Raw genomic sequence first — 72,089 nt, forward strand, 5'->3', positions numbered from 1 at the left:
CACTTCAAACACCATGCAAGTCTGAATGAATGGCACCAGATTAATCTAAAGGCTGCAGCAGCATAAAATAAAACATGCAGAGAGAGAAATGCGTGTCTAGTTTTGCCTTCTAAGATCACTATAATAAAAGTATTATCTCATCATCATCGCTTATGCACAAAATTGTAACCTTGCTGGAAACTTGTAAAACCGTCTAGGGGAACATAATTTGTTACATGAGATCCCTGCATACAATAATTCATTATGCAAATGGGGTTATACAGTGTCAGAAGACAATAGCACAGAGGAGAGATGAAAGAGAGAAGACAAGAAGCTTAAACAGAAGACAAAAATTTAAATTCTATCAATTGTTAGTTCTTGGAAAGAAAAGGCATTTTAGTTGATAGTGCAAATGCACACATGCCTGTGGTGTGGATGGTTAATTCCATCTCGGTGACTATGAGGTGATGCAGGCATTTTCCTCGTCTACAGTATCTATGCTATAAGGTTCAATTTAACTCTCTGCCACTTGAGCGGCAGAGTCGACATTCTTATGAATACAAAACAGTCTTCACATAGCAGTTCCATGCGTGGCTTTGCTTCCATCCAATTTCCCTGATCCATTTTGTAATTTTACACTTAATGTAAATGTGGTTGAGCTTCTCCCTCTAAATGAAGGTACTGGCAAACCAACAAGGATGAATACAGGACAAAACCTGTCATATAAGTAATATATGCATTTGATCCTCCCTTTCATACAGTATATCCCCCAAAGAGGCGTTATATGACAACATTATAAATACAGAGCACTGTGAACTACGGTGTATTCACCTGTTTAAGATGCTGTAGTATTGCACTTTTTGTTTATATATCTCACAGAGTGAAATGGAGTGCACAGAGAGACATGTTCAGAGAGCTGATCACATAAATGGCAGCCTTGTATGCATAGTAATCACCCACTGTCGCCATGGCCACCTCTAAGTATAGGGATGGTTACAGACTCATCAGATTCAAGGTTTAATATAAAGCTTGGAGCATCTTTACAGCTCTGTGACTTAATCTGGAGGAATTATATTATGTCCTTAAAAGGAAATTCTGGTTTTACCTGTTCTCCAGAGAGAAAATATCCAGCTCTAAATGCAACTAAATTCTCCATTGTTCTCACCAGCTAAAACTGTTAAGAAGCACAATATATATATATATATATATATATATATATATATATACATACATATAAATCACCTATGTGCTAGTACATGTACAAATCTATGTTGTGACATTTTCTTCACCAAAATATTTCTCTAAATCCATCTTTCCTTACAGCCCTAATTCCCCTCTGTCCTCCAGCAGGCTGTTTCAGAAGCTATTTACATAAAACCAGCAATATTAATGAGCATCTGCTCAGATTGGCTGGAGGTGTGGCCCCCACCTTCATCCCCAGCCAATCGGCATATGACCTAATGAATAATGCAAGTTTACCTGCAGTAATGGCTGCACCTGGAGATGTAAGACAGTATATAGCATCTATGAACAGGAGTCTGATCCTGAATGAAGGAAAGAACCTACTGTTGCACAGTTGAGATTTCAACAGGATGTTTAATAACATTAGATCGTTTTCTAACAAAGTAAAAGACCTTTTTGCAAACATAGCAGGAGGTCACCAGCTTAGCTTTAGCACAAATATATTGTATTTCTTTAGCTGAGAAACAGAAAGAAACAGTGTTCATGGGTGCGCTTGTTTTAAAACTTCGTCAAAAGATTGAAGATGAAAAAGTTGAAAATCCTGCAGCGTACTGAGTCTCATTAAGCAGACAGACGGCTGTAAAATGTACCAAACACACACACAACCACTTGTTGATAACAGAGGAAAGATTGTCTCCAAAAATTAATATCAGCCATTCCTGACGTAAATTTCCATCCTCTGGAAGGCTGTAAAGACTTTTAGCTGCTGAACAACCAACGACATTTCCTACTTTGCTTGTCATCCAGTTCAAATGCAAACTCCAAACAAATGCACATGGGACTGCGGATGAACAGTAATGTTAACTTAACTACTATAACAGTATGACTATGACTGTATACTAGCATTCCCCCCACAGACACACACACACACACACACACACATACACACAGCAGGAGAGCCTCTTGTAGAGCCACTAGCCCAGCTAGGGTCCTTGCAGTATTTGAAGGTGTTCGTACTTTTAAACATATTGTATTTTATTTGAAAAGTCTGTTGTCTGAAAATCCATCCACATCGCCTGTTAATCAGTACTCCCAACATTTATATTCCAGTAAAGCATACAACCTGTTTGTGATATTAAATATTAATTTTGTTCATTACTTCTACTGAATGGTCTATTCCACTCTTGATATTTCAGCAGATGTTTGTAGGTTCAAATGAAATAAAGGCAACATTGAAGGGAAAGGGGGTGGGCTCCATTGTTGTTGCACAGTCCAAAGGCACCATTAAATTTTGCCCATACTGAGTGTATAAGTGATCATTCAGATCACAGGCTGTACTTTCTCTAGTTATCTCATCAACCACAGAGTATCTGTAGATATGTGGATTTAATCATGAAACAAAATCTTTTTATATGGGGTATCTAAGGCAGTTTGGGCTCCTAAACATGAAAAGGGTTGAGAACCTCTGAATGACAGAGCAGACATGAAGACTGAGAGCAGACACCATGGTAGCCAAAACCAAACACTTTCTCATATTTTCTCTTTAATTCCATGACATCAGTTATTAACTGTACACTACATAGATGAAAGACCCTGGAAAGAGTTACTATTGTAATTAATGTACAATATTTAAATATTGATTGGAGGAAGTCTAGTAACAGTTCTAATAATACAAGTAACAGTATCAATAGTACCAGCAGACGAATTGGTGGCACTTTACATTATACAGCTGGTAATAACAAGGTAAATGTGGGTCATTTCTTGGAACAGGATAATACTTGAGTTATACTGGGCTGGGTTAATTACATAAATAATAACCTGGTAATATCTTGGTAATAAAAATTAATCTGATGTTAACTTTTAAATGATGTAAATGTGTGATAATGGAGGAAAAACAGGAGAGTATTAATGGTTAACTACATGTCAAGGTAATATTAGGCCAGTAATATATAATAATATAGCATAGTATTTATAGTACATTACTAAAAGCTAGAATAACTTTCTGGAAATACAGATGTCTTGTTATAGATGAAACTACCAACATGAGTAGCTAAAATAAATCTTGCCTCAACCAGCTACAACATTAAATAGCTGCTTTCAGTAAGATTAATAATATTACTTATATATATATGCTAGCATGGCTCTAGGGATAGCAATGCTATTTGGTCCTCACCTTTGGTCCATGAAATCTCTCATCAGCTATTAAATGGGTCGCCATGAAATTTTGTAAAAACATTCATGGTACCCAGAGGATGAATGCTAATGACTTTGGTGAACCACTTTTTCTATAGCGTCACCATCAGATTAACATTTTTGGTTAGCATTTGTGTGTGTGTGTGTGTGTGTGTGTGTGACATATCTTAAGTATTGTGAGGATCGCCATGAAATTTGGTACAAATATCCATGTTGCCCAGGGCATTGATCCCCATGACTTTGGTGATAGTCTTTCATCAAACACCATTAGCATAACCATTGTACGGATTGTCATGAAATTTGGTGCCCACATCCATGTCCCCCTCAGTATGAATTCACATTGGTGATCCCCTCATTTTTCATCTAGCATCACTATCAGGTCAACATTTCCTTTTGTCCAATACTTTGGTTCATGACCAAATACCAAGTAGCTTCAGCCGTACTTTATGTTCAGTACTAATGTTAAAATGTAAATGTGCTAAACTAAGATGGTGAACATGCTAAACTTTGTACCTGCTTCACATCAGTATGGTATCATGCTGAATTAAACATTTACCTAAAAGCACCACAGAGACTCAAGACTCACAGAGCTGCTAGCGTAACTAGACTCATTAAATTGTAGTATTGCTACTTTTATTTCAGTAAAAGATGTGTATATTCATGTTGAAAGGGAAAAGCTTTAACAGCATGTGAGGCTTAATGAGTGCCAGCAGATTCTAAAAGTTAAACAGACACTATGGTAAACTACTGAGAGGAAAGAGTTTAGTGTCGACATTCCAAAATCTCCACTAGTGTCTCCACAGTCCACATGAGCTGCCATCCTCCCGCAAGCAGCATGTTGATGTAACTGATGTTTGTGTGGACCAATGCTGACATTAGAGTGTCTTTTCAAACCAAGCTGTAGCAAGTTGATCCAGTTAAGAACAGAACTAGAAGTGGTCAAAAATCTAGTACCTATTAAATTGCATACATGGAGAGCAGGTTTACAAAATATATAGATCAAGTGATACAGCAGATGCTACACAAAGACAAGATTAGCTGTTGACAAGATTCAGGATAAAAAAAACCCCCAAATGATCTCTCACATTAGACTGCCTGACAGTGGAAAGTGACCATCAGTTCCACTGGTTCATTAAGACCTCCAACTGGGTGCAGTTCATCCATGTGTCACTTTAACAGCTGGACAGACACAGAGGGGAATAATTAGTCAAGTGAATTAATGGAGGCTTCCACTAAGTCTGATCATTGGATCAAAGAGCACTTTGATTATCAGTACACACTTTGAGGAAGGTTGTTGTCTTCTCTGATCACAAATACTGAGGATTTACAAATCATTAGTTTCAGTATTTCCTGATTAAATACCATCAGGAGGGTCTGCTATCTTCACCCATGTGTTCCAGTCCGTGTGGGATTTTGCACCTTTATTTGTAAATATAAAATATTAAAACAACTCTTCAGTTGATAACCATTTTTCCTTGCACACTGAAAATGGGAAAATTATGTGATTTAATAAAGATGACTTCATGATTTTAGTGGCCCTGTGACCTTTCCTCTACTGTAGCACCACTGTCAGATCACCCTTTAACCAATGTTCATGTGAGGTTTCTTTATTACTAGTGGCTGGAAATGGTTGAAACTTGCTGTGGATATTGATGGTGTTCGATGGTTTTGATCACACAATCTTTCTTGTAGCAACATGATGTGGCTTTAAATCTTATGGGGGCAGACTGCCATGAAATGTACTTTCTGGAGACAGTGTTATTTGCTGAAATTTTCCTCCCATGTTTGCACTGCACTAATATCACATGCTGTTGTCATGAATCTCCCATATTTGCGCACTAAAATTAACCAACCACACCTCCATCCTCTTCCAATTCTGCACCCAGAGGACAATGAAAAAAACCAAAGAACCCTCACAAATAGACCACAAATTACTGAGACATCTTTGGAAATAATGAGTGGAGTTTTACAGATTTACTGTATAAGTTTTGCTCATGGTATTGTTGCATGTGATGGAGAACACAGGTGACGTTTGCAGTTATTGCAAATCACAATAATATGTCAAATAATACAAAAGAACTTTACATGCTAAGATGCTTAGCAGTTTATGAACATGAACCAGAGTTTAAACCAAAGAAAAAGTTTTTTTTTTTAAAGAATAATCAGCTGCTCTATCAGCATGTTAATCTCTCCTTCATCATCATGAGAATTAATTTTATAATTATCAAGCTGAGAGGCTGAAGATGCCCAAGAGGGCACAGAGGAAATGGCTCTTTAATATCTGCTAATGGAGAAACCAGAATCCTGGGCCTCCCTCTCCCTCTCTCTCTCTCTCTCTCTCTCTGTTTGTGGAGCAGACTGCAGTCCTGACTGTGTATAGATGCTGCTTTAATTGCTTTATATACAAATATTTGTTGAATGTAGTAGCAGGAACAGGTCTGTCTCAAGGTGTCAGGTGGGAATTACTTTGATTGATCAGTGTTTGGGTTCTATGCAGATGGTAAATGTTCTCATCAGATATGATTATGGCCAAAATGGAATGTGGAAAGAGGATAAAGGAAAGCAATCACTGTTTTTAATGTTACTCTTGGGAACTGGCTGTATACTTTAACATGCAGAGCACTTTCCTCAGTCATCTGCATTAATGCTATCAAACTTTGTATAACTCTGTATGGTACATTCCACTCCCAGTCTATGCAGTACAGGGAACATTTAAGTGTCCTCTTTATTCCATTAAATGCTATGATGCTTGCAAAGCAGGAAGCTGGTTTCTATCCCTCTTGACATCTATGAACTGGGATCTACTAAAATTAAACCTAAAGCTTTATGAGAGTAAGCTCAAAGAAACTATCAGGGTCCAAGTGTTAAATCATCTGCTGTCTGGCATAATGGGACAAACCTGACTGCTGTTCTGGAGCACAAATTCTGATGATGGAGCGTGTCACACTGGAGGCGTTTCAGTCGTGTTTTTCAGTCGTTCGTGTCACACGCATCACACAGAACAGATGTGCTTCTATTTTAATCAACACAGCTGTATGTATACACAGGGCTGCTCACAGTTCACTTGCACTATATGCATATAACTGTGCCCAAAGCCTATTTTTACACTGCAAGTCTATTTTCTTGCTTGCCCAACTACACAGATCGGATGCAATCAGGTCAGGTAGACAACATCTGGAGGTCTTTATTTAGCTACTTTAGCTAATAAAACCACATGTCCCAACCTGTGCCCTTAGGTCTCACAGTACCACACCCATAAAAACATTGGGGACAAGGCCTTCTCTGCTTACGCACCAGAAGTCTGGAACACTTTACCAACAGAGATGACCTCTGTGAGAACTTTTAAAAGCCAAGTAAAAATCTACCCGTACAAACTGACCTTCAGTTAACTTCCTCCTCAACATCTATACTTTAATGTTTTATTTTTAATGTATTTTCATGTTTTGTCTTATTTTTTGCATTTTTCTCATATGTGCAGCACCTTGAGTTACAACCACTGCATGAAAAGTGCTATACGAATGGTAAATGTTAAATGGACTCTACTTGTATAGCGCCTTTCTAGTCTTCTGACCATTCAAAGCGCTTTAACATTACAAATCACATTCACTCATTCACACACATTCATACACTGAATGGTTACAGGGGCTACCATGTAAGGTCCCAACCTGCCCATCAGAGGAAACTAACCATTCACACACTGATGGCACAGCCATCAGGAGCGATTTGGGGTTAAGTATCTTGCCCAAGGACATATCGGCATGTGGACTGGAGGAGCCAGGAATCGAACCACTGATCTTCTGATTAGTGGACGACCCGCTCTACCTCCTGAGCCACAGCCGCCAAATCAATAAACTTAAACTTTACCTGTACAGTAACTAATAACTGGCTTGTGAACAAATGTGAAGTAAAAAGTGAAATGTAGTGGAGTAAAAGTATAAAGTAGGATAAAATAACTTCAAAATTGAACATTAGCACAGTAAATGTACTCACTTTCATTCCACCACTGTTGATACAAAAAATACTGATTAATATGGGTTTACTCATTTTCCCTTATGGACGTCTGTACTGCAGTTTTTGAGTCCTCAGCCAATATTTCAAGTCCAACAGCAAAAATATTTTGTTTGTGCTCCTCTGCTTTCTAAACATACACATAAGACACATCTTGATTAGTGACAGCGCCTTCATATTGACTCTTTGATGATGTAACATCATAGTGTTACAAATATTATAGTGTAGTGAAAAACTCTGAATTGAAAACTTTTATCTTTGAAATCTTTTATCAACTCTTTTATCATTTATTCTTTTTTTCCTCTCAGTCCTTTGAGACACTATTTGAAGGATCATTTCATTTAACATCATAATAATGTAATATTTAACTCTTAACACACATACTGCTGTCTGACTTCAAGCACAGTCTTTCATTTGGAGTATTTGCTTCCTGTGATGCTTGTTTCAAAGATTCCCTCTCAGCGATCTAAAGCCACATCTCGGGTAATGAATTTCTCTAAATGAAGATCCCCTCTGTCCCGGCATTATCACATTAATTTGCAGCTCAGTTATCAAAGGTAAATTTGTATTAGGTGGACACACAGCTCCAGCTCTCCTTTGAGAGACTTACAGCTTTTATCCTGTTGCTTCTCAGAAAAGGAATCAGATTATGCTAATTGCCTTTTCATGTTCGATTTGATAAAGGCAACTTCAAAGTGCTGGCTGATTCTTGCCAAGAATCGCATGTGACTGCCTTTAATTCCAAAAAGGAAAAGCTTCGGCTTCAAAGAGCAGTCATCATCTGAATGTTTCAATACCATCAAACAGCGTTATTTCCTGAGTCAATTAGAGAGAGCACACATTTATTCTGCTGGACGAGGGAGGGATGCGATTGGCTCTAATATTATGCCACTGTGAAATTTGGAGACAGGTGTTTCATGCTACACAGAGGCTGCAAATTGGTTACAGTAAATGTTTGTGATTATCTAAATAGAGGCTGAATGAAAGCTCATCTTTGATCAAGGCAGAAGCGATGTAACCATCCACACATTTCACACCAGTAATTGCAGGAGTGTTGGTGTTTCAAAACTTAAGACTATCTTTGCATTCGCCATGTTGGAAGTAATTTTACTCTTTCCTTCTGTGACAGTATCTGAACAAAAACATAAGGACACACAACGAAATATTAAAATAGAATCATAAAAGTAAATAAGTAAAATCTTAACTGAAACTGAACTAAAAATATGTTTCTAAATAAAGTTAGCAAAGAAGTAGCTCTACATAGTAGTGACACTTTCACATCAAAATGTCAATCCACAACAGAATGATTTGCCCATGATGTCCCACTCATGTCAGCAAAATCATGTTGGAGCCGCTGTTGGAGGAGGTGGAGCAAGGCAGTGATGCTGTGGATGAAACGACATGATGATGTTGTGCATCCCTCTTAGCTATAATGTTTTGGTCAGAAACGTGGTTTGCTTCATGGAGCAGAGTTTCTCCAATCAGAACTACTGGTAGGCGGGACATTTTTCCTACTAACCGCTCCAACACAGAACTATCGAGAAGGAATGTAATACATATATCCACCATGGAAATTTGTCCCAAGATATGAAGATTATTTCACAAGTGAAATTATACTTACTGTTTTTGTGGGCGAAGCACTGAACTTAAAGGTAGGAACATTTCATTCTGTAAGTTAAAAGAATTCTGTCAATTATTACAAAAGTTAAAATGGCTGCATGTTTTGGGAAATGTTTTGGCTCAAACATGCAAAACCACTGGTATGGTCCATTAAGAAGGGATGCTGGTGAGAACATCAGCAATATGATGACTCAGCACAAATGAAGTGTATCATAAACAAATTCTAGTTGTATAATAAGTGGCCTACAGCCAGAACAGAAAATCTCTTCAATCCATGCTCATCCAGCAGGATGATAGATGGTGACTATCTTCTGTGTGATGGTGTCATTTGTTTACTGGAAATTCACAATGAAATTCCACTTGACACTTTTTGCTACCTTGAAGGCACACTGTGGTGATTAAGTGTTGAAATTCCACAAAGCTGGGGGAAGAGATTGCTGACAAAAATTGAACCAATGATTCTTTTCTCCTGATACTTCTGCAAGTTCTATTCATACGGCGTACACTGGTACGTACTGCCTCCAGGAAATAGCCATATGCCGGCACTCTAAAGTCAGACAATGACAAAAGCTCTCGTTACCAAACTGACTGTCAGTCATTTAAATGGAAGCATTACAACCTTAAACTGTGTAACAAATTCACTCAGTACTGTGTGACAAGCTTTAGCTTTAAGCAGTGCAGGTGGTGATTGATTGACATGTTTGTCCCTTGGGGCTTACGGTAGCTGTATGTGCTTGCTGCTCAGATTGTTCAGTACTACAAACCCATACATTAGACTCAGCCTGACAACTAGACTGATACTGATACCATCTCTCATATAGGCTTATAAACTATAGGACATCCCAGAATGACACACAGCTTTCATGTCATCATTGTTTAGTTGGATTTTTCTTTACCTGTTTGTCTACACAATTACACAGAAGCCATGAGAAGCTGCAAGTGACATTTTTATGTCAGTTTTCTCAAGATCATAACTTAATAATTAGCTTGTAAATCTGATATCATTATCTTAATCATGTAATCATACTCAAGATAACAAATTGTGCATTTTTTCACTTATTCAGCCTATTATCCTGAGCTCATGGTTTAATTACTACAGTATCTCATGATAGCAAATATATCCAAACCCTTGTCAGTCAGGGCTGTCTGGAACACTGATGCAAAAACTGAGTTAAATAACATAAAATAGGTGAAATTACATAGACCTGATGACACAGGAGCAGTGGGACATCTGGAGTGTGCTGGAGTTTCTGGCTGCTCTGTTGCCACCACGATCCTTACCAGGATAAATGATGTGATTACAGACAGGTGAAAAATTAAAGGAAAAACTGGTCAAAGTCTGAATGCTTGACCCCTACAGTGAGGAGATCTGGTGGCCCTGTTATGCTTTGGGGGGCATTTTGCTGGCATGATTTGGGTCCACTTGTCCCCTTAGAGGGAAGAGTCACTGCAAATCAATACAAAGTTATTCTGAGTGATCACTTTTATCCTATGATGAAACATTTCTATCCTGATGAGAGCGGTCTCTTCCAGGATGGCAATGCCCCAATTCATAGGACACGAGGGGTCACTGAATGGTTTGATGAGTATGAAAATGATGTGAATCATTTGCTATGGCCTTCACAGTCACCAGATCTCAACCCAGCTGAACACCTATGGGAGATTTTGGACTGATGTGTTAGACAGTGCTCTCCACTACCATCATCAAAACACCAAATGAGGGAATATCTTTTGGAAGAATGGTGTTCATCCCTCCAGTAGAGTTCAGAAACTTGTAGAATCAATGCCAAGGCACACTGAAGCTGTTCTGGCAGCACATGGTGGCCCAACACCTTACTTACACCTTACACTTTATGTTGTTTTTTTCCTTTAATTCGTCACCGGTCTGTGGATAGATAGATGGATGAATAAGTAGGCAGGAGACCTACTGAAACATTTCCCACAACCTGGCAAGTGGGCATATACCAACCCTATAGCCTCTTTCACACACAGTTCCCAGTAAATTACTGGAATAACCTTTCAGGCACCGCTAGTGATTTTCAGTATTCACACATGCAGCTGAATTCAGGAACATTTCTGTCTTGCGCCTTTTCACACATTCCAACAGATGGCGATAATGCAACACTTATACAGACCAACTGCCATAAAACTCAGCAGAGGAAGAAGAAGGGGCAAGTCCGAATGTACGTACAGGGCGGAAGATGTCTCTTATTACTGTATTTTCAGGAACACGGCAGGCGAGGAGCTATTTTTGTCTGGTGCCAATGTTCTTGTAACGTATTTAATATTTAACAACTTTGCAACACAAATCACCCGCAAGAGCATCAAACAAGCATAAACAAGTCGTGGATTCAAATATGTCATCAGTGGAGTCTTGTGATTTGTTTGCTCACTCCACGTGAAAGCGTCTTTCGTCAGACAGATGTAACCTTTTACATGCTTGTCCTTGCAATGTTACTGCTTTCATTCATAACACAGCCGTACTGGCATTTTCCTTGAAATGTTACTAGGTCTTCCTGAATATTGATCCCTGCCCCCATTCACACGTGACCCCATACAGGAAATGTTCCTGAACATTTCATGGATAGACTGCACGTGTGAAAGGAGCTTATGTTCACTTATGAATTAATTGTTGTGTAAAACTCTCCTGCACAAGCCTTTCATAAATCGCTCGTTTCAACTTGGTGAATATCTCCTGTTCATGAGGAAGTGAACATTCACGAGATTTCATCATTAACATAATCAACACTCCTAAAATGTCCATAAAAGGCGACCTGTTCTGCTCTGTTTGTAGGCAAGTTTCATTCAGAAAAATGTTTCCAAAGAGTAAAAGGAAGAATTTGAAGTTGCTGTTGTCAGAAATCAGAAGACACATTAATCAGTGTCAGTAGTCATATTGGTGGAGGTGAAACAATTAGAAAATATGAATCCATCAGAGCAGCTCTGTACTGTGACAGACATAAAGAGGGAATGCTTTGACCTGAAGTTAGATGCTGAAACATGATATCAGTGTTAAAAGCTGATTTTTCAAGCGTGCCAAAAATACTGACTTATTTCAATCCATGTCATCATCTAATATCAAGTAAATGTCAAACTGTTTTGATAAAAAATGAAAAATACTAAATACATTTAAAAAACAAACAAACATTAACTCTGTTGGAATATTTTATATCTGATATTTTCACAACATTATTTGTGTTTTATTTGCTTTATCACAGCCTAGAAGTCACTACAAACCACGATCAGAAAGCGTCAGGTTTACACGCAGTTATGACCACTTGTAAATGTAGCTTTTACCTGTGAACATTTTGGACATAAGAAAGCACTTGTGAGCATAAGTTAAGATCAGATCAGAAACATTTCATTTTACATTTACATTTTTTCATTTCGCAGATGCTTTTATCCAAAGTGATTTATAAGCGAGGCAAGACAATCAAGTGTTAGAGGACAGTGACACAGAGACAGCCATGGTGAGATTTTTCAAGTAGCTGACCAGGTACAAGTGCAGTGAGAACGAGTGCTAGACAGAAGTTGTTGTTTTTTTAATATATAGTTATTAAGGTGAGATCATGGTCCATTGCTCTTAACATACATATAACAGAGGAGAACGGAAGAAGTTGCTGTTATGAATAGACCTGCAACAATTAGTCGGTTAGTTGCTGACTATAATGATAATCAATTAATTGTTTTGAGTCATTTTTTAAGAAAACAATGTCCAAATTCTCTGATTCCAGCTTCTTAAATGTGAATATTTTCTGGTTTCTTTAGTCCTGTATGACAGAAAACTGAATATCTTTGGGTTGTGGACTGTTGGTCAGGACAAACAAGACATTTGAGAACATCACCTTGGGCTTTGGGAAACAGTGATTTTTTTTCACCATTTTCTGAAATTTTATGGACCAAACAACTAATCAATTAATTGAGAAAATAGTCCAAAGAATAATTAATAATGAAAATAATCGTTAGTTGCAGCCCTAGTTATGAACACTTGGGACAGAGCATCCTTAGAAATTGTAACCAACTATGGGCTTCCACTTGTGTTATAAAGATACACATTCTCCAGGAAATTAAGAACTGGAAGTTTGAGGATAAGCAAAAAATACTTTCTTTTTTTTGGTCATTTTTTTGGCATTGGTCCTTGAATAAATGTATTTTTATGTTATGGGGAATTACCACACAGTGTGAATGTTGTTGTGCCAATAATGTAGGAATGATTTATTGATGGTAGAATGCCTCATGCAGCACTTTGAACACATTGCTTAAGATTTTTCTTTTTTCTCTTTCTCTTTTTTCTTTTCTCTTTTTTTTTCAAAGCAAACAGAGTTATGTCAGTGTGAGGTGACAGGAGTGGAAGGTGATCTCCTCTGGCTCTAATCTCAAGTGCTGGAGACACAGTGTAGGATGTACACCTGAGGACCCTGGGGATGAATCTTTAATAACAGCAGGCCACTGCTGATGCGGCTGCAGCTGCAGCTGGGGACAGGAACTCCTCTATTATCTATTACTGTCTCATTGGGCATTCAGATGGAGGTGACACCACCCCACACCTCACCTGCCATGCTTGCAGACACTCGCAGATGGCAGTCACATACACCCACTTTCATTTTTTTCACATTTGTTGTCTTTTTCTGAATCAGTTCCCGCTCATGAGGAAGCTAATAGCATATTTGGCTGTTGATTCTTTGTATCTGTATGCAAGGTCTCAGTCTGGCATTTGGGCGAGAGATATGCTTGTGCAGCATGACATTATGACAGCCTTGACATTTTAGATCTTAATGTTGCACACGCTGTTTTGCATCATAATACAGTATGTCTCCCTAAAATGATGAATCTTATTTCCTCTACCTTTATTCTCAAATACCAACGTTTGACCCAAGCTTTCAACACAAATAATGAGGATTTAAGGGTTCATTTTACAAGTAAATGCATTTGATGCTTACAGCTACTTCCTCATCGTTTTCTATTTAAGACAAAGGAAACAATGATATGTGTAAACTAGGATGTTATTTCTCCCTCAGAGGCCATATAGATCAACACCTTCCCTTCAAATGACGGGACCATGAGAACAAATGGTCCAAACACACTGATTATTGTTAATCCATGTCTTTAGGAAAACCACACAAGAAATTATAGGTGGCCTATTAATGAGCATAAGATGGGTGTAGTTTGTGTGTAGCCCAACTGATACAGAATTTTTGAGCCTGATACCGCTATCAATCACTCAGAGTTGTAAAAATCTGATTTTGATTTGATCTAACATAAAAAACATTTTTAAGGACCCCTTGTGTTTCTTAAACCTGCAAAAACTGATGTTTGGGCCATTCGGGGCAGTGGAAACAAGTAGACATGTCAGCACCTTTTAAATTGATAACATATCAATTTAAACTCATTAGCTGTTATTATCACATCCAGCAGTTACGGAGCAACATTCTTGTGCATTTGGAGTCGTGTTTCTGTCCATCTGCTGAATGTAAGTCCAATATTCTCTCTCTTTTAGCTCTGTTTTTGCTCTCTACCAACTCCTGAGGGAAATATCTGGCTCTTTAGCTGCTAAATGCTCCATTATGTTCACCAGCTAGTCTACAGTTAACTGTGTCTGTTTGGTGCTGAGCAAGTAGTGTAGAGTGGGTTTTTAGAATTTTGTCTCTGAAAACAGCTGCCTGCTCCTGTCATGATCCTGTGTGTCCCTAACCTGCTGCCATTCTCCCCTGGTTTCCAGCTTCCAGCCCAAGCTCCAGCCCAGGTTTCCCAGTTTCCCAGTCCAAGCTTCCTCAGGCCTGCATTCCCTTTCCCCAGCCTTCTAAATAAATACAGTGCTGCTATTATATCCCTGTTTCCTCGCCTTAAGTGTCTGCTCTTGGGTTCACCTGCTCCGTCCCACACAACAATACGATCTGGCAAAAAAAACGTGAACCCAGTGGACATTGCCCTGCTGAGGCTGCTGAGTACCTAGGAGGCTTCCGATGTGCCTAGAGACATTCTAATTGATGAAGAGACAGGATTTTTTAGGCTCCTCACTGCCATCTGGAAGACGGATCCTCAGTTTAATTTTAATCCTGCTCTGCCCAGGTCCACCATTCCAGGTCCCTGTGTTTGCTCTGAGTCTCCCAGCTCCTCCCTTGAACAGCCAAGCAGTCAGTCACCTAACCTGCAGCATGCTAACCACCAGCATGATAGCTCCCAGCCTGCATCTCAGCCTGCACTCCAGTCAGCTAGGCTAGGGTTTGTGACCCTGCCAGTCCTGAGCCGGTTCACTTGCTACCTGCCCTTCCTGAGCCGAATAATCCGCTATCTGCCTGTCCTGATCCTGCCTTAGTATTACAGTTTGGTAGTCTGACTACAACTTAAAAATACCTTTTAGAGAAAAATAGTTCTACTACTGAAGACTAAATTCAAAATTATTAGCCACTTCTTCTGTTGCTTTCTTCAATGTATAAAGTTCATCTTCTCAAATGACTCTGAATCTTGTTAACGATGGCTCCCAGCATCTCTCTTCTTTGAGGAAATGCCCTCTGGGAGGAGGTATTGACAACTTCACTTTAAATATGAGCAGTTCAAATGACATACGTTCCTTCAGGCTATTTGACTCTTGAATGGTAAACCTTTGGTACTTTAAGGTACCTGCTGTTGTAATATTATAGCCTGGTCGCCAGAATAAAATGTTGGCACTTTACGTTTCTGCAAACCACAGAAATGTTGAATATCTACGTTTCAACACATGTAATACGTAGCATATTAACATTTCTACAAACATAGCAAATTAACATTTCAATAAAATGTATCATATCAAAATGTCAACAAAACGTATCATCTCAGCATTTCTACAAAACGTATCATATCAAAATGTCAACAAAACGTATCATATCAACTTTTCCAAAATACACATCATCTCAACATTTCTAAAGTGATGTAGTTCACATGCAATCTATATGAGCTGATCTTTCCTATTATTAGGAGAAGGAGGGGCTGGTGGATGGTTAGTAAATTTCTTGGCAGCAAGTTGGAAGTCAGCAGAGAGTACAGTTCAAGCTCACCTCTAAACCAATGCCCGCTTCCCATTTCAACCGACAAAAGCGGCTGTATTTAGCGAGATGTCGGCCATTTTTATTTTATTCTTTATTTTTATTTTAACCCAAAGCATGATCTTTCCTAACCCTAACCCTAACCAAGTGGTCTTTGTGCCTAAACCTAACCAGACCTTAACCACAGCGTTGTCACACCATAAAACATCATTATTCAACGGGTAGAAATGTTAATATGCTACGTTTGTAGAAATGTTGATATGATACGTATTACACATGTTGAAATGTATATATTCAACGTTTCTGTGGTTTGCAGAAATGTTCAATGCTAGCGTTTTCTTCTGGCGATTGGGTTGTATATTAATAGGGTATATATGTCGTGTGCGGGATTCATGAGCATATCCAAAGTACTGCAAGGTCCTAAAAACATTTGCTGTGAGGCAATAAAGTTAATTCAAACAACATGGTATAAGTTACAAAGTATTTCAGGCCCCGGTCACTAAGAGAGCTTCCTTTTCAATAACTGGATGAGAGTGAAGTTGATGAGGATTATTTTTTTGACAAATAAACAACATGATGGTCTTGGAATGGAATTTTAAACAACTAGCTAGATATTTTGGAATGGAAATTAAGTGAATAAACAGTACAGTCAACATCCTCCTTAATCATCCCAAGGACATGCAGTACATACCGCATCACTGTGGATTGTTGAACTCCACCCATCTTCCCCAAAACCCAGTAAACACACTGATGATGAAATTGATCGCTTTTTCCTCCATACTCCACCACCACCACCTGGGACAATAAGCTTTTGGTCAACTTTGGAGTGAGGTAATCAGTGAATCAAATCAAGCCTGTACTGTTCTGCTTTCACCACCATCACAGCAGATTTATTACATGTCCATCATGAGAGTTTGGGGAAGAGGTGAGGCTTAAGTTCAGACAGCGGGAGCGGGGCAAGAGGAGGCCCGATGGAGCTATTAGCTGCTGGAGAGGAGTGATCAGCCTGTGATGAGCTATCGGACAGGCCAAGGATTGGGGCAGTGGGAGATGCTGCAGAGATTCATTACAGCTAGTTCATCTTGTGTTGTGCTGTCTTCAGCTGCATTCCCACCCAGGCCCACTCCCTAGGTAGCCCCAGCCCTGCCTCAGTCTAATCAAGCTCTCTTCAGTGGTGGAAGCTTTTCAGGGGCTTGAAAACTACAAACAGCAGCCTGATTGCCTGACAGGACTGACATGGTTGGGTCAGACTGAACTTTAGATCTATAAATGGGTGTAAAATTATTACTGTCAAGACAATATTACTGAAGACTTGCTCCTATAGGTAATTACACATTAAAAAGGACCATACTTGTGGATTTGGGTTTTTTTAAGAAATTCAATTCATTACAATTTATATCTTTTATTCCTTATTTTTGCCATAATTTTACATAATCTTTTATAATAATAACATAATAAATGATATTTAAAGCAAAGGCCTTTATATAAAGTGCATTGTGGCACAAAAATGTGAAAAAAGTTCATACCTAGAGTCATCCAAAGATAAGACAGTTCCCCCCCATTATTTCCACAAGATAATGCACCAAGGAAAGGACCAGATGACAGGGAGACGGTATGAATAAGTCTTGCATTTGTCAACAGCCTCTCTGAGCCATGCCTATTGTGCAAGTAGAGGACAGGAAAGAGACCAGCCAAGTCTACAGTCATAAAATCCACAGACATCGACGCTGTGGCAAACAGGTGTTGTATGTTAAACTGCTTGCTGTCATCATTTACAGCTAGCATTTGCACCACTGCCAGCATCTTTGTGGACTTTGTGTGTTACCGGCCTCAGAATTTGCAATCTGAGAACAGCTGAGAACAATGACAAATAGTCACAAAGCTGAACGTGTAGCTTGCTCTGTTTATTTACACTATTTGTGACTCTTTAGTTCAAGTACTAGTAATATTGAAGATAGGATATTATTATACCCCCCTAGGTTGGGAACCACTGGACTAAACTAGCTAACTGTATATAAAGTAGTGTAAACTAGCTCCACCTCCAGCAGCTACAACAGTAACATGCTGCTCTAACACTGATGCTTCACTATTAATAATCTAATGATGTCATATATAATAATATATCAGTCAGAGGGACCAAACCACTACTTTTACTGCAATACTTTAACTACATCAAGCTCATAATACTTATGTACTTTTACTGCAATACTTTAACTACATCAAGCTCATAATACTTATGTACTTTTACTTAGGATTTTAAATGTAGGTCCTGTAGCTATTGCCAATGTGTGATGTTGCTTATTGTGATTGGCTGAACTAATATTATTGCAGGTGAAAATCCATCTGGGAGTGAATAAAAGAATGCCACTTCACAGTAAAGTGAAATTTCATCCTGTATGTGTATTGTTACATTCGGTTATTTTTCAATATCATGTGAATTTTCAAAAAGTTGCACTCTCTGCAAAAGGCCCTTAAATGTGGAGATTTGGAAACATAGTCACATTTCTATCACGAAGTCTGATGGGGCAAGAAACATGAGCAGTCAGAAAACACTGAGGAGGATAGATCCCCAGCTCCTGCCCACATGAGCGCCCTTGGATGAGGCACTTAAAACCAAAGTGCTCCCAATGGATAGGCCAGCACCTTGTATGGTAGCTTGCTGCCACAGGTGTGTGAGTGTGTGTGTGAATGAGAGGCAAATTGTAAAGTGCTTTAGATAAAAGCTAAATGCTTAAAGATAAATGCAGCTACTGTTGGAGTTCAAACTGAAAGTGAACCCACCAGAAACCCTCATTACAAGGTGGCATTGTCTTTTTTGATACTGTTAGGAGTCACCAGAGTTCAGTACATTTAAATCCTACATGCTTAATGTAACAACGTTGTCCTTTCCACAAGGTTCAATTTCATGAAGTTGTTATTTGGTTTTCTTGTATTGCTTTCACAGGCTATTTTAAAGTGTTTTTGCATAACAGTGAAGATGGTGAAAAAACCTCTGTAAAGATGCTTGAGTCAGCTCTCAATCCCTTGTTTTTCATATCATCATGAAAAGCCTAGACACCATTCACACACAGCTGCATCTCATTATCTCCGCAGTAAGAACCAGTCTGGTTATTGTATCCTGTCATTTCAGGTGCATGTCTCCATCCACCCCGCAACCCCCCTCTACTGCCAGTGTCATATGCACCATGTGTAGAAACCAGTTGCAATCATTCACACTAATACGAAAATGTATTAGTCTGGCCTTAGTCTGACTGTGAAGTCTGGCTGTGAAGTCTGGCTGTGAACCGTGATTTGTTATTGTTGTATGTGCAGTAGGTCTTGTTTGGCACATATATGTCTTCACAAATGCTGATGTAAGATGTCACATTGTCAGTCAGTTTGTCCAGGTTGCCAGTTGCATCTTCAAATCACTCCAAACAGTCTTGCAGTTCCTGCTTTGCCTTGCTGGTCCATTTCTTCACTGTTTTGACCACAGGTTTTGCAGATTTTAGTTTCTACATGTAGGTTGGAATAAGATGAACCAAGCAGTGACCATAGTGCCCCAAGACCTTAGTTGTAGTTAGTCTATTCAGAGTTTAGATCAGGATCAGTCAGTTTTGGATCTGTTCTTAGTTTTGTGAAGGAACCGCTGTCTCATGGTGATATACTGCAATTGAACATGTTTCACTCAGTGATGTACGAACTGAAGTGCATTTAAACAATGATGTGTTCACTTAGTGTTGTACTATAGTCCACATACAATCCTTGAATTATGATGTATTACATTGTCCATGTTTAAACACTGTTAAACATATTTAATAAAAAAGGAGAAGTTGAATGAAGCTCTGGCTGCAGAGCCATAAGGAAGTCAAGTAACATTAACAGGTTTTTAATAACCTCAACCCTAAACGAGCTCTGACTGACAGCTGATGGATTTATGGCTGAAAGAAAAATGTTGCCTATGTTGTTTCATACTCCATAGCATACTCCTTAGTGTGAATGTTCATTATTGACCTTAGAGTAGTAGTTTAGAATTTCAGCCACCTATCACAGACTTCCTCAATGGATGGAGTAAAAATAAAGATAAATTTAGATAATCAGGCAAAACTATTAGTGTTAGAGCCAAAATAGATTTTTTATTATCATGGTTATGTAAATATGTAAATGTAATTTAATTTAGTTATATTGTTTGCATGCAGACACTATATGGTTCAAATTATTTAAGTATTGTTTATTTTGTTACATTTTTTATTGAATGACACTGTGGATAGGTAGAGCCAGAGGTGCTGTTAGATTGCCGCTAGACTGCCCCTTTAGTAAAGGTGTGTGCCTCCCATTGTGTGTGGCAAGCAGGACAGCAAACAGTTTTTTTGGCCACAGTGAAAATGTGGTTTTTGAAAGGCTAAACACCAACAAATATGGACTGAGGCAGAATATTTTGTGAGATAAAAACATCCTATGAACTATGGAAATGATTACATCTATCTTTTTTTTTCAGTAAATTTTTACTTTTGGACTTCACAACGCTCTGCAGTTATTGGAAATGTTTGGATCACACAAGTCAGAAACAATCCTACACAGCCACCACTGGAATCTAATTCTACAATTGTCGAAAAACTGCTCAATCTGAAGGATTATATGAAAATCGATTTCTTCAGTTGGAAGGGATTGAGCTATGCTTCTAAAAGACATTAGTTGGATCGGATGAAGTGCTGATGGAGGAAAAAGTAAGGGGCCTCATCATGACTTAAATCGAAGTGGATACTGTGAGTTAACAGATGCAAATGAAAAATGGAAATGCAAACTTTTGAACTTCTGAAAATGGAGAAAGAAACACATCCTGCTCAGATTGCTGCAGACGCTGCTGCAGAGGCTCATTTAAATGCTCTACTTGGACCCCACAGAGGTAAACTTGGAGTGCGCACACGCAAAAAGAATGAAATAAAATCATTGATGGATGACAAAGACATTGGGAATGTAATTGACCAAGCTGAATCATTCAAATGTGCTCTAATTTTAAGGACACACATGATTTAGTCCATATGTTACTATCCTGAGGAGATGGTCATTTGACATGGTATGAGCTGAAGATAATGCATTTTACAGAGTTTTAAAATATGTGGAAATATGGATAAATGCACATCAAATGGACACACAATTACTTATAAAACCAGGGGATAGTGTTTCTGTGACATCCAAAAGGTAAAACGTTCTCAAAGGACATCATCATCTGCCTCCTCTGCGTGCATGAAGGTGGAAATGGAACGAGCAGTTCTATTAGCTCGTGCAGCAGCATTAAATGAGAAACACAAATTGGAAATGGAAGAAGCTCAACTAAAAGCACAACTGAAAGCAAAACAGGAAAAAAATGAATTGGAAACAGATATTGCAGTTACAAATTAAAAGTCATGGAAAGTTTTGAAAATGTCCTCTCAGGTTGGACAAACAACATGGCCAACAAAGCAAGAACATGACATGGACTCCTATTTAGAAAATTACTGAAGAAGATCCTTTAGCCAGACAGAGATGGAATCCCCTCTGGAGTATGCAAAGGCTGACACTGTTCCCAAGACACCATTTCAGAGAAGTATACCACAACGACACTTAAAGTTGCAACCTCCTTAAGCACCAGTGGTAAACCAACCACACCAGCACGCATCTCTAAGACTTACTCTAAGACCTCAACAGTATGGAGATCCCAAATCAGATCCTAATGTCTCGCAAACACAGAGTGATATTGCAGACCTCATTATTATGCAGTAAAAATTATATTTATTGCCTACTAGGGAGATACCTATGCTTGATGGGGACCCACTAAATTTTAGAATATTCATGTAAGCTTTTGAATCTGGTATTGAGGACAAGACAAGCAAAAGTCAAGATAGACTTTATTTCCTAGAGCAATACACATCTGGTCAAGCAAGGGAGTTAGTTCGCAGTTGCATGCATATGGACCTACACCAAGATTATTATGAAGCTAAAAGGCTACTTAAAGCATACTTTGGTGATGAAATTAAAGTCTCCCATGCATACATGCAAAAGGCCTTGAATTGGGCAAACATCAGATCAGATGATGGAAAAGCACTGCACGCCTATGCATTACACCTCAGGGGCTGTTATAAAACCATGCAAGATTTGCTATACATGGCAGAGCTTGATAGTCCATTAAACCAGAAAATGATCATGTTAAAGCTTCCCTACAAGCTTTGTGAAAGATTCAGAACAACTTCCTGTGACATCTTGGAGAGAACGGGACATAGGGTTGGATTCTGGGACCTGGTGGAGTTCCTGGAGAGGCAGGCTAAAATACTTCTAGATCTGCTTTTTGGTGTCAACCAAGATCCCATGTCTGGAAAAGGGATTTTGAAACCAAAGTTCACAGACCTCAAACAGCAATCAAATAGCAGTAGAAGCAGCTTTGACACTGCAGTGGCTATAGTATCTGATACTGACAAAAGCTTCACAAAAGACAATAGCTCTGTAATGAATGAACAAAACAATGTTCCTGGTTCCTCGTGCATATTTTGCACAGGGGAAACATAATCTTTTGGAGTGCCACAACATTGGAGCACAGCCACACAACAGCAAAGTTAAGTTCATAAAAAGACAAGGACTTTGCTTTGGGTGCTTAAAAAAATCACTAAAACTAAGACTGTAAGCAGCTCATAACCTGTCAAACCTGCCAAGGGAAGCATCCTACCCTGATGCATATCACAGGGGAAAAAGGCTCAACAAATGGGGAGCAAGGCAACCAGCAACTAGTCACCAGCACACTGGTAACAATGAATAATCTAATCAACAGGCAGAATGGGGCCAGTGATACAGACTGCATTCTTCCTATTGTACCTGTTCTGGTCAAATTAAAGAAAGGTAGTAAAACAATTGCAACATATGTCTTCCTCGACCAAGGCAGTAGTGCAATGTTTTGCATGGAGACCCTGATGAGAGAGCTAAAGTTGTGTGGAAGGAGAACTGGCATTCTGCTGCGAACGATGGTACACATAATATATGATGGTAATATCTGATGGTTCCAATAGCATCTCTGGTTTAGAGATCAGTGGCCTGAATGAGAATGTGTTTATAGACCTTCCTCATACCTTCAGCCAAAAGGAAATCCCAGTCAGTTCTGAAAACATTCTACTGCAAGGTGATGTGGTCAAATGGCCAAATTTAAAAGATGCCAGCATCTCTCATATCAAAGTAGGAGTTGGTTTACTATTTGGAACCAATGTCCCCAAAGCTATGAAGCCTTTTAGGGTCATTATGAGGCATGTCCTGAGTGCAACTCCAGACTCCTGAGGTCTTGTATGGCAGGTGAAAATCAAAACAAGCACCAGCATATTGGACAGGCCTATAACTAAGTTATTCTGCATTTAGAGGCTGACTGAGTAATTGAAATGGACATTCAGTATGAAGCACCTTTTTCAGTTCCTGTTGCAACCTTGGAGAAAGACAGACTTTTGGACTCTCAAATACTACAAGGTTTCATAATATGTGTATTACATAGTAACTACAGAGTAATTCTGTTTAGCAGCTCTATTTTGAATTCATTCGGTAATTGTGAAATAGTTCATCAATTTGACAATTAAGGGCCAGAGGGTTAGAGCCAAAATAGATCTTTTGTTATTGTGGTTATGTTAATATGTAAAATAATTTAATTTAGTTATATTGTTTGTATGCAGACACCATATGGTTTGAATTATTTAAGTATTGTTTATTTTGTTACATTTTTTATTGAATGACACTATGGATAGGTAAAGCCACGGGTGCTGTTAGATTGCTGCTAGACCGCCCCTTTAATACAGGTGCATGCCTTTGTGTGTGGCAAGCAGGAGAGCAACACCAAACAAGCTATTATTTTTGAAAATGATTACATCTATCTTTTTTTTCCAATAAATTCTGGAAATGTTTGGATCACATGAGTCAAAAACAATCCTACGCACCACCACTGGAATCTAATTATACAATTACCTTGTTTAAAACCTGTCTGAGAGTGACACACCAAACAAGTAGCTTACAATAGTTCAACCACAGTAGTGCATGTTTAAAGGAAAGGTTGGGGACAAATAAGGATCTCATTTAATCCTTGATGGGAAATGTACACGGCTGTTACTCTGTAGAGAGACAGTGAAGCTTTGGGTTGGCTGGGGTACATCCAGCTCTCTTTCTCTGGTATCTGTAGCTGGCTGAGAAGCAGTAATTACCTGTTAATCCGTGTCAATGCCAGATCAAGGCAAAGTCTATTGTCAGGGATTACGCGGTCAATACACCAGCCCCTGGCAGTGTCAACCTGTCTTTCTGATAACATCACAACTCGACACTGGCAACTCGCTGTGTGACAGGAATTCTCTAACACTTACAGTGTGATAAGCAAATTTCTACACTTCTGACAACCAAGATGAGGTCAAAAGATGAAGCAGATGCACTGAATTTTGTCTGGGTTCTCTGCCTCAAAGAGAGATCTTCAGTGTCTTTGCCCTTCTCAGAAAATATTATGCTCTGCTGAGGGTGTCATGCATCAGCACTGATCAAGACATGAGTTGACTTTCTCGTTATGAAAGGCAGCAATGCAAAATGAGGACATTTTTACCAGTGCTCAGTTCTTTTTGAGGCTAGTTAAGATTCAAGTGAAAGCAGCATGTTAGCGGTGCAGCAGCAGCTTCAGTCCTCCATTAGTCTTTACACTGGATGTGTTTTGACAGTACTCACAGCCTAATGCATTATCAGTGTAGTTACACATGTAAGTCGCATTAGATTTCAGGTGTATAAAAGCTTCTGATTGCACATGTGTGTAAAAATAAAGTAAAAATAAAAGATGCTACATGACCAGTGAAGACAGCATGTAACAATTACAACTGAAGCAAATCTGTTCTGTTCCACTGACACTTTTCCATACACATGTGCTGGCTTGGCTTGACTCGGCAGGGGTATCCTCTTGAAGGTGTGTCTTTAACTGATGACATGCTTGTCTTGAGTCGAAAAGCAGCGGGCTGTATGCATTATGGCTGTGAGTAGTGGTCTGAGACCAACCGGTCTCAACCATAGAGGTCTTCATCAGGGTACAAAGGTGAACAAACAACAAGCAAACATTTTATAAACTTGGCAGGGAGTGTCACCCAATCCTGATTATTGAGTGAATGCAGGTGGGTGACAGCAATTGGATCACAATGAGAAGTCATGTTTAAGATGGCACGCCTCTTCAAGTACTCAAAAAGTATGCTGCAGAAAAATGAGAAATAAATGACCAAAACAACATTAAGATTATAGTTCTGATTGCATATTTGTGTTCTGAAAGTCTTTCCTTAAGACGTCTTTTGGTGCGTCCTATATAGAAACAGTTACATGGGCATGTGAGACTATACAACAAAAGTAGTGTTACAGTTAATAAAGTCTCTCTGATTGTACTTTCTTCCTGTTTTCAGATCAGTAAATGTCTTTGTTTGAATCACATTTATTATATTTATCTTCAAGAGCACCTGTGTTTTTCTTGAGTTTTAAATGATCAAGACAGGCCTCAAGCACACCACTACCTTCACAAGAAACATAATAAACATTGACACTGGACACTGGGGTTTGCATCAACAGTCCTCATACCAAAACAACAGAATGCGTCTATTGCCATTGACTCTCAAAATAATATATATGAGTGTTTTCAGTACTCTCTATAAGGATGAATGGGGACAAGATCACATAGGTTGATTGTATCTGCACTCCAGAACAACCTATAAGGGTATTTTCAGAACGACTGCAGCTGGTCTGCAGCCACAGTCAGCAACCGGTCCACAACCAAGGGTCACCTGTGAGATTAGAAAGCACAAAATTACGGGGAAGATGCCAAGTTAGTAAGATGCATTAATGGTACATGAATGTGTACAGAAGGAGAGGGAAAGGAGGAGAGAGGAGCACAGTGCATCATGGGAAGTCACCTGGCAGTCTAGGCCTGTAGAAGCATAACTAGGGGCTGGTCCAAGGCCAGCCTGGACCGGTCCTAATTATAAGCTTTATCAAAAAGGAAAGTTTTAAGCCTACTCTTAAACATAGAGAGTGTGTCTGCCCCCCAGACTGAATTTGGAAGATGGTTCCTCAGGAGAGGAGCCTGATAGCCGAAGCCTCTGCCTCCCACTCTACTTTTCCCACTCTAGGAACCACAAGTAAGCCTGCATTCTGGGAGTGCAGTGTTCTAGTGGGGTAATAGGGTACTATGAGCTCTTTAGGATATGATGGTGCCTGACCATTAAGGGCTTTGTAGGTGAGAAGAAGGATATTTAATTCAATTCTGGGGAGCCAGTGCCAAGAAGCTAATATGGGAGAAATATGTTTTCTTTTTCTAGTTTTTGTCAGTACATGTGCACTTTTTCAATATTTAACCAAGACTGATTCATCAGACTTTACATATATATTATTTATATACTGTGTGTATATATACAGTACCAGTCAAAAGTTGGACACACCTTCCCATTCCCTTGAATGAGAAAGTTTATCCAGACTTTTGACTGGTACTGTGTATATACATTTTTTTCTTTTTATTGTGAGTTTATTTCACTTTCTGCTTTTGTACAATTGTATCCTACATCATGCCAATGTTTTAATACTGTTTATGTTCTGTTGTTGTCTTTTATTTTCATGACACTTGAAAATACTTGAAATAACTTTGGTTAATATTGTTTTTTTTTTTCTATTATTGTTCTATTAAAGCCATGTGTAGGAAGTTCATTCAATTTTAATTTTAGAAGAATCCACAAAGTTGATTTTTAGTTTTGATTTTTTATATTACAAATCCATCATGAAAGCACATTTCACAATCACCTTAAGAGAAGTGCATTTTTAACTGTAGAAGATATAAAAATGATTGTAATATTCACATCACAAATCTGAGATTACTTGACTTCTGTCAAGGACAGAATGTCAGTTTCTCTGAACACTCTGACACTGAAATCTTACAGTTTTTTACACAAACTTTTTTGATGAACATTTTGTAAACTTAAATGGAAAGAAATAAAAGTTCTCTTGTTATGTAGTCTGATCAGTCCTTGGAAAAGCTTTATAATTTCAGTTTCAAGACACAGAAAAGAAAAGAAAACTCACTGAAATAAGCATGCAAAATCATAATTACTGCAAATTTTGAAGCCAACAGAACCCTCCACAAGAATGTTTGAACAACACAGCAATTAGTTGAGTGTTCCAACTGTATGTTTTTTTAATACTCTGATAAGAAAATGATGTTACATCCCTACTTCTGGTACAGCAAATTCTTTTAATAAATAGAGCAAGTCAGTGTCCTCTAATGGAAATACAAGTGTGTGTGTTTGTTGTGTGTCAAGTACGCAGTATATATGTGTGCATGTGCCAATATCAAGCAGCTTGTGGATTGCTATAGGTTCCCGTCTTCCTTCCACTCTGATGTATTTCCCATACGGGTTGGGATTATTGGATCCTAATGAGACACGTCCTGCCTACTCATTTAAATCCTTTCTTCTGTCCTCTTTGAGGGAGCGAGGAAGGCATCTGTGTAACTATGCATGAAGCATATTACCAATCTTTTAGAAAGGGAAATGATACATGTAAAATTGGGATTTTTTAGTGTTATTCAACATAATGAAGGAATTATGTTTCTTTTATGTCTTGTAGTTTTTGTCCTACTTATGATTAATCATCAAAGATGAGCCTATTCCCCCCAAATAATTACAGGATACATTTGATAGTAAATTTAAAAAAAAAAAAAAAAAGTATGCCGATCAATTACGACCTATTTTAGACTTTGTGTTGCATTAGTGACAATAATCACATGCTGATGACAGCTAGAGAATGTGCAGTGACATATTGGAAAAAGCCCTGCACCTACTGACAGATCATTACCCACCTATATGTTTTCTTTTCTTCCCTGGATACCCTCTAATTGAGGGTCACAGTGTGTTTGTGCATTTCTGTTCGGCATCTGTGTGTGAGCACATTTGAATGCTATATTTGCGGTTGATGATCCATTTGCATAGAAATCAGGCAGGATGTCCAAAAGTGCCTTTCCCTTGCCTCTTCTTTTCATGTGGTGCGTTGTGGGTCAGTGAAGTCATGGGATTTATTATTTCAGCTCCCCAGAGAAAATGTGAAAAGGCCACTGAATGCCAGAAGAGACTTGATTGGCAAGTCCCCAGACTGGTGGGCAAGCATCTGAAATATGAACGCAATTATCAATGAACCAAATGAACCACAAATATGTAATGAGCCAAAGTATTATCTCATTAAGGTGATGCATTTTTAACCGTGTTTTAAGTTGTGACATTTTGTTGAAATTGTGGCTTTATAAGTCTGGTGATATTCTACATTTTTCTTAATGTGAACAAATCTCACGGACAGACCAAACCAACAGTGTACTGATCTACTAACAAGTATCGTGTGTGTATCAAAGTCTGGTATATCTTATTCCTCTGCGTCATAGAACTCCGTCGTTGTCCAAAAACTATTAAAAACACATCAATGAGTCACACTGTTGCAACATGTTCCTTCATTACCAGGAACATACACACTGTAGTTTATTTTGATTCAATCCCAGAAATACTCACCAGAGCATCAAATGTGGATTAATCCACCACTGAAATTAGTCCCCAACAAATGCACTACGTCCTCCTGTTTGAGTAACGTTTCCTAAAAACTACAGTGACTAACTGGAAATTACTGAGCCTTTTTAATAATAACATATATCTTCTGTAGGAACCAGTGGGCTTGGAGCTAAGAGCCACAGACAAGGTAGAGAAGTCAGAAAGTAGCCTATTAAGAGATGCAAGATGTTTTGGCTCACATTTTCTTTTTTATCAATGAACAAACTTTTACACCTCAGCTAAGCATAAAAACTTTTTTGCGATATTTCAACTTTTTAAATTTTTTAATTTTCAGCATTTCCAGGTTTTTTATGTGCAAACTGAAAATATGTATTAATCCAGGAAACATACTCAGTGATGGGAACAAGGTCATAGAGATGGGCTTTTATGCTCTTACTGACTATCTTTTCTCCTCTGCAAACAAATTCTAGCCAGAACCAGTTTCTCACAACCATATCTCAGGCACTCCGAGGCCGTCTAATCTTTACTGCCAGCACATTTGCCCTGTCAAAAGTTATAATGCAACTGTAAAATTCTATCAGAAATAATTCAACAGTGATTCAGCAGTTTTTAAACTTTCTACCACAGTATATGTATTGCTGTTTTCTTGGGCTTTAGACGTTGCTCTCGTCCATAAAATGAGATGTGTAATAAAAATATCTAATATAATATATCTTATATTTTTACTTTAATTAGGTCCTCCAGTGATTTAATAATTCGCTTCTATAAAGTTGGGGGTCCTGTCAAAAACTAATTTTAAAAAATGGTCACAAGTGAAGAAGTACAGGCTGAAATATCTTGACTTATAGTCCCTAGTATGGTTCAATAAGACTAGGTCAAAACCTAGTGTATGGCTGGACTGTGTGGCCAATGTGTGAAATTGGGCAAGTTCGTTACGGAGAAAGTCAGTGGTACTGTGTATAATGTGAACTCCTGAATAATAAATTGCAATTTTCTGTAGTGGTCTCACTAATATTTGGTGTTCAAGTGTACTTAAGTAGAATATCACATAACAAGGTTAAGCAATGTTTGAGTCAAAAAACAAAAACAAAAAAGGTACAAATGCAGTTGCAAGAGCAATACTTTCCTCATATCTTGGGATGTTTGATTTGAAAGACAACTTATTTTAATTATAACTATTCTAATTATCTGTTAACTCCCTCTGCTCTTTTATCTGTTTCTATCTGCAGATGTCTGTAAACATATGGTGTCATCCATATGTTTACATAGGATTAGCATGCTAGGCTAACAGTCCATCAGCTGTGTGACTCATATCTGTGCTATGATGTCTTTCACAGCACACAAACATCATAAACACATCTGTCACCTGCCCAGCATGGTGCTGTTTAACCGGAGACACCGCAGCTATCCCTTATTTTTATATAGTCTATGGGCTACACACAGCATGGCACAGCTATGGTAATGATGCTAGCCATGCCAGCTAGCTAGCCATGCGGGCTGGTAAAAATTAAAAATAATTCTACAAGAAATTTTAGTATTTAAAGGGGAAATATCAGAGAAGCAGGCTACATTCTTGAAGCTGGTAATATATTATTTTATTTATTATTTATTATTCTCATCATAATACGTTTTTCCTTTAAATTACACCTTTTTTTCTCAAAATATTACAACTTTAGTCTCAAGATCTCTGATTTATTCCCACTAATGTGGCCCTAATACCCTTAGTTACTATTTGAATCTGACAAAAAAAAATTAAGAAAGTTATTTAAATGTATTTGTCCTATATGTATATGTAAAGGTGACAGCTGTCATCAGTTTAGTGCTGCAGGACAGAGCTGCAGTGATGCAGTATATTCTGTCAGTGACTGTAGCACAATGCAGTCACCACTATGTGCATTATGTCCATTGAAGCTTCTCCTCAGCCTGCCTTCTGCAGCATTTCTCTGCCAATACGCCCTCTGTGTAATTGGAACGAATGGTTTATTAATACGTTTTGATACCAATCAGGTCAAATGACCTTGGCAGTGTGGAGAAGGAGAAGCTGGTGGCAGTGCTGGGGTGTACATTAAGGGGATGGCAGCTGGCATTACTCTCAGCCACTGTATGCTGATCTCAGACCTGCAGCACAGTTAATAATGTGGAAGCGACACACTTTCCATCACTCCTAATAGAGATATTGTCATAGCCCTGCCACTGCCAAGGCCTGCAGAGCCAATGGGAAATAGATGGTATCTGTACTCTTCATCTTTCCTTCCTCCCTTCTGTATGGGGATAAGTTCTCTTATACTAATGTCTGTCCAGCCTCTCCCAACTCACATTTAATTACAAAATACTATCATCATCAGGATGACACAAAACAGCTTATTAAATGAATAAGATTAACTTTACTCCAGAATGTGTTTTTTCCTGTTAGAGATGACGTCAGTGGTCATTGGGTTTCTGGTTTGTACACCAGATTGTACCTAGAGGATGACTCTCCATGAGCTTTGCTCTAAATCCAGAAGGCAGCATTTTATGAAAGGTGCTAACCACTATCATGTTCCCATTTGATGTAATGGACCCATGGCCTTTCCTTATCAACAAACTTTCCTTTTTTTCCCTTCAATATTACATGTATTTTTTTTCTAGTAAGGCTCTTTGATACCAAATTTACTAATATGTTATTTATCCCATTTAACTCTCCAATTGTTAGATGTAATGCAGTGGTTCCCGAACATTTTTAAACCATGGCACTCCTTCATAGCAAATTTTTTGGGCATGTTATGTCATTAGCAGCATTGTTTTTAATATTGTGATTTTTATATTTATTACTTACTTACTTCTCCTGTTTTAATATGGTCTAACCCTAACCCTTAAAATGTGGCTCTATGAAACATTGGGGGGCCAATGGCATAAGTCCTTTAAGCTAAATGACAAAATGTACTGTTTGTCAGTGCCTTTAAATGTGACACGTGTGAGTGTTTTTAATCTGATGCCCCATAGCAGCAGGATTCAAATGACTGTTCCCTGAGGTCTGTTTAGGTTTAGGCACAAAACCCATTTTGTTATTTGTGATTCAGGTTAAAATAACATGGTAAAGGTGGGGCAGCCGCAGTCTCCCATGTCAAAGTCACAACATGCTTCCATGTTTCAGGGTGTATATCAATGTCTACTACTTCTGCATTTGCTCCTGGCAGACAACGGTTATAATTCACATGGCAGCTAGAGGTCCATGTCTGTTAAAATGGTCTACTTTGTAGTGGGCATTTGAACAAAAGACTGACACTGTTTTTGTTCTTGGGAGGACAGTCTTGGTTATGATGGACATCACTGTTTCACAATGCAATAGAAATGTCGAAGCTATTCATAGCTGAGAAAACTTTAAATTGTCGATGCTGTAACAGCTACAGAACTATCTCAGAAAACTGTTTCTGCATTCCAAAAGATTGCTTTCACTTTATGATGTTTTGACATTTGAAATTGGCAGCAATGTTCTCTGTTTGATTTATGTGTCAGTGTTCATCTTACAAGGTACAAAACAGTAAAGCACATTGATTTCTTGAATACTAACTGTCAAAACAGTAAGATCAGTATAAAATCATATATATAGATTAAGGACACAGCTTTAGTCTTAATAACAGTAATTTCCTTTTGAAATTCATAGTTTTGCCCATTATGCTAACATGTGTGGTATCACATGTCTCTCATGTATCTAACGCCTTTTCAAACCTATACATGGTTTGCTCTGGTCCGAATCAGTGGATTGGTTGGTAAACTTGGTGTGTTTTCTTCTTGGTTCGGTTTATTTTCACACAGAGAAAAATCCAGGAGAACCAAAATGCATCACTACAAGCCAGGTGAGCTCACTCAGCTCATTGGTCAAATGTGTCTGGGGCGGGAGCAAAAATGTAAACACAGGAAGAAGGTCCTAAAAAAGGTCCTCTGGCCATAAATAACAACATTCATTCCCCGGTTAGCTGCTAACAACCGTATAACATCTGCATCTCAGCATGCAAAGTGCACCTGGCTATGCCATTTAGCTCAAACTTGCAGAGTACGACTTGTAGTTGGGCTGGTACGATTGCTGTGTTCAGACCTGCCCAAATGAATCACTCCAAGGGAGAAAAATAACCAGAATTCAATTCAACCAGCCTAAAAAGCGCAGGGCTAAAAACACCCTAAATGATACTGTATATTGTATACTGGATTAACTGGTACACTGTAAAATCCAATAAGTTCAGAATACTCCAAACGTTTGCTGAAACTGATTACATCAAAATATTTAAGTCAACTAACTTTAAATATTAAAAAAATACAATTTATTCAAACTTAAAAGTTTACATTTTATGTTGTCTTTTTAAGTGCACTGTACTTAAAATATTGTTTAACATATGTAATGTTAGTTAGTTTCTCCATACTTAATTATTTTGATATAATAGTACTTAATTGAATAAAAATGTATGAACTCAAAAAATATACTTGTGTATAACTCATGGGGTATTTTTAAAAATTTAAGTTAAGAATACTCAATCAAAAAAACACACATTCAACTTCTGCTGTACAATTTAAGTTTTTTTTATTCAGTCTTAAAATGCTTTTATCTAAACATGTCTGAACATGTAACAGCAATATTTTTTTAAAAACACTGCTCTAGCTCAGGGGTATCTAACCATGTGCCATGGAGGGCCAAGTGTTTTCCTTCCAACCAAAGACTCGAGTGATTTGACTGATTAGTTCCTCCTCTGTGGCTGAAAGTGTGGTAATCAGTGAAATCACCTGGTGAAGCGTTTGGTTGGAAGGAAAACCGGCACAGGCATAGCATGATTAGACACCCCGGCTCTAGCTTTAAATGGAACTGTAAACATACAACATCTCAATCACATGATTTTGTGAATGGTTGTGGGTGAATCTGGGTGGTTGTGTGTATATCTCTGTGCAAATATGTATGTGGCTGTATATGAGTGTGATTGTGTGTGAACGTATGTGTATCTCTACAGGTCAAACACACAGGAACAAGAGAACCAGGAACTGGAACAACTTAAAGTGCTTAATCTAAAACTTATGGCCTGATTTCTTAAAACAGCAATTAAATTTATCTTATATCCATGGCTATCAAACTGACAATAAAACTGAAAACATACAAAAATAAATGAGTGAGTCAATGAATCAATAAAAAAAAACTTATTAAAACAAGAGATCAATTAAAAGACATCAAGTCTATCCCACTGTAAAGACCTACAAAAACAATACCTAAAATATAAATAAGTAGTAATAATTACTTATTGTCAATGGCACATCTCACATCATTTCCGGATTTAGATCACCAAGTTGTTATACTATTAAAAGTGCAAACAACAACGTGTTCAACAACATACTGTCAAGTTATGATACCATCATCAAGACCCACAGTACTTTCTGGATGAAGGTAAAAGTGTGAATGAATTTCTTGGGGTAGTCCAAATGCAATGCATACATCAACCCAAACAATGCAAATGTGTCAGCCAACCTGGGGATATTGCTCATCACAAGATCATCTTCCACCACAATAGCAGTGCTTAGAGGACTGAAATGAACTGGACTTGTAGTGCTCTTGGTGACCACTGTGACAAGAGCAACAAGAGTATCAGTGATGTCTGGATCATCTGACTCCTCCACCATATAGGGTTCAATTGTAAGGTTAACTTGAAGGAACTAGACAATTTCATTTATATTGCAGGTGAGTATTTCACAGGTCAATACTCAACAGGTAAGTATATAAGTAGGTATTTTACAAGTGACTATTCCACAGGCCGCCATCCAACAGGTACGTATTTCACAGACTATTCTACAAACCATTGGTTTGAAAGAGGAGTGAAGGAGGCTGTTTACATCGTAGGTAGAGAGACCATCCCTCAACAGAGGAAAAGGTCTATGACACCACTTATCCCCCACTTACAATGCTGTCCTTTCATCCCTTCCTAGGTGACTTAAGCCCCTTTCACACATGCAATCTATCCCTGAAATGTTCAGAAACATTTCCGGCATGGGGTCATGTGTGAATGGGAGCAGGGATGGATATTCAGGGAAATCTATACCAACAATTTCCCACCTCAAGACATGGTAATATTTAAGGGAAAATGCCGGTACAGCTATGTTGTGAATGAAATCAGTAACATTACAGGGACAAGCACGTAAAGGGCTATGTCCGTTTGACGAAAGAGGCTTTCACGTGGAGCAAGCGAACCAATCACAAGACTTGACATGTGATGTTCTGCAAGTTGGGCGGTGCTTAGTTTTAGCTTGTCTGTTTCAACATGGCGGAAAAAACTTTTTCATATTACAGCTAAACATCACACTAAAATATGTTTCTGGAAACATTTGAGGTGAGAAATAGGAAATGTAGTAACGAAATCTTGATTCATATTTGATTAGGACTGCCTAGTTTGAAAGTTTGTTTTGAGTTTTGTGAGTTACGCCCTCTATGGCAGTTGGCATCCATAAGTGCTGAACCACCATCTGCTGGATGTCCCTTGCCCCACCTATTACAGCATTTCCATGGCATGTGTGAAAAGGCGCAAGACAGAAATTCACTAGTGGTTCCTAAAATGTTATCCCTGTAATTTACCAAGAACTATGTGTGAAAGAGGCTTTAATAGCCATTCACATTTGGCCTCATGTGACAATTCCAATGACTGTCATTTACACTTGGCCTCAAGTGTCTCCAACAACTCTAATGACTGCCGTTACACCAGCCAGGAGCAATAATGAACCAAGTAGTATCAATGACCTTGATAATGACCCCACAGAGGCTAATACCTGAGACTCCCCAACAGGCAGTGAGAACTGAAGAAGCCCCATGGATGAGAGGTGAAATGTCATCAAGTATCCACAACCAAGTGCAGTTGCCCTCGATTCAACTCTCCTTGGGTAACCATGACCTTGATGACTGAGAATCTTCACAGATATATTTTATATGTGACTATTCTACAGCCCATCATCCAACAAGTAAGTGTATTGGAGGGCATTTTACAGATAAATATTTACAGGTGGTTATTCAATACATAAGGTAGAATGAAGATAGTGATACACACCAATAATGGATCTGCAACTGAAAAATTAGTTGTGATGCAACATGTTTTCTGTTAAAATACATTGTTGAGCAACATGGTCACATGTAAAGTATTAATTAGCCTCAAAGTGATGGTTTAGATTCTTACCTATATAGTGGTATTTGTTATTCCATATAGTATAATACATCTTCAAAGTAAATAAGCAATACGCAATATGAAACCAGACAAATTATGCAGTCAACATCTTTACAAACTAATCTAAATTTAATTTATTAGTACAAAATGTTAAGTGTCAATGTAACATAACAATAAAGCTGCTCTCTAATAAGTCAGGTGACTATATAGGTCTACACATGCACACAAAAACAGTTTTAGTTTACTCAAGAACAGAAAAAAGGAAAAACATTTGGCAAAGGCAGGGGTTGACAGATATTAATACTACTGCTCTTAGTAGTACTCACATTACCACTATTACTGATACTACCACTTTTATTATAACTCCTACAACTGATTACTAGTTGACTAGGACTTTTTTCAGACACTGCAGCATTACATCCTCCTTTTCTAACCAGAGTGATGCACAAAACAATCAGAGTTCCCACTCTTTTTCATTAATAAAATTTCAAAACTTACTAACTAAGATGTCTTCTTGGCCAATGCTGAAATTTCCACAACCAGATGTGAACATGGTACAGATAGATAAAAGGGGGGCATAAATCCCATAAATAGGGACACAGCCAATCTTGTCTTGGTGAATGAATCGATTCCCAGCCAACTAATGATCCAATGGGGCTCCAACTAAAATTCCATTAGTTCTACATTTTTCAAGATCTGAACTTTGGAATTAACTTTTCCACGTCTTTTAGAAGAGTGGGAAACCTTCACTATGATTAAATTTTTTTTTTCTTTCAAAATTTCACTTATTACAGAAGCCCTGAGAGGCAAGTGAGAAAAAAAAATCTGTTGATTCATTTTCTAAATCTGACCTATATTTTTTATTCTCCTGTGTTTATGACTTAAGAACAGGTGGAAAAAAAGTTGCCAGGATAATTTTACTAAGTTCCTTATTTTTTTCATCTGTGAAACAAAAAAAGTTTTGCCAGGTGAAAAAAAAGTAACTTTTTCTTCATTTGTAAAACAGGTGAAAAAAAAAATTGGCAGGTGATTTTTTTTTACATGTATTTTTTTCTGTCACAATCATTTTTAAGTGTATATTGTTATAATACTCATTTTGGCCACAAGAGGCTGAAGTGAACCACTGTTCACCCATGTTCTAACTAGGACTGAAAGCATTCATGTTTTCCTCCAGGTGAGTTTTAATTTCTCCATGCACCCCAAACACAAGGTACAATTTAAGGTCAATTTTACTAATATTTTACTAATATTCTATCCACTAGAAGTTAGCACAATGTATGTGAATGACTTTTCTGATCAGAAGTCTCACTCCCTCCACGGTTATCTCCCCACCTACAGTATAGACAGTTATGGAATTCTCTACTAAATAATATCTAACAATATTTTCTCAGATAGGGGTCCCTGGGACAAAAATTTTATCAAATGGGGGTCAGGCCTATTCATATCACTTTAGGGGTCCTTGGCATGAAAAGGTTTGAGAACCAATTGTCTAAGCACCAATGGTTCAACTGTCAACTGAAGGACTGATTAAGAATAAGCATTGCACTATAATTGCAATATTCAATAAACAGCATCCAATCTGATATCATAAATATAAATAACAGTGCTAACATGAAGAACACGTACATCACGTGATTGTGCATCATAAAGTGGAGAATATATTCACAGATTTGAACTCCCTGGATCAATAACTCATAATTGAAATGTTGTTAAAACACAAATGATGCCCCTTTCCTGCTGTAGTAAGGTAGACAACGAGCTACAACCTAATTTTCAACCAAATGAGGCCATCCTCGGAGTTGGACAAATAACACTGGTCTCTATGTACAGCCGGCAGTGAGATGATTGTGCAGGGACCGTCTACAAAATGCAGCACCAAAAAAGGGATACTACAAAAATATTCGATAACTTCACTCTTCTTATATAGTGTACTGTCCCCAAAATCACTTCACATATCAATGGTCTCCTGTTGGTAATACTGCCACACTTAGTTTGGAAAAATGTGCTCTTGCATAATTTTGGAGATTTTAAATATTCATTGGGCACCACCACAAAGCAATTATGCTTAGTGTACCCATATGGCCAGCAGTGGTCCTGATAATAATAATAATTTAAATTCATTTGAATCTTTATTGGTAAAAAATCCCACTCATAAAGGGTGAAACGTTTTTTTACCATGACTGACGTTACAGTAAACTAATGTTAACTATGCAGTCGACTTAACCTAGGTTGTAGCTGATGAATAGCCATTAACAATATGTTTTTCACTCACTAGCTAGTAGGCTAACGGCTGATGTCAGCATAGCTAATGCTAATGGCAGATTAACACTAACTAAAATACATTTCTAGCCAAAAGAAAGATGTGACAGTAATGTTACATTAACTTACTAATACACAACATATGTACCTTGTGTTTAGAGCGCATGTCCTAGTTAGAACACGGAGTAGTGGTGCACTTCAGGCTCTTGTGGCCAAAATGAGTATTATAACAACAAACACTTAGAAAAATGATCCTGATACCTGCCAAAACTTTTTTTTCCCCACCTGTTTTCACAGATGAAAAAAAAGTAACTTAGAAAAATCATCCTTTCAAAACTTTTTTTTTTCACCTAGCAAAACTTTTTTTCCCAATTTGTCTCACAGATTTTAAAAAATAAGGAACATAGAAAGATTTTCCTGGTAAAACCTCTTTTTTCACCTGTTGTTAAGTCATAAACACAGGAGAGAAAATAATTTAGATCAGACCTAGAAAATGGATGACCAGAATTTTCCTCACTTGCCTCTCAGGATTTCCATACTATACAGCCAAAACAAAAAACAATATTATCAGTTTTCAAAACAGAGCTGGGGTCTTATCTGGCTTTTGCTTTGATATGATGAAATCAGACTGATACCATCATTGCCTCCAGTCTCCCTATAATTTTAAATTAATTGTCTGGCAACACAGAAACCATTTTATTTGACTTGCTAACTTGAAATTCACAAATATTAGCCTAACATTTAATGTAGGTTTATTTGTTAAGCTACTGAAAAAATGCTCCAAATAAATTAAATGAGAAAAAAAAGAATACAACCTAAGTTAACATTTAAGTTATCTTGATTCTTGAGGATGCTTCCTCCTTATCATCCACCTCAGCCTACAAGGAAAGAAAATGTGAAGGGTTTTAATACAAGATTGCAGATTTCTTAATATCCAATATCTTGCTAAATTCATGTCTGTGTATAAGCCTCTTGTGTAAAAGGTACAGCTAATGTTAGCCACCAATTCATTCAGGTGCATATAGGAATACCATCACATTTAACTTACCAGATCAGGGTGCTTAACATAAACAGCAGCAACACACTTAGAAACACTATGACTGCAGTTGACTGAAAAAAGTTACCAGCTAACGCTAACATTATTGCCTTGCTTTGACATTAACATTACACTATCAGGCAGCAACGGTAACGGTGTACAAAAATGAACATGAAACAGTGGGGAACTGCAGCGCATAGTATTTTACCCTGAATGTAAAAACAGTCTAATAATCAATTCATTATGATGCCCTTACAAAGTTTTAACAAGCAAATGAGTTTTGACAAATTTTTGATTTACTTCAAAGTTGCTCCATGTGTGCTCCGTACTCCTGTCGCTTGTGAGGGCCAGCCATGCAGATTTCATGTAGACAGCATATTTTGATTTAGTTTTAGTCAGTCTTTTGACTAAAATGCCATTTAGTTTTAGTCATATTTTAGTCATCTGAATTGTTTTAGTTTTTGTCTAGTTTTAGTTGACTTAATCTACAGTAGATTTAGTTGTCTTGTTTTGCATCAGTTTTTGTTTGTCTTGCATTGTTAAAATCATATTTTATATGTACCAATACTAACAATGATTACTTCATTTATTTATTTCATTATCTATTTTATTAACTAATATTGTTATTCACATTATCTTTGTTTATTTCATTCTCTAACATTGTCATTCATAATCGTTATTGTGCTTTCACAACACATGGCAAAAGTCATGCCAATAAAGCCAATTGAACTGAATTGAATTGAATTGAGAAAGTTGGGTACAAGAGGCAAGAGTAAATTCTATATAATACCCTTAAATAAAATACACGTATCTAGTTTTTCCATTGCCCCTCCACTGCCTCAGCTTGTGCAGGCTGCAGGAGAGAAGGCATTGGTTTTCAGCATGTATATTCATTGGCTCTACTTATCAGGAAGGTAGCAGAGTTAAACATTTGCTGGAGGAATATTAGACCTCTGTGCCATGCTCATAAAGTCTTGCCCAGAGTCAATTGTGTTTAATAGAAGCTTTATTCTCTCTAAATAATCATTTGCCCTTTATTGCAGCAAATCAGACTGGGAGCTAGCTCAGGGAGCCCTGCAACTCAATCACTTCATTGTTCCCTTGCACGTCCTTAAGCACCGCTGTGGTCTGCAATAGCTTTACTCTGTTTTACTATGCAAGCTTTAACTCCACTGCTTTTACTCTTTATCTCAAACAACACTCTGATAGAACACAGAGCGATTGCAAGGGGGGCTAGGATGGCTGAATCAAAATTAAATTGAGGAGTTCTCCGAAATTGTTTTTCAAGGTGAACAGTTTATTTAAACTGCAATAACTGAAGACATTTACAGCACCTTGTTGGCTGATGTTTTAAATAGTACTCTTCAATATTCAGATTTTATTTCTTATGTAATAGACTGCTACTGCGGTGCCATTTTTAGCTCCCAAAAATTACTTGTCCATTGGACGAAGAGCTGCTGGCAGCCACAAAAAAAACCAACAAAAAACAGAAATCCTCCTCGCATTTCGTCCTGCAGCTCTTCAACTCTCCAGCTGTCTGTTCCTGCAGTTATCAGCAGGTAAAATCTTGTTATAAAACGTTAAATCACAGTGTAACTGGATATCCACCAAAACTGTCTGTCAGCTGAACATGTCTGCTGCTCATGTGTGTCAGCAGTGTGTTATATCATACATGCCTTGCTATGATTATCTGCTGTAGCTGCACAGCACAGTGTTGGCATGATCAGTGTCCAACCTGCAACCAAATCCACAGCAGAAGTTCTGTCATAATGACTAGTCAGTGTCAGTTTAATGAAAGAATCTAATAGATTTGTATCTAGAATGAATTTCACTACATAAACATTTTCATTTAAAACAAGATAGGATTAGGAACAGAGGCAAATTACACTTCTCTCTCTGAGACAGAAAATATAAACACTGTGAAATTGGATTTGAACATAGCCAAACAATAAAACACTTATAGTCTTATCATAACTCTTCTGTTTGCCAGTGTTCAGAATACTGTTGACCATTTGGCAATGCACTTGTCACTGCATGTTTGTCATAAACAGAAGCCTGTTTGTTAAGTTGTCAAACTGTCCTTTCTTAACCCATCTCCGACATGCCTAGAAGCCCATCAGTTTATGTTATGTAAAGTTAATCTGTCTCTTTCAGTTCACTTGACGTTCTTCTGTGTCTGAGGACTCTTGTCATCGGGGACATCCATCTTCTCACACCAGCTCAAGCTGACTGGATAATTAAAATTCACTTTCACGGCATTTGCAATTCAACAGAAGGTAGGGTTTGCTGCACGTAGTGATGGATTGTGAAGCATAGATGTTGGTTAGTGGAGTCAGAGAGGGTTAAGGGTCCTTCACATCAATTAATTTCAGGCTGGCAGATGAAGAGTGGGAGATGAACTGCAGCACTGAGCAATGAAGGAAGTGTAACAAACTCTTAACCTCCTCTAGCATCCACCAAAAGAAGCTGAGCGGTATTTACATTAATAATACCGAAACTTCTCAGTCAGCCTCTATGTTTTAGCTTCACTAACAACAAAAGAACACAATAGAGTCAATTGGATATCAAACCTGGGGTTGAAATTTTGATGATGTCATTGATGATGTTAAACTGCTGATAATCAAAGTCCACATTTTCTGCACTGATATTTCACATTAAAAGTCTTCCAGCCATTCAAAAGACATGATCCCTTCATTTCCAGGTAGACCTAAAACATAAAACAGGAAGTGCTGAGTCAAGACAACTTAACACAACTGGCTTAACACAAATGAAATTTAAGGCACCCAGTGGAGTTTTCTTTAAGTTAATCAAAGTTATGTTTACATTTAGTTTTTATCACCAAAAACAATTGTGCATGTACATCTGCGTTCTCATGCACGTGCACAAGATGCTAACAAAACAACTACTTCATAGAGCTAATATGAGTGAATGATAACTGCATTTTTGTTAAAAAGACTACCATGTCCTGAGCATGGCATGCCATTACAGTACATGTAATACCCTCCCACTAAAATATGAGATTGAGTGCTTGAGTGCAAATATGAGTACTTCAGTAAGTATGCTTTGTGGATGGTTGATCCATTGAACTTTAAATGGCAAAATTGCTTCTTGTAAAACAAGAGTCAGAACCTTGCAAACTCATTTGCAACTTCATTCTTCGTACCCCTTAATTGTGAGCCTTTGTGTAGTATTATAATCACACACTATATTTGCCAAATCTCCTTAAAAAGCATATTTATGCAGTGGTTAATTTTCGTCTAAGACAGGCACAGTGTGGAAGGCTGGCGAATAACGAGAGCCAAGTCAGCCTCGGGGTAATTTTATTCACACTTTGCTTGAGAGGCACCTCTGGTGTTTACTAATTTCACTGTTGAGTGAACTGCCTATAGTAACCCATTTGTTTCTGGGCAGCACCCCATGGTGTCGCTTTTTACTGGAAAAAAAATAGGGAACTATATTAGAATGAACACCTCAACTTACAGTTTTCTTCTGGAACTAAACCCTCAGGCCACTGTGGTTTGAGTTTCTCTGGTGACATCAGTGCCACTTTGCTCAGAGATACATTTGGGAATACACAATAAACCCTAGTATCTGTGTGTATGCCTATATTCATTCATCTTAAGAACAGCAAGCATGCCTTTTCCTTGTCCTGTACTTCAACAGCAGACGAGACGAGAGGTTGCTGGAGAAAGTCCTGGACGCAGTCCAAGGTTAGCAGAGATACAGTAACTCCAGAGGAAGGGTCCTACACTGCACAATCTGCACAATCTCTAAAGAAAGAACTAAGGCACAAAAAAAAGTCATGGTACCATGTAAAAGGTCAGCAAAGTCATACTTTTTGGCAGCACACAGCAGAGACTGCTGTAATACAGAAATGATGGAGAATGTCTGTGTTAAGGTTAACTCTAAAAGACAGGAAACAAGGCATCAGCTGATATTACATTCAGCAGGGTGATGTTTGAACTAGGACTGAGCTGGAAAGACTCAATGGCATCTTAAGTCCAACTGAAGTTAAATTGAATTGTTGTGTACTACAGCATACACATTTGCTCTGTAAATAACTTGTCCTGTGTTATCCCTTGAGAATAAATGACAAACCAAAAGAGTTTCATGATGATGCCCCCTTGTTTTGCATTAATTCGACAGACTACCGTTAGTATTCATCTACATAGATGGAGACCTGGTTTTTATACAGTCAATCAAATTGTTGCATTAAGCAATAATGTGGCATTCCATCATAGGCAGAGCAGGCGGTCACACTGAGGCTGATAGCATCCTGCTACACAACACAAGAGCCACAGACTCTGATCAACAACCTAGATTAGCTTTCCTACTAGAGTCTCCTTCTTATCTAACTAACAAACATGAACACATGTTGGTTAGCTTGTTGAATGAGCCACCAAACAAACATTCACTGGGGAAAAGTGCACCACCACAAGAGTTTACAGACTAGATAGCTAATTAGCTGCTCAGCTGCAGCACATTAAACAGCATGTAAACATACCGGCAAATGTCACTTATGACCTGTTAGATGCTGGTTTGGTCATTGGTCTTCAGTACCACTGCTAACAACACACTATCTACCAATTACTTAAATTTGTCTTTCATTCTATACAGAGTAACACAACGGTCTGCTGCTGTCAATCAAACACAGACAAGGACAGGGCCCTCTAACTGGCTGAGATGAAAAGGAGCATTTCTGATATTTCTCCAAAGACCTTTTTTAATGAAAAACTGTAAACAGCACATTTAAGCAGCATTATTTTTGATTGCAAAAGTCAAACTGAAAATGACATTTCATTTTGACTTTAACGACTGATTATATCAGTGCATCAATAGTTTTGGTAGAGCTGAATGAGCAGAATGTAGTGAATCTTACCTGGTGAAATGACTGAAACCTGTAGAATGTGTTGGGGTTCTGCCTGCCTAAAAACTCCTATGAAGTCGGGCCTGTATTTATCATTCTGCTAAAAGTGAAATGTTAGACATAAGTCCTTCACTTTTAATCCTATTCACAAATTTGCAAATTTAGGAATAAAAGCTTATTGTAAAATGCCTCTTAAAAGGTCTCTTAAATTAGTTAGAAGTCATCTGTTTGAGTCTTAAATTGCTTCAATACAAAGAGGGATTGCACTATAAGTCATAGAGAAAGGTTCTGTAACAATATTCAGAGTTAGGTAGTTTATTATTTGCTGATGCTGCTTTCTTGTAAGTTGGTATCTCCAAACACACAAACACACATTGTAGGATGTTACACTTGTTTCACTGTTTCCTATAATGTCCCTCGTCTACCAGCAATTATGTCCATATTTAAATTATATATATATATATATATATATATATATGTGTGTGTGTGTGTGTGTGTGTGTGTGTGTAAAGATGGGTGACAAATTAAAGGAAAGACTGGTACAATTCTGAATGCTTGACTCCTACAGTGAGGGGATCTGGTGATCCTATCATTTCTATCCTGATGGGAGTGGTCTCTTCCAGGATGACAATGCCCCCATCCAAAGGACATGAAGGGTCACTGGATGGTTTGATGAGTATGAAAATGATGTGAATCATATGCTATGGCCTTCACAGTCACCAGATCACAACCCAATTGAACGCCTTTGGGAGATTATGGACCAATGTGTTAGACAGCGCTCTCCACCACCATCATCAAAACACCAAATGAGGGAAAATCTTTTTGAAAAATGGTGTTCATCCCTCCAGAAGAGTTCCAGAGACTTGTAGACTCAATCAAAGGTGCATTGAAGCTGTTCTGGTGGCACGTGGTGGCCACAACAACATAATATATAACCAAGAACATGTCAGAACTTTTTTTCCCAAATGATGAGCAGTGGGGCAGATTCTAGAGTATCCCTGTGTCTGATATGAGTTTACGTTATTAACTATGTGATCACTTCAGGGCTGCTATGAAAGGGTACTCCTACACTTGTAATACTGTAAGTGGGATAAATTCCATAATTGAAGGCATGTGGACACTATGAACATGAACACCTAGGTGCACAGAGTACAGGGTGACAAAGCAATGAAAAAAAAAATCAATCACCAATAAACCTGTCTTTGATATGATGTATGTGTGAAATGCAATCCAGGCAGCATTAGGTTATCTACAAAACATAAATGTGTTTGTTGTGTATGGATGTATATTTAGGAGACAGGGTTTTAAAGGGATGATGACTGTCATTCAGCAGACTGGTGCTGAGTGCATTGGTGACTGATGTCGGGGTGCCTGTGATAAAGCATATTGTCAACTAGTGAGCAGATATACCAAGATGAATAGATAATGCCTTCTTTTCTCCTCCTTCTCTTTGTTTCCCTTAGGAAAACATAAAATGTCCTTCTCTAAAATTGTACAGAAACATATCATTCTGTGCTGCTGAATGTAAACAAAACTCTACAAGACTTGGTTGCTAGTTGATCTGTTTTATAAATCTTAATCATTATGGAACCAGGTGCACATGCACAAGCCTTGTTTCTATTCCCACAGACCTGTCAATTTCATTGATTTTGTTGCAAAGGCGAGGTTCTCCAACAGCACCACAACATTGTCTCAGCCACACGGCTGTGGTTATTTATATTGCCCATGTTATTAATTCATCACATGGACCTGTAAACCATCATCATCAGCAATATCTCAATCATCTATATTAAATCCATCCATCTGTTTTCTGCTGCTTATCCAGGACTGGGTCATGGTGCCATCAGCCTGAGCAAAGTAACCCAGACATCCTTTACTCCAGCAACATCCTGCAGTGTGTTCTGGGTCTGCCCTGGTCTCCTACCAGTTGGACATGCCCAGAACACCTCCAGAGGGAGGCATCCAAGAGGTATCTTAACCAGATGCCCAAACCACCTCAGCTGGCTCCTTTCGACGTGAAGGAGCAGTCGCTCTACTCTGAGCTCTCTCCAGATCTCTAAGCTCCTCACCCTATCTCTAAGGCAAAGCCCAGACACTCTCTAGAGGAAACTCATTTCAGCCGCTTGTATCCGCAATCTCATTCTTTTAGTGACTGCACAAAGCTTGTGACCATAGGTGAGGGTTTGAACATAGACCAACTGGTAAATTCAGACCTTCACCTTCTGGCTTAGCTCCTTCTTAACCACAACAGTCTGGTACAACGCCCGCATTACCACTGATTCTGCACCAATCTTCCTGTCAACTTCACGCTCCGCCTTACCCTCACTCGTGAGCGTGAATCCAAAATTCTTGAACTCCTTCACTTGGGGCAGCAACTCTATACAAGATTGTACCATACCATTTCGTCACACTGCATTTGGGCAGTCAGCTTTCTCTGTGAAAGCCACAATTCAGTGGAATGCCCTACCTGATGATATGAAGAACTGTAGTTCTATCAATACATTCAAGGCCAAATTTTAAAAAATCAACTAAAGATGAATCAGCTGTGTCACCACTGAGTCTAGTTTACATTATTAATTTTTAATTGACATTGTGGGTGTATGTGATGTCCTGTTGTGTGTAGCTTTGTATTTTGTATGGTGTGTTCTGTGTGTGTGTGTGTTTTTTGTTGTTGTTGTTGTTTTTGTTTGTTTGTTTTGTTTTGTTTGTTTGTTTGTTTTTGCTTTGTACTGTTTGTTGTTGTGCTGTTGTATGTTTTGATCGTGGGGGACTACGGATGCAAATTAGCTTCGAGCTAACTCCAGTGCAGTGCATCTTTAATGTTTAAAACTGCACACTGTCCTTTGCATTCCCTGCAGTTTGTTGCAGTGCTGCGGAGTGGATCCTGGAAGACCAAAAGCTGCACCATAAATGACTATGACAAATAATCAGTAACTAAATCACCTTGGAGTCCAGCACTCACAGGATAGTAAGATAGGAGCATCTCTGCCTGAGTCCAGCCAGGAGCGTGTGGGAGGATGGATTAGTTTCTCAAGATAAAAGCAAGTTGTTGAAACAATATTAACGGACAACTCCAACAGTTTGGAAAAACCCAGTCAGTTTGTATCTCTTTACTGCACACAGTGTTTAAATTGATATTGATTTTTGATTCTTACTCAGGGTAAGTGCATTTCCCAAAATATCAAAGTGTTCCTCTAATGGCTGATTTGCAAATGTAGTCGGTAGTTTAATCATAATTATAGTGCACTGAACAGTCAAAGAGCTGTGGTTGGGATTATTTATGGATAGACAGTAAACAGGGTGGAAATGTACTATACTGTATGTGCACTGACAGTGTCTTATCAAGATGCATTTATGGATATCATTTCTGTTGTACAATCTAAGGCTTTCAGACTTCTGTGTTAAAAAAGTAACCTTTTCATGTGAAGGTACACACTTTATAATTTGAGCAGGGTATTTGTACCATTTGTCTTGCATTGTCAAGACAGAGACGGAGTACAAATGACTCACTGTCACAACTTTCCAGAGTTGTAAAATGCTGTCTCATAGTATTATTCAATTCAATTCAATACTTAATATAAAACAGATAATTCCAGACCTTAATTAGGATTAGTCACGTTCAGAGCCGTTGTAAAATACTCTATAAACACACACATGTGACCGAATTCAACAGTATTACCGTGCCAATTAGTCACCTATACAAATTGTTTCAAAATGCCAGATTTTGTTGTGCTTTTTAATTTACTGGGTGGGATAAGTGTGGATGATTGGTAGTAAGAGATGGACAGGATAGAGGAGGAAGATAAAAAAGAAAGGAGGCACACTAAAATTAATGAGAAAGAAATTAGAGCTGGAAAAGTCAAGAAACAAAGCTGGGACCCTGTAAGATTGTGTTGTGAGAGATCCTGACCCACCATGCATCATGGAAAGTGACAAAGACATTGTGAGATCATGTTTTTTGTTCAAAATCACATAATCACTGTCAGTAAACAGCGTAACCTACCTAGCTCTCCCTGACGCTGACGCTGTTTTCCGTGGGGCAGAGCACCAAAGGGTAAGGAGGTCTGACCAGCGACTTTTCCCCATATAAATTTGGTTCACCTGTCCAGAGTCAAACTCTCCTGTACCAGCAAAGAGGAGTGCTGGCATAATTGAAAACTACTTCAACAATTGCACAATTAATGGCAAAATCCAGATTCATGTTAATAATCACCCCAATCTTTAAGCATACTTGACTAGCCTGATTAGCATAGCTTTCCACTGCATCTGTGTGTTGCTTGGCAACCATTCTGCTAAAAGTTGCTGAAGAACTACATTTCTTGGCAGAAGATTATTTGTTATCAATAAATTATTGCATTTTCTGTTGCTGTGTGTTTATTTTATGAAACATTTCCAGGTATATATAGTTACCGTTTTATAAAAGCAATAAGCCACTCAAGGCCATGGTTTACAGTGATTTTATCTCACTGTAAACCACGGCAAAAAAAGTTGAGGAGGAGCTGGAACATTTACAGGAGCAGAGCATCCCATTGTTCTCGATTTTTAAGGAAGACAAAATGGCAAGGATATGTGAGAACTATAAGTTTACTGTCAATCATGTATCTAAGCTGGAGGGGCACCCATTTCCACAAGTGGATGACCTGTTTGTGACCCCGGCAGGGGGTAAGCTATTCGCAAAGCTGGACGTGGGCCATGCTTACCAACAGCTGCTGCTGTTTGGCCCAGTGTTGTGGAAGGAGAGGATCTGAGGCCTTATCCTAAATAAAAGACAGAACTGAGTCTGCAGGATAGCTGCATCTTCTGGGGTGCGAGGGTCATCGTACCTCACCATTGCCCTTACAGATTGTGGAAATACATTAGACTCATTCAGGTGTCTCAGATGAAAAACTTTGCAAGATCCTACATCTGATGGCACCACCAGCTCCTTTGCACCCATGGGAGTGGCCAGACCACCCCTGGTCTAGGCTGCATTTGGATTTTGCTGGCCCCTGTAAGGAACAGATGTTTCTTGTAATGGTGGATGTGCACTCCAAATGGATCGAAACCCACATCATGAGCAACATCACAGCCTACAAAACCATAAACAAACTCATGCAAGTGTTTTGTTGTGATACGAGGGCTGATACAATATTATGGGTAAAGATTTATGCTTATGAAATTTGAAAAAGAAAACCTTGGGAATTTCACCCAGGGAATTTTAAATAAATATAAATGGTAATGGAGAGGCATGCATGTAAGTAATACAAGGAAGGGCAGGAGACGTAGTTCAATGTTTAACAAATATTTAACAAATTTATTTAGTTGGTCACAATATGTTAAAAATGACTTAAAAGAGAACTAAAGTGCTAACACCCTGCTCCAGTGCTAACCGGAGCATCTGTGGTGCGCCAGTGATGTGTTCAGGATCCGCTATGAAAAACAGACAGGTAAGGTGTCCAATACCTAGGCTAACAGGCTATTGTTATAGCTAAATGAAAACATTAAGTCCATACCTGAGTGCTTTACTTGCTTATGGCAAAACAATGGGGCTCATCACAATCACCTTAGCCACCATGGACCACTACAAACAGAGGTGAGCTGTTTAATATGCAGGCTAACAAGAGCTAAAGCAACAAGCTACAGATAATGCAGCTGTGTACCTACCCGCATGGAGAGCAGAGGAGGAAGTGAAAGGCCAGGAAGTGGGAGGGCCTTTGAGCCAGGAAGTGAGAGCTTGAGGGAGGGACACAGCCTCCTTTTATCCCCTCGCCCTCTGCACTGATAGGCTAATGCACCAGGTAAAGTACACAGCGGCAGACTTGCCTGCATTCAGCCACAGCAGCATATCATACTGCTACAATCTGTAGTCCACAGGTTGCCTTACACTCTGGTCCCGACATTCACCAGTGAGCTGTTTAGTGAGTTCAGGAAACGGAATGGCATTCTTCACAGTTGGATGGCTCCTTTCCACCCAGCCTCAAATGGTTTGGCTGAACAGGCTGTTCTGACAGTGAAGGAAGGCCTGAAGCAGATGACAGGGGACTCTCTTAGTAATTGGCTTTCACATTTCCTGTTTAAATACCGCCTCAGCCCATGTCAAGATTGGACCTGCTGCGCCTGGACATGAAGGCAAAAGTGGCGCGAAAGCAGGAATAGCAGAAGGAGGGACATGATCACCAAGCATGAGAGATAGTTCAAAGTAGATGACAATGTCTATGTCTATGCAGTAAGAACAACCAGCAATAGCTACCTGGCGTTATTCTTAGGTACAGTGGTCCAGTCTTTATGTTGTTAGGGTGACTGACGGACGTGTTTTCTACAGACATCAGGACCGTCTGTGCCTGTGCCATGATACAGGCTCAGAGACAGACAGTTCTATGGAGTTTCCAATGGTGAGACAGGCTACTGTGAGAGCATGTCTGCCAGTGGCCTTGCCAGAGAGAGAGGCAGAAGTGTCTGTGTCCCCTCAAGAGGATGGACATTCTCACACTGACACACAGACCCCTCTCATGATCCTAACACTAGATCCACTCAATACGCCCTCACCAGTGGTGCCTGCTGGGTCACTGGGGGTACTGCGCAGATCACAGCGCACTTGCAAACCTCTAGATAGACTGAATGTTTGACTGGACAGATTTTGTTAGACTGAAGGTTGAATCTGCCATGCTTTTCAGGTGCTTGTATTGGTATATTGTTGCTGAAACACCAGTATACATACTTAAGGTGTATGCAAAATAAAGGCACATTTGGGAATATTGGAATTTAAAGAGGGAGAAGTGTTTTAATCTGAGCACTGTAAAAGAAGTTAATACTAATTAGGATAATGGTAATATAGCCATACTCCTACTAGGGGTAGCTGTTTATAAAGATAGGCTGTTTTCTGGGTTTCTGGGTTGTGGGGTTTTACTTCTGTCTTCTGGGTGTATGTGTGTAAGCTCCTCCGCCCTACAGGATGGTGCAGTGTAGGCCTCTGTATGTAAATATTGGTTTTGCCTGTCCTAGATAAAGTTGATCTTTGGACATGAAGTTGTCAAATGGTCCTTTTTCAAAGCAGAAGTTACTACAACGGATTCTAAAAGACAAGAGCCACTGCAGCCACAGCCTGTTCACCCTGCTGCTGTCTGGCAAGTGATACAGAAGTATCTACTGTCGTACCCCCAGACTACAGAGCAACTCCTCAGGCTATGAGGCTCCTCAACTCCACCACATCCTCTGTACATCACCATAGACAAATAAATCCTCTCACAAACCTCAGCTCTACATGTTATATGTATGTCTAGATTGCACATTGTTCTATATTGAACTGCAGCTGTGAAATGAAATAAATTATTGGTCTTCTTATGCACATTACCATACAATAACCTCTGCACTACATGTACTCCCACTACTATCTCACACTTACACTACATTGATTTTGCACATACTGTAATAAGACAAAACAAAACTGTGTGTATGGATGTATAAATATACACATACATATATAAATATATGTGTTTAGGCCTATATATGTAATTGTATATTCCTTGCAAATATAATATAGAACTTATTTTGGTTCTACTTTTATGTACTTTATTCTATTTTATTGTGAATGTTATTGTTTTATTCTTTTCTCATTTAAAATATTTCAATATATGTTAATATATTTTCTGTATATTTAGCATGGAAGGGGCTACAACTGCATTTCATTATGCAGTCCTGTATTGTATATGACAATAAAACTGAACTTTGAAACCTTGAATCTTGTTATAAATAAGTTTATTAAACATTTGTATATTGCTTATAAAAAAAACAAATAGGGGACTTAAAGGAAAATGTTACCACAATGGCAGTTATTTGCCTTTTTTCCAGAGAAAATTGAGTAATATATCTAAGAAATATCTTTGAAACATAATTTTACCTCCAAACTGGGCAACACTTGAAGATGCATGTAAAAACAGAATTGGCCTTTTATTAGTTTGTTTGTTTTGTTTTGTTTTACCATCCTTCTCTTGAATTACAGTATATTGCTGTGATATGATAATTTTGTGTTAATACTTCAATCTATCACAAAAATGTGGCTTTCCAAGAAATAAATGAGCCACTGAAGTCTTTGTTTTCATGTGTGAATCGTTTTGTCAGTACTACTGTCTGAGTCACACTTCAAAAAGCCATTAGGTTGTAACTGATGGTATCATTTTAAATAGTGGGACACATCTCACTGCATGAACAGCAAAAGTTTGATTATTTCATCTGATTTTTCTATGTTACTAATATTGTGATTATCCATATGACCTAGGCCTAAGTGCAATCATAGGTACAATTAGTTTCCACATTATTATGTACCTGTTACCTACAATTAACTCCAGCCCAGTCACAGTATGAAATCATTTGCATTAACAGTGTTGGAATTACCTGTCTGGGTATATATTGGTTCAGCCTGAGATGATGAATGGTGCGACACAGCCACACCTGCATTTGAAGCAATAGTGATAAAGCGTCCTTGTAATACAAGTGAGTACACTGGCATTATCTCAAACCTGCTTTCCTTTTCAAAGGCAGCCATGTCACTGTGGACTTCCACTGTGATGGAGATTGTTTTTCATTCAGACAATGTTCACTAGTGAATACCGTTTGATTACTGGCCCATGATACGGCAACACTGTCTGCTGTCTCACATACAGAAAACAGTAACTGTGTAACAGCACTTAATGTCCTCTTTTTTTGAAAAGCTCCAAGGTAGACAGTTTGTCCTGAAGTGACTTGAGATGTAAGAGACTGAAGATCATGTCTACAGGCATCCTTAGACACAGTGCTGTGGAACATTTTTCCTATCAGCTGGCTGCAGAATTCATCATAAAAAGCAGACATCTAAACCATGTTCTGATGGAAGTCGTAAATGAAAGACTGGATGTAATCAAGCCTCTCTATTGATTTAGATAACACTCGGTGCAAGAGAGAAAGATCTATAAAAGACATCAGGGCCTGGCCACCACACCACTGTACAATCCTGTCTCCTAGAAATTACCTTTACATGCTCTATATATATACTCTTCTAATTTGTTTTTCCCAGGTGGTACAAAATGTAATCTTTTTTTTTTTTTTTTTCCACTGAGGTTAGCATCCTGAGTAACATGTGTTTGGGTTTAGGCATAAGCAGCGCTATTAAGCTCCCCAAAAATGGTCATGAAAATATTGCGCTGAAGCTATTTATAAATTATTTCGCTTGCTGATTATTATTATTTCAGTGATGAATCGACCCAAATTTACATGTTGAGTTTCTTTTTCTCTTTTTATTCATCAATAGGCTATTAGTGAGAGGTGGTACAGTCCTGTCTGTTGCTCTCTCTGTACACTGTCTGTGGTTAACCCACACTCATCATCACAGGTGTATCACTTCAACTAGCCAGCTTATTTCTGAAGTTGAAGTGAATTTAGAAGAATGAATTTTTAATCAAAATTGAGCTCTGTCTACATATTCATGTAGCAATGTACTTCTGTCATACCTGTTTTAGTGGTAGTGGAACGACCTGCTCAAACAGTGCTCTGACAGTGTGGTAGTTACCTGACTTTGCCTATCTGAGTTGTATTTTGGTGCCCAGCACAGAGCACATGGTGCACAGGTGGGAGGTTCACTCAAATGAAGAAGCGCAAAGCAAGTCGGATTTTGGTGGAAACTGTGCAATCTTAGACTTTGCACTAAAAACAGATGTCTCGGTCAGAACGTCTGTCTCAACCACAACATCACGCCAATATCAGTCTGGGGATTTAATCAACAAGAGTAAATAGAAATAATGACACACACCTCCACACACATAAGACTGGTCTCTTATAACTCAGTATTCTGCCTGTTATTCTGGAGACATCAGATTACAGGACACAGTTACATTATTGATGTGTGTCACCTCCTACTTTTCAACTTTTTTTTGTGCATTTTTTCAGTGGTTTATGTTTTGCTTTTGAAATGCATGATGGTGTAAACTGCTGCTGTGTCACATCTTGTGATGTGATGTGACAATTTAGCCTACAACAAAAGATACAGTAGAATTAAGACTGTTGGCTTAATGAAATCATATAAAAAGCTCCACTAAACATGTTTTCATTATTAATTTCTAGCACCATTGCACTGATTAATTGTTAAAAAAAACAGCAATGTGTCAGTTAATGCTAAAAAAAAAAAAAGAAGAAAAAAGCTGTTATGTTCCACCACTTCATTTGGTAGCCTTCCTAAGCATGATGTACTTGTGCCGTGTATGGGTATAGTCAACAAAAGTACTTAAGGCTAGTGACAAATTGTTGTTTTGTTTAATGTTAACAGTGAGTGACAGTCTCTTTCAGTGCATTTTGGAGGTGAATTCTCAGGTGCTGCTGTTGGTTCAAAAAGTACACCTGAACTTCAGTGTTTAGTTTACACTGGAGTTAAAGAGAGGCTGTCTAAATCCTGTGCAAAGCTTCCTGCCACAACAGATCCACACTGACACTGTACAGATATCTTACTAAATACTACAGAATACTGTGTAAAATATTATAGGAAACCATCAAAGAAAGCCTGACATGCAGGTTATGATCACAGTTCAAACCACAGCTAGGCACAACAGCTACAGCTGTGGTCACAGCCAGTGTATGTAGACTGTCGGAGCTAACTGCATAAAGTGTGAAAAAGTAATTTTGAAAAAATAATTCTCACTGTGACTTTACATTTGGCAGAGAGAGAGAAAAAACATACCCCTGTCATTCCCACAGGTCTGATAGCTTCTGAGGCAGCATATACAATCTTTACTCCTCCCTATTGTTAGTAGGTCACTAAGCACTCTGTGGAACCCTTATTTGCAAGCCGGGAAGGATTGTAATCAGATTTGTGATCTGGACGGACATGCATATACTTATCTCATCTGGATTTTATCCAAATACAAGACACTTGAAATGTGTACACGGGGCCTCTGGTGATGTAGAAATATCAGATTTGTGTTGTGTGTTCTGCAAAACCATTCCTATTGAAACCCTGACACAAATGCAGCAATCTGCCAAAACATTTGTTAAGCATCTGTGCGCACACACACACACACACACACACACACACACACACACACACATTTCTTACACTAAATCAGGGCTATTAGGTCCTCATGTAATATAGGTAGATTTTTGTTAGGTAGCGATATCCTTGTTAATGCCTTGACATTTATAGCATCAATTTACTAGTCTTATTTCTTGTTATAACACAGCTGTTCACAGATGTGAACATCTATTCTGTAGTGAAATAAAGTCATATTTGATTGTGATGCACCTGTGGTTATGAAACAGCCTTGTAAAGGTCGCAAGAAAATGTCATATAGACTGTTGAGCGAGTGATATCATCCTTCAGAAGCATGCTATAACAAAGGCCGTTTACTGAATGCACATGGTGATGGATTAAAGTTAACAGCTCATTTTATAATAACAGCCTGAAAGCAATGAACATCACAAACTGATGAATGAAAGACAGAAGGTTCCAAGGTTAGAATTGCTCTTTCAGCTAAGTACATCCATAGATTATTGATTTAAGTGTTAGAAAATTATTTTTTAAAATGCTATTTTACTTTAGAAATACCATCAGATTAGACTCATTGTTAGAAGGAAGAAGAGTCGCCTGGCCTCTGTCAGGAGAATACATTCACACACACCCACAAGCTAACAAACATGTAGGAAATGTCACACCAGTACAGTTAGATGACTAAAGCAGCACTGATGCTACATCCAGACTAATACCTTTTGATTTTAAAATGCATAACTTTTGTTATGTTTAAGTCTAGTCTGTAACTAAGCAACCAACCACAGAGGAGACAATCTGCTTCCTGTTTACATGAGCATGACATGCCCAGTGTATGTGAATGGTCATGTAATATGCATTTTCAGGCATATTGGTATGAATGGAGATTATCTTTGAAAAAGCTTTTGTGGATGGAGATCATTTTGGAAGCTGATCCTCAGAATGTTGAGCCTTTGAGCAGTTCTTGCAGAAGAAGATAGACTTTAAAATGCCGTATCAAGACTACAAACATATATCAGTGACGCCACAGTATGGAGCTTAATGATCTTTAGAATCTATAAAACCTTTGAGATTATTGAGGTGTCATATTATAAAAGTTAAACAACTCCTCTATTCCTAGCACAGGTCAGTTTGGACCCTGCAGGGGCAAGAAGATCAACAGAATTAGTCATTTTAGCAAGTACCCCAAAACCACATCATTTTATGTTCAAGTGGCAGTGTTTCCTTTTTCCAACCATAAGTCAACATTGTTTCTTAAAATCCATGACCATGATCATCCCCTAACCTTAACAACCTCGTTATTACTGTAAACATGACTATGAAGTACCTTAACAAAGTACTTCTTTAAACCCAAACCATCTTTTCCTAAACCTAACCAAACCTGAACCACAGCACTGTCACATCGTAAAACATATTTATTTTTCAAACAGTGATTTATATGTTATGGTGGTTTTGGAAGGCACAGACAAATGATGTTGTCCTTTTTACTTTTAAAGACCATCACTCTGTAATGTTTGCTCAGGTGTAAAAGTTCAACCATTGCAGGATTTTCTCTAAACGGACACAAAAGCACATACAGTGTATCCTTGAGGCTGATCCAACTATTGTAAAGTTGTTTCTACATTTATTTCTACATTTCATTGCTGCCACCCACTGTATCACATTATGTACATGCTCATGCATGTGTGTCCTTAAGAAAGTAATGAAAAACCCCACAGTGTACCTTTAATGTGCTTAAAACTCATTCAATGTCTGTATAAAATGTTATCATCATTACTGAATGCCATGAAAATACAGATGGGGGACACTAAAATTGGCCGCTTACTTGGGGGCCTCTTCTCTGTTAGAACTATTGACAAACCCTGTTTTCATTACCTTGAAAGGCAGCTGGATTCACAAGATCATGTGTCCGAACCATCAGTGGTTCGGATACAAGCGCTTCAGACTTCTCAGATGGTTTTCATCCATGAATACTAAAAACATTTCAGTTTGACTTGGTATGAGGGCTTGCATTTACTGCTACTATTTTCCAAATATTCATTCCTACAATTTCTTTCAACCTAAATCCAATGACCTGATTGGCTTTCACTACTAAAAAACATAGTGATGTAGTGAGTCAGTCACTGTGGACTTCCCATTCACACTAAAAACATCCACTGTAGCTACAAATTATATATATTTATTTTAATTTAAAATACAAAATGTGCAATGACATGTATACCTATCATTCATTACTGTATAGTTGAGCAGGCTGTATATACTGTACATAACCACCTACTGTATATAAAGTAACTTTTTTACCCATATAATATTTATTCCAGCACTCCATTCATTATTTATTTGGTGCAAAAATAACTGGAATAAAATGTTGGACTCAAGACTCAACAGATGGTTATTCCAGTCTGTCACAACCCCAATATAAACAAGTCACATCATGATATATTTGAAGCATATAAAGAGCAAGCATTATTATTTTACAGAGTCATAATTAGTTTCCAAACAAAATAATAGCACTTTGCAAACAATGGCCAAATGATGGCACATCTCTTTGAGAGTGGGACTGTTGATTTAACACTACACATTTAGAATGCAGAACGGTAATTACTGCACTAAGTCTTTTTATAATCACTAAATTATAAATCCATCCAACTCCCCTCCCTTCACATCCACTGGTTCAAACTGTTGTTCTTTTCTAGGGCTGTTCAAATCTGTCATGTGTACGTCTGTACTGTTGCTGAATATGATTACAGTGTATACCTATAATATTGTATCTACTGTATGTTCTTTGTAAATAAGGTCTTTCACTCGTAGAGGAACACTGATTCAGACAGCACAAATGCAGTGAGTAGCCAGGCAGGCTGTCAGACGCTGCAGCTGCAGCACAGTGAGGCATTTCAAAAAGGTGATTATCAAAGATTTCATCCGCCCCAGGATGGATGATCGCCCAAATGCTGCCCTTTAGTCTTATAATGAGCCACATCCCGTGTCAGTAAACCCTCAAAATCGCTCTTCATCCATCATCGGCCGGAGGTTACGATACACACGCAGCAGAAGTGAAGGTCAGCTTTTGTCTCAGACATCATATCTGACTTTGACCTCCTCCAGCCTCAGAATAGATGAGCCAATGTAGCTGACATGACATTTGATGGGGTGAGGGAAAGATGACCTGACCCAGCTAGACAAATGGATATAGATGTCAAGATACAGACTCATTGAACAATTTAGATCTTGAAAGGTTTGTTTCTCCTAATAAAACAGTTATGGTTAGGTGCACCCTTCATCTGAGCAGTCTGGGCTAACATTGGAACAAGCTTCTCCTTTGCTTTCTTAATATGGTGTTTGTCTTTTTAAAGCTGCTCTCATCAATATTCACAGTGGTTCAAATGACGATGTCTAATGTAAAAAGTTTTGGTTGTTTTGGTTTTCTGGCTAGCAGCTTTACTGTTTTAATTCAATCTCTCTCTCTCTCTCTCTCTCTCTCTCTCTCTCTCTCTCTCATTAGCATAATTTCCAGCAGCAGTAGGCAGCTGTTTTCAGTGAAAAAGGTCAGATAAACCCACTGTACACTACCTGCTCAGCACAAAACAGCAAAGTCAAGACATACAAAGTTAGAGACTAGCTGGTGAACAAAGTAAACCACCACTGTGTCACAGCCTTGGGGCACATTTTAGGTAGAATGTGGAACTGAATGCCGAGGCATTTATTCTCCAGTTTCTGCTTGGTCTACTGTAGCTTTTCTGATGCTTTAATAATGTGACTGACAGGAGTCTGCAAATAGATTTTCACACCATGCAGAAATAAATGGAAATCTATGGCTGCTTGAAGTGTCTGGAGATTGTCCATACATACTTTACCACTTCATACAAAAATATAAACCTCTACAGCATTTATCTAACCTCAAGGCCAAGTCTTGCATAAAATATCACCAACAAACTCATACACAACACACCTGGGAGGAAATCATATTCCAGCGCAACGTTGGTATCTGGGGCTCTAGGCAAAACAGAATGAAGCATGTGTAGTCTCTTGAGTTCAGTATACCTGGTGGAGTTTGAAATCCTCCATTGTTTACATACATGCAGCTTTCCTTCTGCCTTGGATTTGTTGGTGTATTGCTACTTTCCATTAATTCCACCCACAACATGAGGCCAGTAGCAGGAATAATAATGATTATAATAATAATAAATTTATTTGTATTGCACCTTTCATACAAAAAATACATGCAGCAAGTGCTTCACATCAAGAAAGACATAAATGGAAAATAAAACATTTTGATATAAGATAAAATAAAGTGAAAATAGAACACAATAAAATAAAATAAATAAAAGTTAAATAAAATAAAAACAAAGTTAAAACATAGAATAGATAGAATGTATAAAATCAAGTAAAATTTAGTTGTTTAGTTGAAGCAATAAGTTTTTAGCTTTCTTTTAAAAAATATCTAGCAAGGTGGCTTCCCTGATATCTATCAGTAATGTGTTCCATAGTTTTGGGGTGTAATTGACAAAAGCTGCATCCCCAATTTTCTTTCAGCTTTCAGCTGGAATCTCCAGTAAACCAGCAGCAGATGATCGCAGTGTTCTTGAAGGCAGATAGTTAACAAGGGAGTTAGCGATGTAGCTTGGTCTTAGCTCATTAAGGGCTTTGTATGTAAGGAGGAGACATTAAAGTCAATTCTTTATGTTATGGGAAGCCAGTGCAGAGCAGCTAAAACTGGACTAATGCGTTCTCTCCTCTTAGTTCTGTTCAATAGCCGAGCTGCAGAATTTCGAATGAGCTGAAGTCTCTCAGTGTGTATTGCATTGTGTGTATTTTATGTGTATTTTATCAGCATCCAAACTTAAATAAAACCCAAATTAAATGATGCTCATACAGTAGTTATTAACAGGTATGTTACAAATCTGAAGTGGCTATTAAAAAAATAGTGGTACTACACCATCAGGTCAATTAAAGATACTAAAACAGCCATTTGAAGTTATAGGTCAAAAAATGTAGGAAATTATTATGACTAATTCATGACTAATGACTAATTTCATACAAGTAATGTGAGGGAAATCTAAAAGTATTGTGAGAGAAAGCACAGTAATCCCAGACAGAAACTCACTATGGCCTTTAATGAGCTTTGTATTAACATGATAGCATCAAAATGCTGCACTTTTATTAAATGTGAACCAGTGTCCCAAAACATCATATAACCATCAATACATTTCATTCTAGGATAACCCCCTCCGTCATCTCAGCACTTAATTTATGTTCAGCATGAAGTGGATTACCATTTGAAGTCAGGTATTGGTGCTACTCATTTTGACTTGAACTGTGAGACAAAACAGAATCTCAGGCTGTGATAGAAGCTGCAGTTAATCAGTCACTCCTGTGATGATAAAGACAGAAGTCAAGGTAACAGGTGGAGAGGTACAGTATGTGCATAATAATATAAATGACTATTCAGACACCATTTTTGTTAAAGAACCATTCAGCCACAAGAGCTAGGGGCCCCCAACCTTTTCTGCAACGTGAACCATTTTCACATCATCAATGATGTTTCTAACTGGCCAACAGGTGGGTTGTGTATAAAGACCAGAAATATTCAGCTTATTTATGACATTATAACACACTTTAATCCTTTTATTACCACTTCTTCCTTCAAAGAAACTCACAAGCTCTCTCCAATTTTCTCTTGTCTTTTGTTTTTAGTTTTTAGTATTGGTGAGGCATGTTAGCTAGCTTGTTGTAACAGTAATAGCAAACATGCATCTAGAGTTCTGCATGGTCCTAAAGCAAAGACTCATACCCATATCCAAACTGCCAAATCTGAAACCTGATCCAGGACCCAAAGCTACATTTAAAAGTAAAAAGCCTCAATTACCTAGTCAAAAGCTCTCAAAATGACATCTATTCCTTTCCCCTCATCGGTAAATCCAAAATCTATGAATCATTTCAAGTTTAACTGCTAGACACAAGATGTCTCCTACTTCACCGAAAAGTCCATTCTCAGTGTATATGTACTGGAGGCTTCAAGTTACATACTGAACCATGACTGGCTCCAAACTAGCCGTGATGTCACATCGTCATCTTGTAGGTAAAGGTGTTAAAACCGAGATTTTAGGTGAGCACAGCAGATGAATGTGAAAACACACTGATACAGGAATGTAGTTCAGTACTGAGTCAGTATAGAGTTAGTTACAATAGATCAGCTGATATTAATGATTTATAAACAGATCAGATAAAAAACATTTTTAATTTTTAAGGATATACTACATTTGGTAATTATAAAATTGTAATTGAGATATGTATTGAGTGAGACCATGTACACTTAAAAATAACCTCGTCAGTGCTCTCTGGTAGACAAACTAATGGATATACTGTTTTCTAAATTACCTCAAACATATCTTAGGCATTTCTCTACTGTAATGTCATTTCAAAAGTTCCATGGCGTGATAATGGTTCTCGGTCCAGGGGCTGCGAAGCACTGATTAGCCTTGAATGCTGCGACTTGACTATGAAAACCCATGCCCTGCTTCAAACTGACACACCACAGTGTCTTGTGTGACAAGCTCCATTCAAAAGAGAGAGACCAGCCTTTCATGTGTGTAAATACATTGACATGCACATAAAAACCCAGTAGTGTGGGTGTAGTGCAGATGTTATTTACACTGTTAATTCTATGTAAATGACACATAAATGAGAGTCATTACATCAGCAGCACTTTTTAATAATGTACCACAAATGCTAATGGCTCAGACATGACCAAAACGACTGCTTAGGCAATAAATATTTTCTGATTGTCAATCAAATCTTTTAAGACGTGCAGAGCTGTGTGACACCACAAGCAGAAGGGATGTTACTGACAACACCTGCACTGGTGTGAACTGATTATACTTCACAGATAATAGTGTATGTCTCAGGTTTATGGAGGTCTGCAGACAATATTAGTGTCAGGTAAGAAGACCTCACACAGGCAGTAATCTGAGTATGAAAACATCACACCTCAGCTTTCCTCTCTGGCCTAGCAGAAACAAGTGTCCATTCCAACTACAAATCATGAAATCTGTGAGCACCCCCTGCAGTGGTTACATTAAGTTTGTTTTCTGTGATGTATTACATAGGAAGACAGACTTACTGTTTGTGTGATCAGCTGACCTGTTGCCCACTGAGATGAATACTCTCCAGGCTACAGCTACAGCCTCACATTAGCTGCTGTGTCAGCAGGAGATAAAATGATACTGAATCATATCCTTTTCACTTGATGTATATACATTTCATGGATGTGTATCTGTACTTGAGCCTTTGTGCCTGAAGGACACAATTTGCATGAAAATTCATAGCCCTCAATCTCAACATCATGACTCTGTCAGACCAGAACACACACACATCATATACATGCTGTAAAAATCAGCAGAGCCCTTTACAAATATGTTTCTGATCTGATCTTTTCTGATCTGAGGATAAGCATCAGTGAATCTATTTTGTCCCATCAATATGGTTCTTATATCCCTGGAACCCTGATTATCTCCTCTATCCATTTATATATGGGTATGTGTGCTGTATTGAAAACCTCTGGACATAAAGGCAAATCATTACAAAATTTAACATTACATTTTAAGCGTTTTGTTTTTTTTTCTCTCAAAAAGTCTCCTATCGCATACTACTGCTACTACTCACATGTAAAATGATGGCATTTCTGAATAGCCTAACTTGCTCTTAAAAAAAACAAACAATACATGGCAAGCCTTTATAGTCTTTTAAATATGATGGTTTCGAGACTAAGGAAGAAGATTGAACTAGAGGTTTATCAGTATTTTTAAATATGTCTCTCTCTCTCTCTGCTTTAGTCTGGCATGCTGCCATTATGTGCGCCTCTCCACCGCCCCATCTCCACCCAGTCTCCACAGGATCTCTGGTACCATCACTTCCACAGCTATCAGCCTCAAGTCATCTACCAACACCACCAGTGTCTGGACTCCATGGGGGATCTATCTCACGGCTGCTCAGGGATGATGTCCTTGTGGAGTCCAAGCACCAAAGACTCTATGACTATCAGTTCTATCTGTATAATAAACATTATCTTTTCTCATTCAATGGTCTCTCCTGATTGAAATGGACTCAAGGATAATGTGACCTGAACTGAGATGCAGTGGACCCAAACTGACCCAAATAGAGAACAACAGCTCAGACTCTTTTCTCTTCAATTAGTATAAAAGAGGACAAACAGTTGATCTTTAATTTAGTTTTCTTTCTGGTTTTCATCACATTCATCACAAGTATACTGATTTTCCCTATAGTTCATGTTTCTCTCTCTCCTCCTGTGTTATCTCAAAAATATGTGATCTGAGCAGAGAGTGAGTCTGCTTGGTAATTACACATATTGACATGCAGACTGGAGACCCACAACAACAGAATAGGACCCTACCTGGTCTCTCTCTATCCTTGTTGATTCAGTTGCTGAACCTCAACCATACATTATCCATAACAGAAATTGCAATACATGACACACAATAGTGTCAGGTTCTTAATATAACGGCAACAAAAAGTATTTCCTCTGTTAAAAAATGAAACGCCATGAGAGAACTTTAAATAATTTATTAAAAAAGATACAATACTACAGAATTAAAAATGCTCCTAAGCTAAAAGAAATACAAGACAGCCACTTAAAAAATAATAAAACATGGTAAATAAAAGACAAGTTAACCTCTTCCTCTCCCGCCCCCCTACCATAGACCCATTTTTGGGGGGACAGGGGATGTTTAGGGGGGATAGCCACATAGAAGTGGTATACATCATCTGAAAGCTGAGAGCCTGAAGATTAAGTTGAGATGCAGTTCTGCAATGTATGTAAAGTTTTTCTAGTAATAAATGTGTAATAAACATCATGTTTTGGTTAGGCACCTATTCAAATTTTGAAAGCTTAGAGTGTATAAGGACTTAGAACATTATGATGGAAGTATATGATGGCCATTCACATGCTCAGTTATGTCTCATAAGTTGTTGCAGCAATTTTTGGGTTGATACCATTTGTTACACAGATTTGGTGTGAAATTTAGCCATTTTTGACCACTTGAGAATTGATGAAAATGTTCAAAAATCCCTCCAAAATAACACATTAAAACACCAAGACCTTGTGGAACACCATAGAAAATTTCATGCTGTGATTTGTTATCCAAAAACTTTTCACATTTGGAGATATCTATAAGAACTGCATTTTTTGGCGATTGGATGGCGAGCACTTCTGTTCTGGAAATTTAGCCAAGCTTTGGAGCGTTATTCTCGACAAGCTAGCATGCCATGGTTGGTACCAATTGATTACTGGTCACCTAGTTTCATATACCAGTATCTTCACTGTAGCTTTACAGCCTCTGAAAGACAGTAATGTCACCTGTGGACACCTGCGTCCTTGGGGAGCGGAAGAAGTTAAAAAATTACTATTTAAAATGGCTAATATAACTAAAATGTACCCAGGTACAAGATAATATTAAGAGTCTAAAAATCTAAAAAAAAACACAGTTAATGACTTTGCTTTAAATGGCAATGCCACAGTCCAAATACCTGTAATGGGTAATAAAATTGTTCAGGAAGGAGGGTGTTCTGTTTCAATGTGTTCAGTTCAGTGTGGCCGTTGAACTGTTTGGCTTCTCTGATTTTGGTTCCTTGGTGTCTTGTCCTCACCACAGGGGCAGCCCCTCTTTACTTGGACTGCTGCAGCCACTTAAAAGGCAAATCCATAAAACCATGTCATAATAACTCTATCAACCCATATTTTAGTTTTAGTTTTATTTTTATTTCTGTGTCATGCCAAACATTTGGTCCATCCCACTTGAGATTGTAAGACACAACTATTTTACAAAACATACATCTTCTGGTATTGAATACACTGTTAAAAGCATGTGGATAATGGAAAAGAAAAAAACACAAACAAAATAAAAAGAAAACAAAACAAAAATCCCAGATGAACTGTTCACATGAAGAACTATTACATATCTACGAATTGTCTTGATAAAGAGCTTCTTTCCTCTTCTCCCAGGCTCTCTCCAGATAACTGGCCAATTTATGTGTTTCATATGTGAACAGTCAACTCAGTCCTTGTGCATCATCCAGCACATTGGACAAATCCACTTTCCTCTTGCTAGATTAACACATTGTGCAGTTTCAACAATCAGAGGTAAAATATCAGATCACAGAGATCTTTGCATTTTAGACAAATTATACACAAGATAATTCTCTGTACCATATTCAGTTTTTATCATTGTAAAAATACACAGTTTTGGTTTAGTCCATATATCATCAGCCCACTGCCCTTTGTTCTGGGCAAACAGAGATTCTCTAAACCAAAAAACGTTGAGCTTTTCATGATTAAAAAAGCCTCGACAAACCCAGAGTTGCAGAACAATGTGCACACATCCTTAGTCCCACAACCAATACCTTGTTTATCTGGTACAACTTTACAATAAGACCATCCTTATAAAGGAATTATGAATGGTTTATAATTGGTTTATTAATCAGGTTGTTAACACTTACCAAATCATTAACCCTTTCATGCATGAATTATGATAACCTCAGTCAGGATTTTTTTTGTTTGTTTTGTTTTTTTGTTTTTATTCCCCTTTAAGCATGAAAAACAATATTTGAATTTTTTTTATTAATTATTTTTTTAATTAATTACTAATTTAAAAATTAATTATTTTTTGTAAACATGGGATGACACACTATGCATATCTAAGAAAATGGCTTTTGTATAGCTGTCCACTGTAGTGACCACTGTGCATGAAAGGGTTAATTGGTTGTTATAACACATTAGATCAAGAGGGCAACAGTGACCTGTTGTTCGCCAAATAGTGAGCCACATTTATCTGTACTGTTAAGCCTCAGATCTTATTGGTTACTTTGTCTTCTCCATCAGCCAGCATTTTTACCTGTCAGCTTCATCAGATATTTGTTAATAAGTTACTAGCATTTAACCACTGTCAGTATGTTAGTTTCATTTGGCATATCAAATTATGGCATATCAAATTAACATATCAAATTACCAGATTCATGCATCAAGGCTTTGGCAATACTGTTTACCTTGACATTTTCAGCAGACTATCAGCAGCCATCCTCATTATTATGACAGGTGTTAATATGACATATGTTATCAGGTTGTTATGCACAGTGGATATTAAAGTGGTATAATGTGATGCTTCATGTTGGTTGGTATCTTCTTATAGATAGCATTCCAGGCATGGCACAGTTGTTAACCTTCCTTTGTGTACTACTCACCCATTCTTGGTCCCACTTTCAGATATCTGTGGCCCGCCTAAACCATCCTTGGTATCTGTTGTTCACTGAGTTGATTCTCCCCCTATCCATCTTGATGTTTCTTGGCATCTCATTTTTATGACCATTTATTTACGAATCACAAAAATGTATAACTGCTGAAAGAGAGCCTTATTGTAAAGTGTGAAATACATCACCATTTACCAATGATTCATTCATTTCACTGTGTAGGCCAACACACTGAATGACCTTGGTTGTTATATATGGTTTCTCTGGATTCTGTTGCACTGTCTTGCAATGTCTATTTTATCTAGTGTGAGTTATTGTTTGTCCATGTGAAATGAAAAATAAAATTGTACCAAAAAAAAGTAGTTATTGTAAAGGTGAATGTCTCTAGCAAAGAAGTTGCAGGCCCTGATTGAGGGAAAACAAACAAAAAGACAATGAGGTTTGTAGAGGAAACACTGTGTGAGGAAGAAGCTCAGATGCACACTGCCACCACAAGATAAAGATGATATCTGTGACGAAGAAACATCTGGTATGTGATATGGTCTGACAATCAGCATGTCATTGAATGGAACAACATTACACTCATACTTTGATTATCATCGACATCATCATTCATCTTCCTTCTCATTATTTTTAATTATTTTTATTCTTACTAATACTATTCTAATGTAGAGATTCATAAATTGTAAGGCATGTTTAAGTGCTGCTAAAGTCATTTCATTAATAGTAATACACTGTGAAGTGTGTACATTATATCACAACAATAAAAAAGTGCTACGCTGTGCTTTTGTATCAACGAAAATAACATGAGATTGTTTTTATAAACACATACTTTATACACACAGTACACATATGGCTACAGAAGTCTTATCAGTGTGTTATGAGGCTCAGTGTCAGATAGATTGATATGATCGATGATACTGCTGGCAGCTCCAGAACACAAGAAGGTGCATTCGAGAGGTCTGTGTCTGACACCAACACAGAAAGAAGGGCAAACAGTGTCTTGCTGGTCACAAAGAATTTGTTGTGATAGATGAGAGCTGCTTCCGTCATCAGCGACGCCACTATTTTCTTCTAACCCAATAACCAACCATCTGTCAGATGCACATTTATCACCTGAGCCCGCACATGGACATGCACACTCACACAAACACAAACACACAACAAGTTAGAAATAAGGTTTTTATTTGTCACGTTCTTCAATGTAATATAAGTAAACAATTTTTATTGAGTATTTGTGTCTGACAGAAGGTATTGTACCAACTTCTTGGTGATTTCTGTTCAGTAGTTAAATTAAAATCTGTTTTATGGGAATTATTTATTAATTTATATATTTTTAAAATCTTGTCTATAGTATAGACTGGCCTCTCTTGTACAACAGATTCAAACATAGCTTTTTTTTTTTCTTAAATTGCTAAAGACAATGGACCATTTCTGTATAATTATCCATAAAGGATGTTATACATGTACCTAATAAATCCTCTAATGCAAATTTAAGAAGAGCACTTTTGTTTCATAATGTGTTAGTTGAGAATGTAAAAAGCAGATACACAAAATCCAAGAGTGACAGGGTGAGGCAAATCATTGCGAAGATAGTAACAGGGAAAATCTTGAAAAATACAGGCTTCAACAATTGGCAGAAAAGTCCCTGGGCTTTTCATATCGGAGGTGGCGTCACCTGTCTGATGGAAACATCAGCAGATACCAAAGGAAGCTGCCAATCAGAATTGCTTGTGCCCTCAAAGCAAAGATCAGGTCCCTCTACCTCTGTGATGGCATCAGCAGGACTACAACAGGAAAAGGGAAACAATAACATGAGCAAAAAGAAGAAGAAGCAGAAGAGGTTTCTTATGGACACACTGAGGAATCAGCACCACAAGTTCCTTTCTAGACATGTGCACCATCTCCATCACCTCACATTCACTGTTTTGCAATCTGCGTCCTTTCTGGGTTGTCCATTCCACAATGGCAGACAGAAAAACCTGCATATGCAAGCGTCATGAAAATCTAGGGTTTGTTGTCCAGATGCTGCACCAACTGCGTGTCATTGATCAGCCAAATCTGGTAACAGCTAAATAGTTACACACATGCCCCAAGGGTAGGTGTAAATCATGAAATCTCACAGAATTCACTAATGCTAAAATGGGATAAAATCTTGTGATTAAATGTTGAGTGATGTAATTTTTATGGTTAAAAATGAATAACAAATGAGGAAAAAAAACAGCTTCTGTGCTCTGGAGTCTTGACTGACAGAAAAAAATGTGGTGCAGACACGAGATATACTTCCAATTTAAATACATTAGTTTTAAAGTCGTGCTGACTGTCATGAAAAAAATGGAAAATTCATGTCCATGTACGTGAATCTGTAGATCAAATTTTATGATGATTTCACAATCTGCAGTGATTGGTGAGTTGGTGATTGTGTGCTTTCATTTCGGTTTACAATCTTGTAAGTATGACTAAAACACTAAAGGTCTTTTAGAATTTAAACAAACACTCTGGCTATATTAGTATCATAACACTGAGTTATAGAGTGAGGTGTTGCTACAACAGATAACTAAAAATGCTGGTATTAGTATAATTTTCAAAATGCTGGTATTGATTTGGTATCTATGTGTCTATGGTATCTGTGTATTGATTCTTGTGACAGCCCTAATTGTATCCACTCTGTAATGTGGTTATTGAGTTTTTTAGAAGAATGGTTCCCAAACTGGGATCCAGAGACCACCAGTTGTCACTGGGAGGGCTGCAGGGGTTCCCAGCAAAAGGATAAATAGATTGATTTCACTTTTATTACACTGACTTCCAGGGAACATATCTCCAGGGGATTCTTTCAGACGAAATCCTCTCAAACAGGGGTCTGTGGTCTTTTGTGCATCTACTTTAGAGGTCCTTGACATGTAAAAGTTTGAGATTGGGTGGTTTCTCAAAATCCCAAGAGTGCTGGATTTTTCTAGCTTCCATTTAGGTCCACTGCTCACTTTTTGCTCCTCTGTTATGTCATGTCATGTTATGCCATTTCTTTCTATTTGGAACACACAGAATTTGTACATCTGAACCCGTGATTTGAAAGTTTTTGTTGCTTAATAAATGAAATTCTGAATAAAATGTTTAACCAATTTCTGCTTTGATTCTTTCATAAATGTAATAAATAAGTAACTGAATAGTTATAATAGTATGCATATTTATAATATTTTTTCATTGTTAAACACAGCCATTTAGGTAGAGGCATTAAATATATGACAATTGAATAGAAAGAATTTTGTTTTACTTTTGTACAACACTTTGTAGACATTTTACTGGCATCATTAAGTTCTTTGATAGTTGTCTTCAGTCCAAATTGGCTCTGCTGCTGGGCACTGATGTTGCAGTGGAACGACCAATCAGATTTCACTTATTATCTTATCTTATCAATGTTACTTCTTTGCATAAACTGTATGTACTAAATGCTGCACTGTAAGATGTTGTAAAGGAAAGCAGCAGTGCAACACTTGCAGGTTGAGGTGAACAAAACAGGAGAGTAACGACAGGATCGACATATGATCAGCTTTATTTTAGCCGACACTGATCCTTTAGAATATGGCCAGTTTGCCTCAGGACATCTCTACAGAAAACATTGTGTATATTTTATTGTGCATGCATAGTAATGGTGAAACAATATAATAAATATGATGCACTGGGATGCCATCAGCAATCATTGATTTATATTGTATTAAGGTGTTTCAGTTCAAATGAAATTATAGCACAGAGTACTGTTACTTGCCTCAGCAGTTTTGTTTTGACTGGTCATCCTAACAACTGAGTTCTTCTCTTAACTCCAAACACACTATTATTGCCTCTGGTGAGCACACTAAATGCGCCATTTGAAGCAGAGGAGAGAGGCTTTTGTGTACTGGTTAAGTTAAATCACTACTGTGTTTAATTAGAAAGGGACTTTTATCCACATGATAATAAAACTTCAGTTAGATGATGTCTCAATAAAGCACCAAGACAATATGAGCTGGATGCATTTCAAAATGTAGGACTTCAATAAAATAGAGAAATATGTCAGAGTATAACACAGAGGGAGTAAATAAAGTTCATCACCTCGCCCTGTGTATCATCTCTGCGGCGTGTTGTGCTGACTGTAGTGAATCTCCAGGAGACTGACTGTGTCTGTGTGGAAGGTCTCTGCCCTCACTTCCAGCAGCATGACTTGTGAATGGCTGTTTGGATGCAGTCCAGACTACACTCTGGCATAGTGCTTAGAGTGCAGAGGACTCTGCACCTCTTTAATGGTAGCACGATTTGGAAAGTGCAGGAATTACTGTTTCAGTGCAGCAATGCAGTGGAGTGTTACTTCTGCCAAGACTGGGGTTGTAAGATTATAGAGAAAACTGTATCCTAGAGCTCTGCTTCTAAAATAACCTTTAGAGTGTTTCTGTTCCCATGACAAGTGTGTGTGTGAGTGTGTGTGTCTTTCTCGTAAGCTAAATAGTGACTTTGCATGACTGACAGAGGAGAAAGCAGTTGATGCCACACTTTTAGCAGCAGAGATTTGACTTAATACAGTTTTTGAGTACTGTAGTTCTGTCAACAAAAGATCTCATCTCCCCTTTATCCTTCACCATTATTTTTTTTTCCCCATGACAACTGCCCGCCATACCAACATTTTATGACTTGATATATAAAACAAAATATTTTGAAACTTTTTGAGTGATTTTAAAACAACTTATACCATGGCCACTGAAGATTCTGGATTCTGATTAGCTGGAAAGTATGGATTACCTTTTAATATCCAGACAGTGTAACTGGACACATATGACAAAGGTGATGTTTGCTGTTCTAAATGAATGTATCAGTATTAATTCATAGGTAAGGACAAGAACTGTGAAGCTTAGCTAAGACAACCTGTGTATGTGAGAGAGATAGCTCTATAACAGTTTGAAGTTGAAGAGAGTTGTAATAATATTGTGTAGCAGGATGCAGTGCTTTCTCTCTTCTAACAGGTTTTACATGTGCAATATTTGAAAGCTGAGATATTTAAAATTGGTTCCTAGGCCTGGCATCATCCATGACATACATGTCAGGTATTATCCCTTATTTATTGCAGTATGATCTTTACAGCTCAATGAAAGGATTGTTAAAATGACTGAGTATATGTACAGTGATATTTCTTTGTCTAAACATATCCATAGCTCTCTCCTCTAGGGGATCTTTAGAGTTTCATTTCAATCTAATCAAATTCATGGTAATTTATCATGTCTGCATTTGTATCCATTTATATGTATTATTAATTCCATGACTTATTCAGTCTTATAATTTTGTCTTCTGTGTTTGTACTTTGTTTCTCTCTCAGTCATTCTGTTTCTTTCTTTCCCTCCACACACTGCCTCACTCTTCTCAACTCACATCTTTTTTTTTTCTCTTGCTGTGTCCTTCCCTCCTCTCTTCTTGCAGATCCCCTCTTATCTGTCTTTCACCTTTACTTTGCCTCTTTTACCCATCTTTCATGCTGAGCTATGCTGCATTTTCTGTAATACTATAATCAGTGGGTGGTATAGCTCTGAATTCAGCACAGAGTTCATTAAGAGTTTAAGTACCTCAGTCCACTTTGTGCTGTTTGACAGATAATTCATTTCATATTTTAAACAGTGGACATGTGCCCAAATTGTTATGTATATACTAAACAGACTGATGATTTTTTTCAAAGGGCTAAAAATGTTAGCTTTTACATTAGGATGGCACTGCCCAGCAGCAATCCAGCCATGAAATGATCATATTTTATTCCATTTATTCAATTAGTGTCACTTTCATTCAATATTCTCAAGTTTCATGTCTTGTATCCAGTGGTGGAAAGTACCATAGTACATTTACTCAAGTACTGTACCTAAGTACAGTTTTGAAGTACTTGTACTTTACTTGAGTATTTCCATTTGTTGCTACTTTATACTTCCACTCCACTACATGTCAGAGGGAAATATTGTACTTTCTACTCCACTACA

This window comes from Thunnus thynnus, chromosome 16, assembly GCF_963924715.1.
Source record: "Thunnus thynnus chromosome 16, fThuThy2.1, whole genome shotgun sequence".
Lineage (NCBI taxonomy): Eukaryota > Metazoa > Chordata > Actinopteri > Scombriformes > Scombridae > Thunnus > Thunnus thynnus.